This window comes from Balaenoptera physalus (assembly GCF_965194825.1).
Source record: "Balaenoptera physalus genome assembly, chromosome: 8".
Classification (NCBI taxonomy): Eukaryota; Metazoa; Chordata; class Mammalia; order Artiodactyla; family Balaenopteridae; genus Balaenoptera; species Balaenoptera physalus.
In genome coordinates, this window is record NC_138887.1 from 92,164,785 (window position 1) to 92,236,873 (window position 72,089).

Below are 72,089 nucleotides of genomic sequence, written 5' to 3' on the forward strand. Positions count from 1 at the left end.
TCCCAGGTGGACTCCCAGAATGACCAGGAAGACTTTGAATGGGGTTTGGAAATCCCGCCTGAGGCAGATGAGGCATGAACCAGAGAAATCGGAGTTGTCATCGTTATGACTTCCTGTGTACCCTCAAGCTATGACAACTCCGGGGCAAACTTGGATTACATACATATTAAAGAGCAGTCCAATAATAAAGTGTGCCGAGAAATGTTCTAATAATGTAAGGCTCTGTTAATGCTGTCACAAGGAATTTATTCTGTATGGTGCATGATCCTCTACAAGTCCCTTTCTTATCTCCGCCCATGTGACAAAAGAATTGCCTTGATCACAAATGAATGCTTTGGGGCTGAACACCTTGTTAAGAGGTGGAAATACATTTTATAAATCTCTTTTACCAAATTGGAATTATCTTCTGACACGCCTAACATTTCCCTACTTCAAATATCCCCAAAACTTAAATGGACTGGAACGTTGAATCACCCACTAAAGTGCACCGTCAGCGCTCCACCCAAACTTTCTAAGATTGCTTTCATGGTTTCCGTGCACTTCTCTCCTGGCTTCATGTGCATTTACTTCCAGAGGCCAGACCTACATTCTTTTCTGGAATACTACCTACCCTTCGGCTGGTTGGGCTTCTCCCTCATTCACAATGCGCTGGAAACTTGCCTCCCTGAGCCTTCCCCGAAGAGTGACAGGTGGGAGGTTTTGAAAGCCCAGTTCCCTTGCTTCGAGTGAGGACAAAATTGCACGGCGTCAACTCACACAGCAGCATTCCCCGTGGGGTCAGACTGAAGCTACCCTCAGCGAAACCTAGCCTGCAAACTCACCCATGCTTGGTTTCTCCCCTTTCCCCTCTTGCTTCTCTCGCTTCCTTACTGATTTCACTTGGAAACACTTCCTTAATAAATCACATACAAATAAATCCTTGCTTCAAGCTGTACTTCTGGGGACACTGTCCTAAGACACTCTTCTGAACAGAAAGGTCTATAAAGAGATCCCTAGACTCAGAGGGGTAATATGATAGGGATAGTCTCACAAAAAGGTGGGGTAAACTGTCACCATCCCAACATGATTTGGGGAAGACTGGAGAAGCCTTTTGCTTAAGTATTTGACTGCCACTAGTACTGGCAATGCCTACATGAGTGACTTATTCTGTAAGCTCTGGGCCTTTACAGAATAGGTATCCCACACCCAATTACCCCAGTAAAGAGGCATGGGTAGCTCAAACCTTCCTCTCCATGACCAAAATCAGCAAACTGAGTTTAGCCCAGGCTTCTGAATGCCACAACTAGATCACTGTGGTGTCAGGGACAAAGATGAGCTCCTGCGCTACAGTCAGATAATGGGGTCATTCCTGTGCTTCATTTCTTGCTGCATCTTGGAGCCTAACTGAAGCTTCAGGGCAGCAGCCTGGCTAAGGTACCAGAGATAGGTATTTCATTTTTGAGTAAACAACCCACTTTAAACCAACTTTGGCGGCAGCAGTGATTGTTTACCCAGGGATATTTACAGAGGCCTGCACAGGTCTGTGGAGAGGGGCAGAAGCCCCATCCCATCCTTTGCATCATGTAAAAGATGATCAGATGAAATCAGATGATAAGGATTGCAGTTAGGCTGTGGCTAGCCTCAAACTCAAGTAGGACACAGGCCCCTTTGAAAGGAAGAAGTATTTATGACCTCTGTCTTAGTTTGGGTTCCCCCAACAGCAGATCCTGAGGCAAGAATTCAAGTGCAAGTAGTTTATTTAGGGAAAGCCAGTAAGGGAGTGGAGAAGTGTTACCAGGAAGGAAGGCAGCCAATGAAAGGTGCACTATAAGCCAGCTACTCTGTTGAATGACTGGAGATATCCCAGCTGAATTATCCCACCTGATTGATGAAGGGGATGAGGTAACTACAAACCTTCCTGTCAGTCACTGACTGAAGACTTCTTTCTGAGGGTGTTAATTCCCCAGCATTTCCAGCCTGCCACACATACATAGAAAAAGCCCTCAAACACAGATGCACATATCAACAACTCCAAGTCACTGGAGCACACTGAAATAGATTTGAAAGAATTAGAAAATGGTCATTATTATACACCTACTTACCTAAAAATTGAGCTGGAAGGGACATACAATTAGCCTAGGTAAAAAGAATGACCAAGGCCTTGCATTTGCAGCACACTCAGAAAGGATGTGCAGGGAGGTTTAGGGTTCATGGTGGATTGACTTTCCAGCAGTTTTCACAGAATGCGTGGTAACATATTTAAAGTGAAAATAAAGTCAGTTGATGGGTTTGAAAAGTATGGGCTTTGCCCTAAACTTTAAGTTAAATCTGCAACTCCAAGGTTTGAAAGAAAATACAGTTAAAGCACATAAACAAAATACTATGTGACAGGAATTACATTCTTTATAATTAATAAATTTATAATACAAAAACTTAGGATTTCAAAGTAAGCTTGTATAAGGAGGTTTCAGTTTAAAATTTTTTTTTAGTTTATAAAAATTTAGCAGCTAAAAGAACAAAAAAAGTGTTTGAAGATCACTGTAGCTTACTGCTGCACTATGCTTCCAGAACGTTTCTAGAGTCAGAATTCCTAGTTGCCAGCTTGAAACCAGAAACCAGCTTGAGCTGATTCAAGCAGGAAGGGAAGTAATTGAAGGATATTCAGGAGCTCACATAATTGTGAGACAGGCTGGAGAACAAGATTCAGAAGTTACATAACCATGTAGCACGTCCCAAACACACAGCAAAGCTGGGTTAGTACCCTGTGGACACCACTGCAAAACAATACAGACTGAAGCTTGCATGCCCCAATACTGCTGAAGTGCCCACGTGCCCTGGATGCCACCAGGAGTATCAACGGCATGGCTCCTTTATGAAATTGCTCTTGCTGCAGCTGTGTGACCACAAGAGCGCGTTCTCTGTAAGTCAGGTAGTCATAAACAGCCTAGATCTCTCTTGCTATAAGAAAGAGCAAGAAAAGTACCTGATATAATGAGCTCTCTGTCCCACCCAAACTCATAAAGTAGGGAATTCTCAAGAAGTAAGAGAGCTCTGATGTTGAACAGCTGAAAAACAATGATGAACACCCCTGACAAACGGTTGTCTTTAATTTGAATTACCACCTTTTGTTTTTCAAAACAACTCTCTGCTGAGAATTTCTTTTAATCCACTGTGCTACGACGTCTGTGGTTTTTAAGTTAGTTTCTGATGCATATGTTAAAATGCAGATCATTATTTTCTGTCATTATTTTTATGCATGAAAAATCCCACTGCAGGAGTTATCACATGGGGTAATGACTTGGAAAACATTTCTTCGGTTCCAAAGTGACATTCCAACAACAGGAAGGAAGGGAGAGAAGGAGGAGACACCACAGACATTCTTCTAAAGTCTTATATATCTGAGTTTTGCTTTCTTTGTTATTCATGATGCAAATTCAGAAAAATGGAGGGATCATATCTCAAAGCTGGTCAAAAATGGGCATTATGGTCATATCTGAGGCTGACCAGGATGATGAATTAGCTCACTTTCCTGGTGGAAGAATGAGTGGTGCAAACTTTGTAGAGGACAATTAGGTAATATGCATATAAAAGCTTTAGAAATCTCATTTGTTGACATTAGAGAACAGAGGTCTGTAAAATTTCTGTAAAGAGCCAGATACTAATTATTTTGTGGGCCATATGGTTTCTGTCACAACTACTCAGCTCTGCCATTGCCATCCAAAAGCAGCCAGCAGAGATAATACATAAATTAATAGGTGTGGCTGTGTTCCAATAAAACTTTATTTACAAAAAAATTTGGTCTGAGGGCTACAGTTTGCCAACCCCCGTTAGAGGTGTTTAATATTAACAACTCAGATGCCTAATACTGAAGAAAAAATAAAATAAATGCACCAGAGGCATTTATTGTTGAATAAGATTTTTTAAATTGTTGAATCTGCCTCTTTGTAACTGTCCTAACCAAGTGCTCACACCGGGGCCATTAACTTTAAATGACCTACCTCTTGTTTACATCACGGTCTTTATTTTGTCATTCTATTGGGCATTTCCCTTGGACAACAGTGTTAAAATTGCAGTGTAGTGCAGTGGAGCTTGACTGCTTAGGTTCAAAGATTGGCTTTGTTATTTACTAACAAAATGACTTTGGGGAAAATAAAACCCAGAGAAGAAACCAGCAGAACCACGAACATGTTCACAAGTGAGATGGAGGCTGAGAAGAACACCGCTGAATGCCTCATCAAGACCTAAGATTTCAGTAAAGCTTGAGCACGTACCCCTCCTCCTTGCCCTGACAGTGGAGCCTCCACCTTATGATAATACCAGTATAATGAGAAAGAAACACACATGAAGTAAATGGTAATCTAGGTTAAAGAAACCCATGCTTTACACCTAAGCTCACTGTGGAGGAAATTCTGGGGAGAAGTTTAGAATTTAGAAAGACTTTGTGCCACAGAGAAAGACAGTCATGAGCAGTAGTACTTAAACTGTTCATAAAGGGTCAAATATTCTCCATATCTCCTAAGTATAGTATAGCTACTTTTCTCAATGACTTTCTTTAGTCAAAATCCAGGAAGATAATAAATTAAGTGGTTGCATTATCTCCATTAATTTTCTATTGCTGCCATAACAAATTATCTCAAATTTTGTGGCTTAAAACAAGAAAACTTTATCGTTTTACACTCTATAGGTCAGAAGTCTGGTATGGGTCTGACTGGACTAAAATCAAGGTGTTGGCACAATGTGTTCCTTTCTGGAGGCTCTAAAGGAGAATCTATTTCTTGTTCACTTGGTTTACTGGCAGAATTCGGTATGCTTGCTTTTGTGGGACCAAAATACCTGTTTTCTTGCTGGCTGTAAACTAAGGGCTGTTTCCAGCTAAAGACAACCAGCTAAAGTCCTTGGCTCCTGGCCCTCTTTCTCCAGCTTCAAAGCCATCAACAGTGGAACCAGTCTTCACGTACATCTCTCAGACCCACTCTCCTGCCTCCCTCTTCCAGTTTTAAGGATCCAAGTGATTAGAGTCGAGCCCACCCAGATAATCCAGAATATTCTCCCCACACCAAGGTCCTGAACCTTAATTACATCTGCAAAATCCCTTTTGCCATAGAAGGTAACAATCACAGGTTCCAGGAATTTGGATGTGGACATCCTTGGGGGGCCATTCTGCTGCCTACCACAATATCCTATTTGCTTTTCCTATTCTTCCCAGAGGTACTGATATCTGAAAAATATCGAGCTGCCTTTGAGTATATTCTTGGATATCAATTCCTTCTGATCTTTGAAAAAGTCTGCCTTACAAAGGCAGACAATGACATATCCATGGATATGGGCTGATAATCTGTAGATATAGACTCAAATTTTGTCTTGTGAGTAAAAGTAACTTTATTACTAATTACTGTAAAGAGCACTGAACTAGAATCTAGGAGGCCTTCACTGTAGGCTCTGCTATGTAACCCTCAGAGTCACTCAGCTTCTCTGGGACTCAGTTTCCTATCTACAAAATGAGAGAAGTGGACTTGCAAATTCCTAGATTTCCTTCCAGCTCTTAAAATCTAGATCCATGGTTTGGAAAACAAAAAAAAAAAATGGTAGAGGTGGGAGTGTAATTCTATTTTAGGTACAAAATCAAATAATGGCAAAACTTATAAAATGAGAATTTTTCAGAAATAGTAAGGTAAAGTTTTGATTTTCTTTTTCATTTTTTTTTTACTCCATACATATTTTAATGTAATTTCAGGCAACTGCTTTCCATTAGTGACTCAAGGTAACTTAGTTTTTGTCAAGACAATTCTTATATACTTCAAACTACCAAACCATTTATCTTTCTGTACTTTCTCACATTATTCATACCTCATAGCCTAACCTCAGTATATCAATAAATTAGCTTTGATCTCTCTCGCAATATAATGTCTGCAACAAGTCTAAATAAACCTGCTCTTTCAGTGTGGATTATACCATCAGGAGTGAGTTCACATTGAAGATCACAGAGACTTATTAAAGTAATTTCTGCCATCATCATCTTCCAAGTCTGTCACGCCAAAATCACAGTAAAAAGGACAGTATAAATTTTATCTGTACTGCAATCCAAGCTGCTAAAGACATTCATCTTTAAAAGACAAGCAAAAATGACAAAAAAAGCAAGTAAAGCACTCAGCTTAAAACAATGCTCCTTAATCTGCCTTGCAATAGTGATTACACAAAAATGGTAATTTACACACACAAACACACAAAAGATATTGAAAAGGCTGAGGTCTGGGTGCTCCATTCGATTAGTTGTACTGTTCACGTACTACTTAAATAAAGCTGCCCCAAGCTGTATGAATTCAAGCATCCTCTTAGGGCAAAGTCAGAGGTAATAATACCTGCCTACCTCAACCACAGGAGGAGATAAGTAAAATAGGGGCAGGTTAACCAAAGTCCAGATCTGAAGTGGAATATCGGCAGTCTGTTGTGCTAGAGCACTGTCTGGTGTAATATGAATCAGCTCACATGTGATTGTTAACAGGGGAGTAATGGTGGAATAGTGCAGAAAGCAGGGTGGTACATACATAATTTTTCCTAGCACTTTAATGTCTTGTGCTACCAAGAACCAACAGCTGAATGTAAAGTCACACAGCTGACTGCACGATCGCTCCTGGTCTGAAGGAATACAGTACCCAAATGACACCTGTTCACTGTGTGGCATCCTATTCTTCCCTTGGCTTAGCTCAGCCGTGTGCTACATTTTGATAGTGCTTATTTTGCATTTCTCCTAGATCTGCACAAAAGCAACAACAGACAATGGGTCAGAGCCATCTGTCTCTGGCATCTCTATATTTCCTGCAAACTTTACAACTGCAAAGTTTACAACTGCAACGTCTGAGGATGATGCTCTCCTGCCCTTGCTTCCAACACGCAGCAGTGTCAACTCTTCCATAAACTGTCATTTTTCAAGCCACCTGCAATTTTTTTTAAAGGTAAAACTCTCTAAGTTACTACAGCATTTCTTGTTAGGAATTTCACATGTCCTTTTAAATGTGCTATTCTCATTTGGATTGTTACTGTCTCTGTTAATGCTGTCCAGTGGTTCCCAAACTTTGCTTCATGTTACCGTCACTTGTGGAGCTTTTAGAATCCTGATGCCCAGGTGTTTAGGGTAAAGTGTATGCCACTGCTAGTGAACCCAGAGTGTCTGGTGGCCTCACCACTGGCTGGTGTGCAGTAAGTGTCACACCTACACAGTTCTACAGCTTGGCTCCATGTACTTTATTAACAAGCAGCCCTGCCTTTTCCTGGGGTCTCCCTACTCTTGCCATTCTGCCAGTTCACCAACCACTATCACTATGCTGCCCGTGATTTGCTGTCTGCCTCCCTGCCTTGCTTAACCACTGTCTTTGAATTACGTCTTCCACCTTTCCATTCCTACTGCTACAAATCAGAAACTCACACCTGGAGTCTGGCTAGCCTTCTAATCCTCAGTTCCTACCTCCACTGTAAATAATTAATGTCAGATTAATTTTCCTAAAGTGCATTTGCACTTTTGCTCAAGCCCCAATTTAAGTCTTACCTTTTTCATAAAACGTCCAAGATTCTAACACATTTCCACCTTCCCCTTCCTTAAGCAATTAAAATGTGCACTGCTCAATTTATCCAATCAGAAAAAAAAGGCAGTGAGCAAAATAATGTAGTAGAACAAGCTCTGGGACTGAGTAAAAGGTTACCTGTGATGTAATCTATGTCCATGAGCAATAATAACTGACATGAATCGGGTGCTTATTATATGCCAGGCTTTACAAGAATTACTTTTAGTCCTCCAACAATCTGATGATGTAAGTACCATCATTTCTCCATTTTACAGATGAGAAAACAGAGGCAAGAAGGTTAAGTAATCCACTCAAAGTCCCACAGAATCCAAATCCAAACAGGGTAGCTCCTGAGATAGTGTTCTTAATCACAATCCTATACTGCTTCTCGATTAGCAAGTTAGTTATATTTAATTTTTCCCATCCCTTAAAAAATGGTGTTAAAAATGCCTATCTTAATACCTTAAAAGGAAAAAAACCCCCATAATATATGAAAAACACTTTGTAATTTATACTGTTAAATGAATTAATATTTCCATATCAATTACCTTTCTTTATAATTTGGGATATCTATTATTTTTCCATACACTATTTCATAATTAGAGCTCTGTACCTATTCAGGAATTTCCTTGTAAGGAGATACCAGGGTTTATTTACGTCCTTTTCTGCCTTGGAGAACCCTAGAAAGATCTATTCAATATATACTGCTAATTGGTTGACACTTTTGGAACTTGTAAGAATACAAATCAATAAAAATAAAAGTAAATAAAAGCTCATATCAAATTAGGTTAAAAGCAGTATTTTAATTTTCCAATAATTATCATTTTTTTCCCATAAACCATTCACAGTAAAGCGCAAATTCAGTTTCCTCAGAATCTAGTATGAGTATGATTCTTCAGGTTAATGAAAGAATACAGGATACAAAGGGAGGTGAGTTATGCCCTGCTTCTCAGGAGAATCATTAACCAGAGAAAGACCTACTTTACATACCTTGGTTTCTACTAATGCAGCGGTCCCCAGCCTTTTTGGCACCAGGGGCCGGTTTCGGGGAAGACAATTTTTCCAGGGGTGGGGGAGTGGTGGTTCAGGCGGTAACGCGGGCGATGGGGAGAGATGGGGAGCGGCAGATGAAGCTCTGCTGGCTCGCCCACCTAATAGCTCACCTCATGCTGTGCGGCCCGGTTCCTAACAGGCCCTGGACCGGTAGGCACCGCGGCCCAGGGGGCTGGGGACCCTTGTACTAGTGGAAAGTAACTCCAGGAATGTCAGATATCTAGGGAACTCCTTTCTACCCTTTCCCATCTCTTTCCTGCCCTATTTTTGATAAATCTTGGCTGTTGTTCTAGATACGTGCCGTTGGATTACTAATGAGAGAGATTCATGAGTGGGTTGGGAAATATATAAAATACTGAGCCAATCATAAGTGAAGTAAATATAAAAAATTTTAGTTATCTGCTCAAAGTTTGGATTCAGAACTAATGGCATAAAATAAGTGTTCCATTAATAAAATAAAAAACATTCCAGCATACTTTTACTCCTCAGTAAAGAGTGACAGAGTATGGGTAGCACTTTGAGAGATTTTTGAATTAAGCTCAAAATCTCACGGTACCCCTACTTAACTTTTTAGTTGTCAGATGTTTATATTATATCATTTCCCCCTGTTGGAACTTTAACTTAATTTTCCATTATGAGGTGTTGAACTCTCTGTGTCCGTGTACTCCCAAGGTCACAACGCTAATTTAGATAAATCACATATGTAATGTTTGCATCCAGATGTAACTCATTTTTGTCTTATTAAAGACTTTTCTTTATCCATAGGCTTTCTCTCCACATCTGTGATCATCAGTGACTACAGAAAACATAGTTTTAAGACGAATGTAAAAATTTTCAAACCAAAGAGATTTTGTGATGCTCCATAAACACTGCACATCTGTCATTTATCTGGCATATTAATTTAATGGAAACCACACAAGGTCATAAACTTGTAATGTATTATGATGAAATTAGTTCTGTAAGTTACTATATAATGTAAATGAACATTTTCACATATAAACACACTCTAAGAGATGAAACACTACATGGGTTATTGATTTTAAATACTTGGCACATTATTTTTTAAAAATTCCTTACTAATGATACCTCATTTATCACTAATTAGTACTTTGGTTTTTTGTTCAATGTCTAACATTTGCAAACCACACAATATCTTCATTTTTTTAATTTATGGAAGATACTTTCATTTACCCGCCCTCCAGCATCCACCACCCCCCCCCCCCAAAAAAAAATTGGGACAGGCACCACCTAATTCCCGACTACATGTGGCTTCGAACAGGTCAGAGTAAGTTTAAGTATATAAAATATTAAACATTTGGGAGTGATCTGTAGGTAATTTTGTGGGTATGCTGTAATGAAAACATATGCTTGATTTTTCAGAAGAAAACTGCTGACATTGCAAGAGTTTTCAAATCCTCAATTCTTCAGTTAAGAAATCACAAGTCTAACTGAAATCATAAGGCAATTTTGTACAAAGGGGAAATAACTCTCACTGGTATTTTGTACATAGATTTTTTTTCTAACTTCAAGTCCTTTGAAGTTAGGGTACCACAGTAAAATAAGTGACGTTTTCTAACACATATAAATACCCCAAATGATAAATGTAGCAGGATCTAAGGAAACTGAGGCCCAAATGAGTTGACGTTGCTTGTGCAAGGATACCCACACGATATGGTTAGCAGTGTAGGACTAGAACCCAGTCTGGTGCTTATTTAGAAGGCTCTTCCTGAATCAGTCCTTTCCAGGACGGAGCAGCAGACCTGCCTGCCTTTTAGTTACTAATTTCACCCTGAAGGGAGGGAGACTGTGGCGTGGTAAAGGGAAGACGGTTTTCTAAGGGAGACTCACACACTTTTCTGTTTGGATTCAGTTTCTTACATAAATGAGTAACAACGCCTCCGCGATGGAGCACTTTTAGAGGCAAATGCAAACTGCGAACGTGCTTTTTGTTGCTGTGTTCTCCAGGCGTATATACCATATGGTTACAACGTGTGCAACTTTGCCCTAGGCCATTTAGCTTCTAGAAGGTTAATCTTCGGCCCCTGTGGCAGGAAATTAGGGATTCCACTTCCCCGCGTCTACACGTCATACCAGAAGAGCACGCATCTATTTCACGTGTGACGAAAACACCTTATTCCGTTTTCTCCCGCCTTGCCCGTCTTTTCTCAATATTTCCCCTTCGTAACTTCTGCCACATAGCCTTCCACTCCGCCATGAAGCCCGCTCGCCCACCGTCTCCCCACTACCCCACCTTCCGAAGGCTTCTTCCTTTCTTCCACCGCCTGCTCGCTTTGTCCCTCTCGGCTTCCGAGAACACCGCCCAGAAACACAGTAGAAATATACTGCGCACGCGCATTGAAACTAGTCGTCGCTTAGCCTCTTGTGGATGGTTGGCCGGGTTCTTTCAGTCTCTGATTCGCGGAGGCAGCAGTGCGGTACTCTCGCGGTATTTGCTGCCGCCAGTCGGCGGGAGCCGCCGCTAGTTCCTGGCGGGCCGTTTTAGCTGTTCTTGTCGCCGGTCCTGCTGTGTTGCCAGCTGCCGGACCGAGCATCATGACGTCCGCCTTGGAGAACTACATCAACCGTATCCTCGAGCCGGCCACCACAGGCATTTGCTGGGGTTGTGGCGAGTCCCGCGCATGCACCGGAGAGGACCAGTGCTGGAGAGGCAGGGGGTCGGGATCGGCGGGCGGTTGCGACGCCCGACAGCTGCGGGGCCCGGTATGCGGGTGCAGGGGTTAAGGATCTGGGACCCGCCAATCCCGCCCCTGGGGCTGGAACCTGCTGCTTGTACGGGCCCAAGGTGTCTTTTATTTTTAATCTGAAAAAAAAAAAAAAAACCTACCAACGTGGTTATTCCGAACTTTTCCGTGTCTCTATAGAAATCAGCTATTGATTCATCCTTCCTGTTTCCCTAGGGCCTATACGTTCAGGTTTGGGAATAAGAGGAACAGTTTAACCAACGGCAACGATGGTCGTGTAAATCTGTCTATGTGTTTGTTTTATTTATAGGCTTTGCTCGTTGTTCGAGGATACCAAAAACTTTACAGATGGTGCAAAAATTGAATATCTGCCCCTTTACCACTTGAAATCTCAACTTCTTTGTTGATGGAATTAAAATAATGCTTGCTGTTGTAATGGATCGTTTTGAGGGACAAATAACTTTAAAAAGCCCGTGTGAATTACCCTATACACCTGTTACAGTTTTAAAGTCTAGAAACGGAACACTGCATTGTGCTCTCATGTACAAATTTGGGACAAAAGTGAAATGCTAAAGGCTTTTAATGATGCAAGCATATTGGTACCTGTGACATTGAATATAGCTTCTTTTCTTCTGAATTCCAGAAGCCAGGTCCTGGAAGACAGTGTCTTAACGTGCTTGAAATCATTCAACATTGATTAGTTTAGCAATGATCCAATTTTCGTTTTAGAGATGAAGAAATAGGTCTAAGAAAGGGAGAAATATCTTGCTCAACTGTCAAATTGGCAATATTCCCCAGTAAGAAAAGAGTACCAAATACCCCAGCTGTTTTAAGATATAATACACTGACCACACACAGAAAGGGATGCTCTTTTTCTATTTTTTCCCTTTTTTAAATTGTGTGAATGTTACACCAAATTGAAGAACATAAAGTTTTTATGTTGTAAATGTGGCTGTGTTGAATAGTTGTATCTTAATTCTGTTACCTTTTTCCTAGTAACTTAAACCATTTCCTTACCAGATTTTAAGTTTTCAGTTTACATGCCCTGAGAAATACTTTCCTTGATTCAGTTATCAGGAACTGTTGCTGTCATTACTTCTGATGGGAGAATGATTGTGGTAAGTATTTGGCATATTCATTCTCTTTCTTGTAGCCTTATTGGTTGTTAATTTTTATGTACAACCTCTGATCTCCGATGACTAGGCACCACAGTACACTTGCATTGCAGTTTTCTTATGATTCAGGTCTTTATCTCATTGATAAATAGCTGCCAATCCATATTTTTTTCATTAATAAACATTGTAAGTTACATACAAGGCTTCTAGAAGCTAGGATGGGTAATAGATTCTGCCCTCAGAGAACTTCTAGTCTAGTCTGCAGATATCTGCCTGTATTTTATAATATTTATCTTCCTCCTCCATCTTTTATTTCCTTCCCCATTCAGTGCTCTGACAACCACTACCAGAATCATATAATTTTTTTGAAATTTTGTTTATGGTTCTTAGAAACTTTTTTAAGATATAGATACTACATCTATAAAATAATGAACATTTAAGACTTGTATGGTGTTAATATTCTTCAGATATTCTTAGGTTGTATGATCTCTTGTTTTTTGTAGAATGAATTATGATGAATGAATAAATTTACTTCATCTCATTTGTCCTTTTATCACAGTATCCCTTTTTAATTCCAGAAAAATCTTGGATTCTCTCCTTGACCTGTTCCTTGATCTGAGGAATTAATCCCATGATTTTGGGCTACTTAATTTCTTCGTTTATAATTCATATGATTGTTCACTTTCCAAAAAGTTTTAAGGCTGCTAACCTTTCTCTGTTGTCTATCTAATTCCTATAGTTTAGTCTTTTATTTTCCCATTCTGCAGTTCTGTTTTTGTTTGTTTTGTTTTTAATCCGTGTGATTTTTTTCTCAGTGGATCCTTAAGTGACGATTACCGAAGTGTCAGACTTTGCCATTTATTAAACATATGTCATGTACCAGGCATGTTACATGTATTATATCACTTAATCTCAGTACAGCTCTGTGAAAAAGAATTAACCCTGCATTCTAGGGTAGGAACCTAGCTCAGAAAAAGTGAGTTACTTTCCCAGAGTCACGTGGATATAAGTGGCAGAACCAAAGTGGGATTTAAATTGAATTTGACTCCAAAAGCTAACGCCAGTTGCCTTGCTTCCTTCTTAATCAAGAGAACAATCATGTTTTTTGGTTTTGTTTTTAAGGTACTTCACATTGTATCGAGTCAAATAGGACAGTTTGAAATATTTTAATCTCATCTTAGAAGCCTACTGCTATTAACAAATATTTGCAAATAGTTTTTTATTTTGTAAAAACCTCAAGTTTAAATTTTCTTGTTTTTGTTAACAGGATAGATGATAAATTGGAAAATTAATTTTATAGAAGAAGGAAAGCCATTTAAAAAGAGCATTTTTAAGTACAAAAAGAGCATTTTTGAGTACTGAAGTTCAGTAGTTGTGTATTTCTTTGACACATGGTTCACTTTATAGAATAGTTGCATGTAAAATGAAGCCAAGAGCCTATGTATGGATGTGGTAACAACTCTTTGCTAGTTTAGTATAGTAAATACTCCATATTTTGTTTCTCTTCCTAACATTAACTAATGTTTCTCTTCCTAGCTGACACTTTCTCTTTATTTCACTCTAATTTTATGTATTTTGAATTTTAAAACGTGAAACTTTAATGAGAAATATAACCAACCAAAACCAATATAAGTTGATGTTCTTCAGAAACTTGAATAGCATCTGAGTTACCATGTTGTAATAGGCCCATGTCTTCCTTTTTTAAGAACCACGATTCTTCATAAAACTTTCTCTGAATATATCCTTCAAGTTCTAGAATGTTCTAATTGTTATAGTCATGTTTGCATCTACTGTTACTGGATTATTGGGAGGATTAAATAAGTAAATCCACATGAGGCCCATCAAACACTTTGGCAGATACTAAGTACTCATTAAGCCTTAGCTATTACTACCAGTTGAAGTTTGTGTACTGATTTGAATCTCTGAAAAGTGGTAGATTATATTTGCTTGTTCATAGTAGTATAATACAGAAGTTTAGTGGTCTGGCTTTGAAGCAAGCCTTTCATGGTTCGAATTCTAGCTCTGCTAATTTCTACCCATGAAACCTTGAGGGATTACTTCTCTGTGCCTCAAATTTTCTTGTCTGAAGTGGGAATGTTTATAGTATCTACCACAAAGGGTAGAGATTAATTGAGATAATGTGTGCAGCATGTTTACTAGCATGTAACATGAAGTGATACTGTTACATTGCTATAGCTGCTGTGTAGAGGACTATTTCCCTTACGTTTCCCTTGTTTTAGTTTGTATCTTTAGAATATTAGCTCCTGGACTACCTGGGCTTTTATGCTACTTCCTTGGAAATAAACCAGTACATAGGTGTCCTTTGTAATTCTCAACAACTCTGCACACTAGTCAGAAGCGTGGTGGGTTCCCCACTGCCCCTCTTAAAAAACCAAGAGGTAAGTTTTGTGCCTGTTGATCATAAAGAGGTATTGTATTTTATAGTGAACTTATATATATTTAAAATAGGTACTTCTCTTGGAGTACCTGGCAACTAAAATGGTGTCATTGAATTAACACATTCAGGTAAACAAGAATATTTGTCTTTTTCTCTTGAATGTTTTCTTTACAGGGAACACTGAAAGGTTTTGACCAGACCATTAATTTGATTTTGGATGAAAGCCATGAACGAGTGTTCAGCTCTTCACAGGGAGTAGAACAAGTGGTACTAGGTTTATACATCGTGAGAGGTGATAATGTGTAAGTAAAATATGTCTTTTTTAAAGGCAAGTTAAATATACTATAGGTGTATTGCCTTGCTATATGGAGAAGAGGTTTCTATCTACTGAGATTTGTCCATATTTCTAATAGTTAAGTAGCCTGGATATTGTCCAGAAAGTGCCCTGCCTTACACTGAATAGTTCATTGGAGAGGCTTCTTAAAATGTTCTTCCAAAGTACCCCTAATTCCAGAGGAACATAAATATACCTCCAGGGCCCAGGGCTAGGATTTGAAAATGTCTTTGAAATCTCTTGTGTGAACAATTTTAAATAATGCTTTATAACATAGCTGAATTTATCCACTACTTACTTTTTTCTTTTAATTTTTTAGTATAATTGGCTTACTTAAGATGTCCCATGTTTATGTTGTGGCCTCAGTTAACTTGTGACACTGATACGGCAGTTTGAGAAGATATATTTTAGTGGTAGCAATTTAAGAAAAGTGCAACAGTGTAGAGCAATACTGTCCAGTACAACTTTTGGGGATGATGGAAATGTTGTATATCTGCCTTGTCCACTATGGTAGGTACTAGCTGTGTGGGTGGCCATTGAGTACTTGAAAAGTAGCTGGTGTGACTGAACAACTGAATTTTAGATTTTATTTAATTGTAATTAATTTTAATAGTCACATGTGGCTAGCAGCTTCTGTATTAGTGCAGTTATAGAGGCTAGAAGAGTGTTGAATCAGTTTTCTAGTGAGTACTGTTTAAAATTAAAACATGGCTGGAAGGCAGCAAAAGATGTATTAGCATCTCAGATTACTTTTTTGGACAAGTAGGATATGGAAGCTAAAGGAATACTTTACTCATTTTATTTGTCTTAAGAAAATCACCTTTAGATGGATAAATCATTTGATCTTTAATCAGAGGTTTATAAAATATTCTATAGAGATAACATTTAGGTGAAGTGAGCTGTAAAGGCGAAGCAGGTGGGGCCCAGGTCTCCTGACCAGAACAGCACTGATTGTTTATATTGGGGCTCTGTATAATAATTGATTTTACGACAATTTCTCCTACTTTAATTAAAAAAAAATTTTTTTTTTGAACTTCAATTTTAAAAAATTTAAAACATTGCTATAGACACAGTGGTATGCTGGAGCCAGCTTCTACTGGCTCACGGAAGCAGATTTTTATATTTTGGGGAATTTTGCAAGCTGGTTGGTTGATGTCTTTTTGGTAGCTTGTAATTGGCCATAGTGGGAGTATCTGCACTATGGATATCAGTGAACACTGCAAATCAACCTCCCCCTTTTCCTTGGAGAGCTAGTTTTAAAACATTTTCCAGCACTCCACTGTCTTCCATAAGGATTTTAAATGATACTAAATTTTTAATGATGGAATTAAGATCTTGATATGTTTCATATTGAGAAAACTTAATATATTCTCCTAAAGTTTGGTACTTCCCATTTATTAGAGAACTAAAGACTGTATACAGTTTAAAGCAAAATCGGGCAAATTCTGTATAACATTTGTCTGTAGAATTTACTTTCATTAAAACCAAACAAATTTAACAACCAATTTTTTATGTAATAATGTTTCATACATGTCCCGTGGTCTGGATGTACAATGACTGTATCCAGCTAGAGAGCCATGGCTTGGTTACCTAACATGGTATTAGTGAAATTAATGTTATAGGTGTTATGTTAGTGTTGAATCAAGGAAAAATTTGCTGGCTTTAACCCTTGCCAATCACAACAAAAAATCATTTGTTAGATACCTGAGTATCTGTTCTGTTATTATCTTTACGTGTGAAGAATTGTACTTCTTTTTGGTGTTGGATTTAAATTGAGTCAACTGAGAAATCATGAAAGGGAAACTAATAGATTTTATATGTACCATTGATGGGTTTAGTTCATTGAAGTTACTCAAATAAAGACTCCTGATCCAGTCACACTATATGCAGTCTGTTCTTTAATATTCGTTCCTGTAACAATGTTGCCTTCAATTTGTTTGAGTTTTGTGACTTTAAATGTACAATTCACAACCTTATGAAAATGTTTGTTTTTCACCTTAAGTAGTAGTTTTTTTTAGTGTCTCTTCTCAGTTTTAATCAGAAATGAGATTGTTTTAACTGATTTTTTTTTCCTTAAACAATTACAGTGCAGTCATTGGAGAAATTGATGAAGAGACAGATTCTGCACTTGATTTGGGGAATATTCGAGCAGAACCTCTGAACTCTGTAGCACACTAAGGATAAACTACATATATTGGACATCTGTAAATCTTTGTACAGAAACTGATTATTCTGAGGATGATGGGCAGAATTTTTATGAAAGTGTAATTGTGGATTTTGACTCCATATTGATTCATTGTAATATGATATGTAAATTAAAATATTTCTACATTTTCTTGAAAAAAACTTTTTTTTTTTTTTTTGGCCTAAATCATACATTTGGTAGCTTGGTTTTATTTTTCTATTAAATAGTATAAAAATCTAATGATTATTTTGAGAACTTTTAGAAAAGACATTCTGCTATTTTAATATTTATGGAAAACTAGTTGAAAAGAGAAATTCAAGTATTATATAAATTAAGCATACAAATACCATCAATAGTGCAGGATACATATGTTTCTGTCCCTGATTTTTAAGAAAGTCACAGGAAGGTAAATCTTGTCTTGTGCAGTTATCTGAACCATCCCCATTTACCACACTGCCCTGGTGGCTCCCTAGCACTTTAGAAGTGTGTGTAAAAGTGTGTTTGGTTGAGAAAAGGAAAAATGCTAACAAAGTTGTATATTACCTGAAAAAATTGATTCCATATGGTCTTAAAAGCCATCTTATCATTTAAGAATTGGGGAATTTCTAGTATTAAAGGAGTTTTTTGTTATTTATAAATGTGAGTAAATAAATCTTGAGTTTATATTGAGGCGGTGCTTGCTATTATTGTCAGCAACTTTTCATGACTCCCTAGTTCCATAAACCTGATTTCAAAAGAAGTAAACCTGTTTTCTCCAAGCATGTCAGGCCTATTCTTTGGTTGATTATTGTAGTGAATCAATTAAGTAGATTAATGTCCCTCATCTACAAATAGGCTATTTTCTAAAACTCCTTTGTACAACTGGTTGTGTGTACTTTTTAAAGAATCCATAGAAACAATGCTATAAGCAGTGTTTAGCTATCCAGGCTAGTCCACAAAAATTCTCATCAAGTCATATGTAGGCCAAAGTGTGTAACTTTGTGATAACAAGAGAAAAATATTTACATTCTTGTAATTCAAACAAAATTTCAATAGTTTCTTTTTTTTAATGAAAGTGTTTAAAATAGGAGTTGGCAAGCTTCTTTTGTAAAGATGCAGATAGTAAATATTTTAAGCTTTGAGGGCCATATGGTCTCTGTCACAGCTACTCAGATCTGTTTTGTAGCATGAAAATAGCCATAGATAATACATGACGAATAGCTGTGGCTGGGTTCCAATAAAACTTCGTTTACAATAACAGGTGGCAGGCTGGATTTGGCCAGTAGGCCATAGTTGCTGTCCCTTGGCTCAAAATGAAAAATACAAGCTCAATAAGAAGAGATGATGGCTAATTTGTATAAATTCTGAAAAGGGCTTCTGGAATGGATCCTTTCAGAGTTCAGACGTGGGTTTCATCGTATTTTTTAAAATTGAAAACCCTACTTATTAAACATGGCAGTTTTTTGGTTCACAAATAAAACATTTTCCAGAGGAAAATATCTTCACATTTTCACAAAAACAAGACTTGTAAGGAGAGAACTGTTGAGATAGTTTTGGTCATCAAGCACCATTACCCAGATAACTTGGCTGATGTTCTGATGTTTAGGGTTGTCTCTGGGAGGATTAGAGGAAGGTTAGGTAGTACTGGCTATTCATAAATATCTGGCTTTTGTAGTATAAGGTTTTATGATCAATTTAGTAATAAAAGGAAACTAATGCAAAGTGGGTAAAGCAAACAGGCCACTTTAATTAGGGACTGTAAATCAGGTGTTCTGTTTAAATAAATAATGTATTTTAAATTGGTAAACCTAAAAGTCAAATAAGGAATATAGATCATTCGATTGCTAAGTGAAATGTATTCTAAGTATAAATGATGTCCAGAATCAGATGCTTTCTCAACATAGTTGACCTAACACAAATTACACATGAACCAGTAAACAAACCATAGTCCCTCTCCCTCACAGTAATGAGTTTCTAATATGATGTGTTCTCCTTTTGAAATCTAAAATGCCTTGTAAAGATGTATTTTCCTTATTGATGCCAGAAAAATCATTCCCAGAATATGAATTGGATGTCTTTATTAATGGTTGGTGGGGGAGATGCATGAAAATACACCAAATGGTACATGGAATTCTTCCTTCCTGGGTGCACGTGGTAGGCTCTTTATGCTCATAACCCATTCAAGTTGGATTTCATTTTTCATGAGCATTGTAAGGGAGCCACAATTATGAGTGGCAACGTGATTAATATGCAGTGTCAAGTCTTTTATATTCTTTAATGAGACTTTATTCTGTAATCAATTTCTTATTTATAAAAAGGCTAAAATCAATTTTAACTTGCAGTTACCTCTGTGCTTTGTGACTCAGACACTAAGCCCAACTTAATAATGAATCAAAGAAATTATTCTTGGCAAAATATTTTCACTAAAGTTTTTTGTAAAGGGCAATTAACTGCAAAAAGGACTTAATGTTTCTTTTTAACTGAAAAGATACTATCTGTTTAAAACAAAGATAATCTTTTATTAATATTTGCTTTACTTAAACATCTGTTTAACACCTTTATAAAGTCATTCTAAATTTTTAACCTAATGCAGGCTATCCATGTCAACATTTTTCTCAGATGTGTAACATGAAAGATTTACCATGTGGATGAGAAAGTATACAGTCCCTTCATAATGGCATGTGAACCTATTTGTGTAGTAGCCACAGTTAAAAAGCAGTCCTTAACTGGCAGTATAGTGTATTCTGGGCCTTCACCTTCGAAATTAGTAGGGAGCATTTACCAAGTGCATAGGATGTGCCAGGCATGATGCCAAGTGCTTACAATACTGATCATTTTATGTATGGGGAAACAGGCTCAACAGGGTTAAGTGTCTTACAGGAGGTCATACTTGTGAAATCAGGCTCTTAATTCAACCAGGTTTTTGTACTTCTTATATAATATGGCCTAGCAGCAGCAAGTATAACCTCAAAATCTCTGCTGTTAAGTATCTCTCAGAAGCCTGAAGGAAATACTTAGGTATCTAAGGCAGTTCCCAAAGCTGCATTGTGGACCATTTTCATTTGATTACCTGAGATGCTTTAAATACTCTGGGGCCCTACTCTAACTGATTGTGGTTCAGTAGATCTGAAATGGATCAAAAAGGAATACTCACTAAAAAGCTAAGTAATGAAAGTGTGGTGGAATTACTAAAAGACCTAGCACTTGTCATATGCCTGGATGAATCCCCAATCATGCCTCAGAATCCTTACCTTTAAGACAGGGATAATACCTATCTTCCAGGGTGTGGCAAGTGAAAGTAGACTGCATTTAAAACGGTATGATTTGTGGGCTACAACAGTAAATAGCTATTCTAGGTATTCAAAGACCAACGTGGAAAGGTTACAGACATGGGTCTTATCACTTTAGTTTTACAGAGTCCCACTTGCTATCATATCTGTAAGAGTTTGGAGTATATAAATTATGAGGATTTCAGGTTAAATAGAAGGTATGTATAATAAGTTTACATTATTTTAACAAGTATACAGTAAGATTAATTTGTTTTATGGCAATCATATATTCTTGACTGAGAATTTGAAAATGAAAACTCAAAACATGTAAACTGGGGCCTCTTCATTTTATAAATTTCCTTTTACTCAGTTTAAATCTTATCTTACTAATTTTTTTTTTTTTAAACTTGGGCTGTTATTCTCAGTTTTTACATCATGGACAAATCTGATTAAAAAAATTACTTTCTGTTTACATGTAAGATTGAAAAACGAATGTTGACAAGGCAGAGCTACCTCCATCCATGTTGATACTGATTCATTAAACAGCACAGTGCTCTCATTAAACCAGCTACAAATTCATTTAATTGCAAGATATTTAGTCCTTATCCTCCATCTTGTTTACAGGGATTATTCGTGTGAATTTGGTCAAATGCTTTGATGTGATCTTCATTCCTCTCTATAATGGGGAAGCTACATGACATGAGCATAGCTGGTCTTTGTGCATTGATGCTGCCTCCTAGTGACCACTGCTTTCTTTTCTATGTGTCCACAGACTTTAAAAAATAGATTTTGGAATTTCTTCAGGGACATGTGTCAAGCTATTAATGCATGCTAGATAATGTGCTCAAAGCTGTGGATATACCAGGGGCCAATATTAACAAGTCTCTTGTCCTTGTGAAGCTTGTATCTATCTATGTAGCACCTCAACCAAACCATCCTGACTCAGAAATTTACTGTCCACGGTCATGAGTTGTTTCATAAAATTCTTTCAGAGCTCTACGATAACTTATGGGGCTTGAGTTCATTTAAAGCAACTAGAAACTGTCTTTTTAAGTGGATATAATTCATATGAATCATTTTCCAAACTTTTTTTTCTGTTTTAGGATTGTAGAGTCTATGTAGGTTGCATAACACTAAGGATAAAGGCAAACTAGGACTTGACCAGCAGTCTTCTATCATTAGTTAACAGTATACCATCTGCTGCCTACTATCATCATTTGGTGAATGGAGAAGGAGAGGACTATTCTTTAAGACATCTTTCAGATCTCTTAGGTTTAGCATTAAAAAAGCATCCAATTTTTGTACTGATTTTTTGTTATGCCCTTTTACTTCCATCTTTTTTGTACATCTTTCTTTTTTAAACATCCTTTTATTTTATAAATGTATTACTTGCCAGAAGTGACACAGGTCAAGTATTGGTAAAACTAGGATCAAAATCCCATCCTATTATTTCTACTCTGGGGCTCCTTCAGCTCTGTGATGTGGCTTCTTCTGTCTTATCATAAGGGTGATTTTCAATTATACTGTAAACATTTTGTGTTTAGTTTTCTTTTCCCCATATGCTGGCTTTACAAATACCATATAATGAAAATGGTACCAACTTGTTACTATATTTGAAGTATGTTAAAAGGAAAAGAATCCAGGAGCAGGGGTTGGGGGTAAGAGATATCTCAGGGGATACAACACATTGTCATTTGTGAAAACAAAGTATTGATTACTACTTTATGAAACAGAATGAACAAACTCTAGGCCCAATCAGGTTTCTCAGGAAAAAAAAAATTTAAAAAGCAAACATATAGCTAAATCAGATTTCACGAAGTATCTCTTAACTTGATCCTGTATCTGGATACTATTAATGCAAAGATGCTATGGGGAGAGGAATGGATTTGGGAGCCTAGCAGGCTTGGAATTAAATTCTGGTTCAGCCACTTCTTAACTATGGGATCTTGGGCCAATTAATCAATCTCCCTGAACAGCAATTTTGTAATTAATAAAAAGAAGAAAATGATAGCATGGCAACCTTGCAAAGCTAATATGATGATTATGCAGAGAACGTAATTTAACCACATAATATGGAATCTAGACCAGAGTAAAACACTGAATAAATGTTAGCTCCATTCTTTTCATTTTCCTATTTAAAAGGTAATGAATTGAAGGAGAAAAACCATATGATCACCTCAATAGATGCAGAAAAAGCTTTTGACAAAATTCAACACCCATTTATGGTAAAATCCCTCCAGAAAGTAGCCATAGAGGGAACTTACCTCAACATAATAAAGGCCATATATGACAAACCCACAGCCAACATTGTCCTCAATGGTGAAAAACTGAAACCATTTCCACTAAGATCAGGAAAAAGACAAGGTTGCCCACTCTCACCACTATTATTCAACATAGTTTTGGAAGTTTTACCCACAGCAATCAGCGAAGAAAAAGAAATAAAAGGAATCTAAATTGGAAAAGAAGAAGTAAAGCTGTCACTGTTTGCATATGACATGATATTATACATAGAGAATCCTAAAGATGCAACCAGAAAACTAGTAGAGCTAATCAATAAATTTGGTAAAGTAGCAGGTTACAAAATTAATGCACAGAAATCTCTTGCATTCCTATACACTAATGATGAAAAATCTGAAAGTGAAGTTAAGAAAACACTCTCATTTACCACTGCAACAAAAAGAATAAAATACCTAGGAATAAACCTACCTAAGGAGACAAAAAACCTGTATGCAGAAAATTATAAGACACTGATGAAAGAAATTAAAGATGATACAAATAGATGGAGAGATATACCATGTTCTTGGATTGGAAGAATCAACATTGTGAAAATGACTCTACTACCCAAAGCAATCTACAGATTCAATGCAATCCCTATCAAACTACCAATGGCATTTTTCACAGAACTAGAACAAAAAATTTCACAATTTGTGTGGAGACAAAAAAGACCCCAAATATGTAAAGCAATCTTGAGAAAGAAAAACGGAGCTGCAGGAATCAGGTTCCCTGACTTCAGACTATACTATAAAGCTACAGTAATCAAGATAGTATGGTACTGGCACAAAAACAGAAATATAGATCAATGGAACAGGATAGAAAGCCCAGAGATAAACCCACACACATATCGTCACTTTATCTTTGATAAAGGAGGCAAGAATATACAATGGAGAAAAGACAGCCTCTTCAATAAGTAGTGCTGGGGAAGCTGGACAGCTACATGTAAAAGAATGAAATTAGAACACTCCCTAACACCATGCACAAAAATAAACTCAAAATGGATTAAAGACCTAAATATAAGGCCAGACACTATCAAACTCTTAGAGGAAAACATAGGCAGAACACTCTATGACATCAATCACAGCAAGATCCTTTTGGACCCACCTCCTAGAGAAATGGAAATAAAAACAAAAATAAACAAATGAGACCTGGTGAAAATTCAAAGCTTTTGCACAGCAAAGTAAACCATAAACAAGATGAAAAGACAACCCTCAGAATGGGAGAAAATATTTGCAAATGAAGCAACTGACAAAGGATTAATCTCCAAAATTTACAAGCAGCTCATGCAGCTCAATGTCAAAAAAACAAACAACCCTATCCAAAAATGGGCAGAAAACCTAAATCGACATTTCTCCAAAGAAGATATACAGATTGCCAACAAACACATGAAAGAATGCTCAACATCATTAATCATTAGAGAAATGCAAATCAAAACTACAATGAGATATCATCTCACACTGGTCAGAATGGCCATCATCAAAAAATCTACAAACAATAAATGCTGGAGAGAGTGTGGTGAAAAGGGAGCCCTCTTGCACTGTTGGTGGGAATGTAAATTGATACAGCCACTATGGAGAACAGTATGGAGGTTCCTTAAAAAACTAAAAATAGAACTACCATACGACCCAGCAATTCCACTACTGGGCATATACCCTGAGAAAACCATAATTCAAAAAGAGTCATGTACCACAATGTTCACTGCAGCTCTATTTACGATAGCCAGGACATGGAAGCAACCTAAGCGTCCATCGACAGATGAATGGATAAAGAAGATGTAGCACATATATACAATGGAATATTACTCAGCCATAAAAAGAAACGAAATTGAGTTATTTGTAGTGAGGTGGATGGACCTAGAGTCTGTCGTACAGAGTGAAGTAAGTCAGAAAGAGAAAAATACCGTATGCTAACACATATATATGGAATCTAAAAAAAAAAAAAAAAGGTCATGAAGAATCTAGGGGCAAGACGGGAATAAAGACGCAGACCTACTAGAGATTGGACTTGAGGACATAGGGAGGGGGAAGGGTAAGCTGGGACAAAGTGAGAGAGTGGCATGGACATATATACACTACCAAATGTAAAATAGCTAGTGGGAAGCAGCCGCATAGCACAGGGAGATCAGCTCGGTTCTTTGTGACCACCTAGAGCGGTGGGATAGAGAGAGGGGGAGGGAGGGAGATTCAAGAGGGAAGAGATATGGGGATATATGTATATGTATAACTGATTCATTTGTTATAAAGCAGAAACTAACACACCATTGTAAAGCAATTATACTCCAATAAAGATGTCAAAATAAGAAAAAGTAATGAATCAATCTATAAAATCCTACCTGTTTAATGTCTTCTTTAGAACTCTTCCATTACTAAAAAGTAAAATGAATTTGAATCAGCAAAAGAAAAATACATGATAATATTAAGAACATAATACTCTTACACTTTGCCACAAAGTATCCCTTTGGAACACACCTGGAGAATATTCCAGAGTGAATATTGATTATACTATTGGTAGGCAATTGGTGCATTAAAATCTCTCACATCCCTACCACCACAATCATTATATGTCAGAGAATGTGATTTAACAAAATTTGATACCTAGAAGTGAATTACAGTTATCATAATCCTAACCTAACCCTGTCAAATCAGAAAATGGCATCATGACACAGAATTGGTATCACAATTGCAGAATAACAAATTTAAACAGCATGATATTTTTCTGGACCTCTTTCCCTAGGGGCAGTAAGAAGACAGCACACTTACTTCACTATAATTCTTTAGTCTAGGGAGGGAATGTAGGTAGAGACTGTTCAGTATAGCATGAAGCCTCCATCCTAAGGCCTAGAGGCACCATACTTCGCATTATGGTAGGTAACAGAAAACATATAAGAGTTAATGATCCTTTCAAAAACTTTCCAGCTGCCAGGGGAGAGGAGTGCAAAAGACACCAATGTATTTACTTATTATTTTTCTTCTCAGAACGATGGTAGTAAACTCATTTAGCCCTAGCCATTTTATCTACATTGTGAATTGAATTCTGCAAATTTGGTTATTTGGTATTTTCTCTCTCTTGGAGGAACAAATAAAAAGGTCCCATGTTAAGAACTTACCTACTGTGAACTAACTCTCATTGGAGGTTATACTCAATGAGGTAAGTTTAGGATGAATCATTGAGGAGGTGGTGGCAATCTGCCAGAGGGGAACCTGCCAGATATGCAAATAGCAATTGATATCAACATATTCAAGCTACCAGAGTAAGACACCAGGTGTCCCTCTCTCTAGTGGAAGAAATTCTTATTTGCACCATGTAAGCCAAAAAGTGTCATTTTAAAAAGTACTTTTCATGCTACAGAAACTAGTTGTAGAAACTAGATTGTGTGGCACAGATTATCCAGGTTCATCTCTCAAGGGAAGAGGACCAGTGAGGAGCATTTGAAACAGTATTTATCGTCAATATTGACTCTCTTTCCAATAAAGAAATGATAATGAAAGAGTTTGTGATTCTAGTTTTTAAGTGGTGACCTCTTGAGATTCTCTCTTCTTGGTGCTAGAGAGGCTGGACTCTTAGGTAGCAGGATGGTCCAAAGAGTCAGTGCAGTGTGATGTCACTTTCTAAATCCTTTCCATCATCATGCTTTGTCAGCTTGCAAGGCATTATAATGAGCCCTATGCCAAAGGACAAGTTTTCCATTAACTTGGCATTTTTAAAAACTATTTAAAAAGCTATCCACTGATCTTTCTATTACAGAATGTTGTCACATGACTTAGCTGCCTTGAAAATTGAATATAAAGATCAAACTTAGACAATGTAGATATTACCCCCAAAGTAGAAACATATGGAAATACAACACAAATAATTTTAAGTGTATATTGAGGTAAGAAAAAGACTTTTTTATGCTCCAGTATTAGAGCAATACCAGTATACTTAAAAGACACAAGAATTATTAGTTGAGTGAATAAGTGAATGAATGAAAATTATGCTTTCCTTAGAAAAGATTTTTGAAAAACCATAGAAATTAACTCTATAGTGAGTACCATGACAATCAGAACTACATCTATTTCATGCTTGTATTTTTGACATCTGGTAAAATGCCTGATGTATAGAAGATCTACAAAATTGAGACTAACCTAATGGTGGCTTCATACAGTTGTTCAGGTCATGCACTGCACAAGTTACCACCTCTAAGAGGCACCATTTTCACTGCAGCATTTTTGTCTTTGTGACATATTTTTGTACTTATATTAAAACTTTGAGTTAGGTCCAGAGATGGGCTATTTGCACATTTATTATACAAACATAACTCTTCTGGCTGATGGCAATAAAGTATCTTGTTCTAACAAAATTAGTAAATGTTATGGACTGGATGCTTGTGTCCCTCCAAAATTCATGTGTTGAAACCCTAATTCCAATGTGATGATATTTGGAGGTGGGGCCTTTGGGAAGTAATTGAGTCATGGGAGCCCTCCTGAATGGGATTAGTACCTTTATAAGAAAAGGCCAGAGACAGCTAGCTCTTTCAGCCATATGAGGACATAGCAAGTAAACCAGGAAGAGGGCCCTCACCAAGAACCCGACCATGCAGGCACCCTGATCTCAGACTTCCAGCCTCTGGAATTGTGATAAAAAATATTTGTTGTTTAAGCTATCTAGTCTATGGTAATTTGTTATGGCAGTCTAAATTGATTAAGAAGTAAATCATGATGATTAGACAACAAACAGAAGAAAAGTATTTTGTTCTAAGGGGAACAAAACATTCTCTTCAAATTATAAAAGCGAAAGGTCGATAATTGTTAATGCAGCCACATATAACTTGTGATTCTCAATAAAGAATTGCTTTAATAATTTCTATACTGATCACAAAAGTAAATTAAAATATAATATCTTATTGGTATTAGTGTACACCATCTAAACCTGATATATATATATATTTTTTTGGTTGCGTTGGGTCTTTGTTGCTGCTTGTGGGCTTTCTCTAGTTGCGGTGAGCAGGGGCTGCTCTTCGTTGTGGCGCACGGGCTTCTCATTGCGGTGGCTTTTCTTGTTGCGGAGCAGGGCTCTAGGCGCGTGGGCTTCTATAGTTGTGGCGCACGGGCTTAGTTGCTCCGTGGCATGTGGGATCTTCCCAGGCCAGGGCTCGAACCTGTGTCCCCTGCATTGGCAGGTGGATTCTTAACCACTGCGCCACCGGGGAAGCCCTAAACCTGGCATTTCTTATTGCAGTTTGTATTGTTTTCTGTTTGTTTAAAGTCCCAGTTTAAAAACAGGTGCTTTTCTTACGAATAAATCACTATGCCATTTATTATAAATGATTATGACTTAATAATAATTTATTAGAAATAATTTGTTGTAAAAATAATAAACCCATTTTATAACAAGTCCAATTTATTTGTAATTATAGAGAAACAAATGACATACATAATTACTTCCTAATTTGTACAAAGGCACCATATGGGTTTAATGAACTTAGTGAACTTTTGAAACTAAAGAAATTTCCCTTCAGACATTATTATTTTAGACTTTAACAATTACCTTCTTAAATAACCACAAATTTAGAATTTCAAGAAAGAAAAACTAGCAATGAAATTTACATATTGATCTTTAAATAGCTCTTTCATTATCAAAACTTTCATAAGCCTACTTTCTGTATCTTTGGCAGGAACACCAACAGAAAATCCACTGAGAAGTTTTAACTGCATAGCTATGTTTGAGATGAAGCATATTGGGATCTCTTTTATTATTTTTCCTGAGAAATTACATGGGAATTGTTATTTAGGAAACAAAGGTGATAAATAACATTGCTATTTTAATACTCATGTAAGGTACTAACCATATTACATAATACTCATGTGTCTGATAATAGAAGAGACAGCAGCTCATTATTCTATTAATAATAATTATATAAAATTAGCATATAATTATCTATACATTTCAAATTTCTGAGCTGTACTAGCTTTATATTAGCATATAAGTGAAAAATTATTCTCAGGTCATCATGAATTGAAGGCGGTGCAGCTCATAAAATTAACCAGAGGTAGTGTGATATGCCAGGAGGAGTCCTGAAGTCCTGAAGCTTATCAGTTCTTGTCCCAGTTCTAACACAGCTAATTTTTCTTGGTCAAGTAATGCAAATGAGAGAGATGATGTTGGCCTGGACTACAGTGATATCAGTGGTCAAATTCTGTATGTATTTGGAAGTACTGCATGCAGGTTTTGCTAACTGATTAGATGTGGCCTTTGAAAAAGAAGGAAGTCAAGGATGACACTAAAACTTTTGACCTGAGCAACATGAAGAATGGAGTTACCTGCCCTTAAGTAAGAAAGACAGTGACAGATTGGAATGTCAGGAGGTCAGCTGAGACATGTTAAGCATGAGATGCCTATAGAGTCTATAGACAACTGGATATACCAGTCCAGAGTTCAGGGGAAGGAACCAGACTGGAACTTCCAGATTTGGAGTTGATATTGCATAGATGGTATTAAAGTCATGGGACTGAATGAGATCACCCAGAAGGGAATACGGTTAGGGGAAGAAATCAAATGGATTCTGGATATATTCTGTAGTTAGAATTGACAGAATTTGCTGGCAGTTTAAATGTAGGTGGAAAAGATAAGATTCAAGGATGACTCCAAGGATTTGGGGGAAAATTAAGCTAATGATGGACTGATCCTGGGGCTCTCCGTTACTGGAGATAAAGAGGAGTTAGTGAAATAGACTGAAGAGGAATGGTTAGGAGGGAAGGAATGAAACCAGGGAAGCGTGATGTCTTGGAAGCCAAGTGAAGAAAGTGTTTCAAGGAGCAAGCAATAGATTAACATGATTAACGTGAAAACTGAGAAATGGCAATTGGAGATCATGGTCAATCATACTTAAAGCAGTGTGGATTGAGAGAAATGGGAAAACAGGGTAATGATGGGAACTTAAGTGAGAACAGAAGAAGAATGTAGACAGAGATTACAAGATTATAGACAATTCTAAGTCTTTTTGCTGTAAAGGAGAGAAATGAGGCAATGGTTGCAGGGGGAGGCGGGTCAGTTTGTTTGTTTTAGGATGGACAAACACTAGCATGTATTTATGTTAATAAGAATGTCATCGGAGAGGGAAACCTTAAAGACACATGAGAAAGCAGGGGAAGGGGGTTGCTGAAGCAATACAGAGGATGGGCTTCTAGTATGTAAGCGAAGTGCTGGCCTTTGCTAGAAACATGGATATCAACATGAACAAGAAAGAAGGTAAAATATTTTTTGGCAAGGTGTCAGTAGGTGGGTAGATGTCCTGGTAGCCTGCAGAATTTCTCTTCTGATTAACTCACTTTTCTCAATGGATCAGGAAGCCAGGTCATCAGCTAAGAATGAGTTTGAAGAGAGAGAATATATGAAGTGTTCAAGGAAAGTATGAGTGTGAATGGATCAGGCAAGTAGCTAAGGATTGCTGGGAAGCATACCAATCCATTTCAGGTGGGTTTTCATGAACTGAAAGTGAGAAAAGACAGCATGGATTTGTTTTTTCCTTTAGTCAGAACCAGTGGCTCAGGGCAGACATGTTTAGATGGGAGTTTTAGATTTAACCAGCTCTGTGGTTTAGGTAGACAAGTAAGAAGAGGAATGGGGGCAAACATGCTGAAGGTATATATATACATGAGAGTGATAATGATTAACCGTGGAATTTAACCTACTTAAGTAGGGAAGTGAGAACACAGAGTGGGGTGGTCAAGGTCAGTGAAATGTGGCAGAATTAATGGACTGTAGGTGCAATGAGTTAGAAGGATTTTTGGAGTTTTGTGATGAGAGAGTGAGCTAAAATATGAGAGATGGTATTCAAAAGTAAGTTTGAAATTGAGATTATGAAGGGATCTCAGTTATTGTTAAAAGCGAGTTGCGCCTTGTGAACCATGTTGGTGAGAGGCAGGGAGTAGGCTGGAGGCAAGATCACTGGAGGAGGTTCATCTCCACCAGGAGTAAGGTAAATCTTGGTTTGCAAGAGTTCAAGCTACTAGGTCTATCCTTGAAGGGAAAGGGGTATTTGTAAGAAAGCTGATAGATTTCTACCCAAAGATGCTGGATCTAATAGGAAGACTGAGAGTGTTAACAGTTAATCTAAGATCTTGAGTGAAGAATCTGGATCTGGGCAACCCGGGGGCTGGGTCCCAACCTCGGGTGCCAGAGGCCCTGGGCGTTGCTAGGCAACTGGGAAAAGCCGCCCACACAGGTTCTGATCTTTGGCCCACTTCCGGTCTCTAGCCGGCTTTGACTCCAGCACTGCGGGGCGGACCTACCTGGCCAGAGGGGCCCGCGAGCCAGAGGGCCAAGGTGGCGAGGCAGGTGGGGCAGTTAGGAGCTCCAGGGACATCCTGGTGTGACTGAAGGACTGCCTCCCGTGCCGCCATGAAGAAGCTTTTCACATTATGGAGAAGGAAGGATGAGCCCCACAGTTCCTGCTCACACCTGCCCATAGGTGGGCCAGCCAGTATCGGTCCTCCAGCCCAGCCAGGCTACAACCTTAGAGATAAGGATTTAAAGAAACTTCACAAAGCTGCCTCGGTCGGGGATTTAGAGAAGGTGAAGGAGTATCTTCAGCTCAAGAAATATGATATGAACATGCGGGACAGAGAACACAGGTGACCAGAGTGATGAAGGGCAGCATGGAGGGGAAGCTGGGGCCACTGGGTCCTCTAACCAGAAACAGGACTTGTCTGGACTACCCCACTGGTTGTCACTCTGAGTTTCCCATAGTGGAGAGGTCTGGCAACCACTGGCAGAGGGTCATACCCCCAACTTTCAGCTTCTTCGTTTTAGAAATGTTCACCTGGATATCTGAGGGCATTTGTGTCCTTCCCAATTCCCTCCACTCCTCCCACTGCCTTAATCTCCACTGGGCACTTCACCCTTTCCCCATGCTGTGGTTTTTCTCCTTTGGTATATACTGTCCTCAGCCACTAAGGTTTCCCATATTCCTAATGTACTAATAGGAAAAGAGTAAAGGCAACTTCCCAGAACAGTGATTACGATTTTAAGACTTTGAAAGAGCGAAACAATTAACTTTTTAATGTGGATCTCCTATGAAAAATTTTTTTCAGTTGTAGAGGATCTTCAAAAAGCTTATCAACAACCACTTACTGCAAAAACAAAATTAATTTTATATGTTAAGAAATGAAGAGGTTATGTATTTGGCATTAATAACAGAAAATATGTACTATATGTGCCTACCTTAAAATCTTGTGGGGAGTTTTCAGGTCATAGGGTATATAAAGCGTCATCTTTCATTGTAATAGGGCAACTGGAAACTATGGTTAGAGGATCTGTGTCAACTTGCTCATAGGTTTACCTCCTCTTTTAATAAAATCAGAGTTATCTATTCAATAATTTATCTGACTTTTATCCTACACCAGTCCTCTGAATTTCTTTACAAGGTCATCAATAACCTCAACATGACTTTATTCAGTGGTCAGTTCTCAGTTGTACCTGGCAGGCATCTCAGCCAAGTCTCTTACTTTCCTATCAGTAGTATTTGAAATATCGTCTTGTCTTTTAGAACACTTGGTTCACTTGGCATTTCTTCTACTTCTGTGGACAGTTCTTTTCAGACTCCTTTGCTGGTTTCTCTTCATCTTCCTGATTGGTAAATATTTGAGGGCTCAGACCTCGAAATAATTCTCTCTCTGTCTCTCTCTTAATCCTCACCTGCCTGATGAAGAGAGATCGTCTGTAACTGTATTCCAATGCCTTCCAACTTTTAATCTCCAGCTAGAACTCTCCCCTGAACTCTAGACTCATATATATACAAATGCCTACACTATCACTTGTATATCTAACAGGCTGTGGTGTGCTGGTAAATGTTATATAACAGGCTCTTGAGTGGGGGTGGGTAGAAGGGAAGAGAATCCCTGATTTCCACCTACCAATGTGATGTCAAGTGGCTCGAATAATTCCTGAAAATTTAACAATGGGCTTGTGAGAGCCACTAGCTCCACCCCGTCACTGCTTAGGAATCTCAAACATCCGCATACTGCGCTCCTGTTATTCCTCCTCTGACCTGCTCTTCTCTTTCTATAAATGCCAAATCCTTTCTTTCAGTTGTCTAGGCCAGAACCCCTAGAGTCATTCTTGACTACTCTCATTCTTTCACATCCTTCATCTCATTCAACAGCAAATCTTTTTGGTTCTACCTTCAAAGCATGTTTAAAATCCAGCCATTTCTTGCCACCTTCAAAGGTACCACTCTAGTCAAAGCCACCATCATATCTTAATGAGAATTACTGCAGTGGCCTCCCAGGTAGTTTTCTCTCTTTTAACCTTTCCAATTTATTCTCCACACATTAGCCAGAATGATCCTCTAAAATGTATGTCAAGTGATGTCCTTCCTTGTCCTAACAACATCCACTGGCTTTCCATCTCATTAGGGGTAAAAGCCAAAGTCCTTCCAAAGGCTCATACAACCCTACCCAACCTTCACCCCCTCCCTGTTATCTCTCTGATCTTAGTTTCTACAACTCTCCCTGTCATTCATCTCCAGTTACCCTGGCCTTTTTAGTGTCCACAGAAATGCCAGACATGCAGTTAGGGCCTTTGGACTTGCTGGGTCCTTTGCCTGGAGTGCTTCCCCACCCAGATATCACAGACCACATGGCTCAGTCTCACTTCCTTCAGGTGTTTGTCATCTTATCAGTGAGAGCTTCCCTGGCTACTCTTCCAACAATTGTACCCCCTCTCCATGCTGACATTTTCTGTTCCTCTTCCTTGCCTGATTTTTCTCTTTAGCACTTAATACTGTCTGTTGTACCTTGTATTTTAAGTTTTTTCATTGACCTCTTCCACTAGCCATGTATGATCCATAAGTTCAGGTATTTTTGTTTTGTTTGCTGCTGTATCTTCATCACCTAGAACCTTGCCTAGCCATAGTAAGTGCTGAATTAATATTTTTTGATGAATGAATACATATATATATACATACATAGATAATTATGATAATTTAAAGATATTATTCAGTAATAAAATATCTCTTATTAATAAAAGAAATGAAATTACTGATACATGCAGCAACATGGATGAATCTCGAAAGTGTCCTGCTAAGTCAAAGAAACCAGATACAAAAGACTATATATCAAATGACTCCTTTTATATGAAATTCTAGAAAGGCAAAATTATAGCCAAAGAAAGCAAATTAGTAGCTACCCGGTGTTTCATATGGGGACTGGAGGAGGGGGATTGATTGTAAAGGGATATGAGGGAACTTTTTAGAGTGATAGAAATGTTCTTTATTATGTTTATGGTGGCAGTTATATGACTATATATTGGAAAAAACTCATAAAGCTGTACACTTACATTTTTTGTATATTATACCTCAATAAGGCTGAATAAAAAAAGTCTCAAACTCTATATTCTATTTGAATATTTGTGTGTGTGTGTGTGTGTGTAGAAAGACTGAGAATTGGATAAAATCTGAAAGGATACATACTAAACTTAAAACACTATTTCTGAAGAGCAGATGAGATTTGGGCAGAGGAAGTAGGTAGAGTGAGAATGGTTATGGGAGACTTCTGCTTTGTGTTATTTGAATTTTTTAAAAGGTGAATTATAGTGTTTTATTGAGGGCTGCATAAACTCATTTTAGAAGCACTGTGCAAGGGTCCCTGATGCCTCATGTAAATATATGTACATATAAATAATGGCCTGATGGAAATAATATTCTAAATATGTTTTCTAGTAAAAATAATGATAATAAAAGTGAAAATTTCTGGTTAGGAGAGAATGGGAGAAACACCATGACAGTTAATGAGCAGGTTGTTCTGAAGGCCATAGTGGCCCAGTAGGAATAACATTGTTTTTGGAATAAAAATCTGAATTTGAGGCCTTCCTTGCATTTGTATGACCTTGACCCTAAATCTCCTCATCTTGTCAAATCAGAACTATTACTAGATAGATGTTTTTTAAACCAAGATCTGCAAAGCCCCATTGAAGACTATTTCTTATTAAACCAGAGGAGCTCCCTGTTAATGTGCTTTGCTTATTTAGCTAATATTTATGTTTTTATTTTGAGTTCTGTGCCCAATGAGTTTGAAAGTGAATTGAAGATGTCTAATATCTCTCCTAGCTATAAAATTAAATTACTTTTATGGTTTTTATTTAAAAAGTCCCTCAGATCTGTAGGTTGCCTTGTAGGTGAAGGCTCAATTCCAAATGAACACTTTCAGTCATACTACTCAAACCCAGATTAGATCTAGAGTGCCCGGCCTACAGTGAAAATAATGTAATGATCTAGCATGAGGTAGTTTCCTTGGTTACTTCTCCACTCACCCTGAATTCTAAGTTATCAAGAGCCCAAGTCTTTTGATAAGAGGGGTATTCTCACGATGAGATGTAATTCAAAACTGCAGCTATGTTCTCGTCCTGCACCATGTGTAGTCGATAACACCTCTCATTTCAGCTTCCAGAGGAGTGACTCTTCACACCCATCCGAGTCATGCCTTTTGCTAAAGTTCAGTTAGAGATTTCTGGGATCTGACAATCCTTCACCCATCCACAACCTCTGCTGACAATAGTTTCACTGGTATATAAGAGAGTGAGAGACTGGGAGAAAACAGAACTTGAATGAAACAGTAGGACACCAGCTTGCCTGAAACTCTAGAAACCAGCACTAGGCCTCACAGGGATTTAGATTTCTTATAAGTACTATGAGTTAAAAAGAGTTAAAAGTTTAAACTTTTTAACTTTAAAAAGTTTAAAATTGTAAGTATTTATTCTTATAGTATAAAGTCTTCACTTGGTAATGTGGTACATTAATAAAAGTTGTGGAATTTTGAGAAATGGAATACTATACTTGGTTTTAAAGTGTTTCTCTAAGATTTCTGTAAATATACGTTTTGCATTCAACTATTTCAAAAAATTGAATGGTTTTTGTTTTTGACATTAGGTGAAAAAACATTGACATTGAAGCACTTACATTATATGTGTAAACATTTGGTAAACAGTCATAACAAGGACATCGTTTGCTGCATATTCCAATATTCCATATTCTTAATTCTGTGGAATTAAGAACAGTTAAATCTAAAACTTGGAATGGAGGCAATCTGTATATTCTTAAGACATTTTGTGTTTTTAAACCAGGGTGACTCATTTAAAAGGATGCCAAGTATTCTGAGTAAAAATCTTTATAAGACCATCTTGAAGGTTGAGTGATATTGTAACTTTGGTAACGTTTCATGTCTGCTCAGGATAGATTAGTCTTGTTTTCAGATTTTGTGTAAAATACCACAGGACTATAATTGCTCAATACTTCCTTAAAAAGCTGAAGCTTCCGTAGATATTTTATTTTATTGAATTTGTGTCTGATTTCCTATGTTCCTTGGGGCATACAGATGGGCTCTGAGATTTCATAAAAGTTTGTCACATAGGCTTTATTTATTTATTTATTTATTTTAACATCTTTATTGGAGTATAATTGCTTTAAAATGGTGTGTTAGTTTCTGCTTTATAGCAAAGTGAATCAGTTATACATATACATATGTCCCCATATCTCTTCCCTCTTGCGTCTCTCTCCCTCCCACCCTCCCTATCCCACACCTCTAGGTGGTCACAAAGCACCGAGCTCATCTCCCTGTGCTATGTGGCTGCTTCCCACTAGCTATCTATTTTACATTTGGTAGTGTATATATGTCCATGCCACTCTCTCACTTCATCCCAGCTTACCCTTCCCCCTCCCCGTATCCTCAAGTCCATTCTCTAGTAGGTCTGCGTCTTTATTCCCGTCTTGCCCCTAGATTCTTCATGACCTTTTTTTTTTTTTTTTTTTTTTAGATTCCATATATATGTGTTAGCATACGGTATTTGTTTTTCTTTGTGACTTACTTCACTCTGTATGACAGTCTCTAGGTCCATCCACCTCACTACAAAAAATTCAATTTCGTTTCTTTTTATGGGTGGTTAATATTCCATTGTATATATGTGCCACATCTTCTTTATCCATTCATCTGTCAGTGGACACTTGGGTTGCTTCCATATCCTGACTATTGTAAATAGAGCTGCAATGAACATTGTGGTACATGACTCTATTTGAATTATGGTTTTCTCAGGGTATATGCCCAGTAGTGGGATTGCTGGGTCGTATGGTAGTTCTATTTTTAGTTTTTTAAGGAACCTCCACACTGTTCTCCATAGTGGCTGTATCAATTTACATTCCCACCAACAGTGCAAGAGGGTTCCCTTTTCTCCACACCCTCTCCAGCATTTACTGTTTGTAGATTTTTTGATGGTGGCCATTCTGACTGGTGTGAGGTGATACCTCATTGTAGTTTTGATTTGCATTTCTCTAATGATTAGTGATGTTGAGCATCCTTTCATGTGTTTGTTGGCAATCTGTATATCTTCTTTGGAGAAAAGTCGATTTAGGTCTTCTGCCCATTTTTGGATTGGGTTGGTTGTTTTTTTGATATTGAGCTGCATGAGCTGCTTGTAAATCTTGGAGATTAATCCTTTGTCAGTTGCTTCGTTTGCAAATATTTTCTCCCACTCTGAGGGTTGTCTTTTCGTCTTGTTCATGGTTTCCTTTGCTGTGCAAAAGCTTTGAAGTTTCATTAGGTCCCATTTGTTTATTTTTGTTTTTATTTCCATTTCTCTAGGAGGTGGGTCCAAAAGGATCTTGCTGTGATTGATGTCATAGAGTGTTCTGCCTATGTTTTCCTCTAAGAGTTTGATAGTGTCTGGCCTTACATTTAGGTCTTTAATCCATTTTGAGTTTATTTTTGTGTATGGTGTTAGGGAGTGTTCTAATTTCATTCTTTTACATGTAGCTGTCCAGTTTTCCCAGCACCACTTATTAAAAAGGCCGTCTTTTCTCCATTGTATATTCTTGCCTCCTTTATCAAAGATAAGGTGACCATATGTGCATGGGTTTATCTCTGGGCTTTCTATCCTGTTCCATTGATCTATATTTCTGTTTTTGTGCCGGCACCATACTGTCTTGATTACTGTAGCTTTGTAGTATAGTCTGAAGTCCAGGAGTCTGATTCCTCCAGCTCCATTTTTTTTCTCAAGATTTCTTTGGCTATTCGGGGTCTTTTGTGTTTCCATACAAATTGTGAAATTTTTTCTTCTAGTTCTGTGAAAAATGCCATTGGTAGTTTGATAGGGATTGCATTGAAGCAGTAGATTGCTTTGAGTAGTATAGTCATTTTCACAATGTTGATTCTTCCAATCCAAGAACATGGTATATCTCTCCATCTGTGTGTATCATCTTTAATTTCTTTCATCAGTGTCCTATAGTTTTCTGCATACAGGTCTTTTATTTCCTTTGGTAGGTTTGTTCCTAGGTATTTTATTCTTTTTGTTGTAGTGCTAAATGGGAGTGTTTCCTTAATTTCTCTTTCAGATTTTTCACCATTAGTTTATAGGAATGCAAGAGATTTCTGTGCATTAATTTTGTATCCTGCTACTTTACCAAATTCATTGATTAGTTCTAGCAGTTTTCTGGTAGCATCATTAGGATTCACTATGTATAGTATCATGTCATCTGCAAACAGTGACAGTATTACTTCTTTTCCCATTTGGATTCCTTTTATTTCTTTTTCTTCTCTGATTGCTGTGGCTAGGACTTCCAAAACTATGTTGAATAATAGTGGGGAGAGTGGGCAACCTTGTCTTGTTCCTGATCTTAGTGGAAATGTTTTCAATTTTTCACCACTGAGAACGATGTTGGCTCTGGGTTTGCCATATATGGCCTTTATTATGTTAAGGTAAGTTCCCTCTATGCCTACTTTCTGGAGAGTTTTATCATAAATGGGTGTTGAATTTTGTTAAAAGCTTTTTCTGCATCTATTGAGATGATCATATGGTTTTTCTCCTTCAGTCTGTTAATATGGTGTATCACATTGATTGATTTGCATATACTGAAGAATCCTTGCATTCCTGGGATCAACCCCACTTGATCATGGTGTATGATCCTTTTAATGTGCTGTTGGATTCTGTTTGCTAGTACTTTGTTGAGGATTTTGCATATATGTTCATCAGTGATACTGGCCTGTAGTTTTCTTTCTTTGTGACATCTTTGTCTGGTTTTGGTATCAAGGTGATGGTGGCCTCGCAGAATGAGTTTGGAAGTGTTCCTCCCTCTGCTATATTTTCGAAGAATATGAGAAGGATAGGTGTTAGCTCTTCTCTAAATGTTTGATAGAATTCGCCTGTGAAGCCATCTGGTCCTGGGTTTTTGTTTGTTCGAAGATTTTTAATCACAGTTTCAATTTCAGTGCTTGTCATAGATCTGTTTATATTTTCTCTTTCTTCCTGGTTCAGTCTCAGAAGGTTGGGCTTTCTATGAATTTGTCCATTTCTTCCAGGTTGTCCATTTTATTGGCATATAGTTGCTTGTAGGAATCTCTCATGATCCTTTGTATTTCTGCAGTGTCAGTTGTTACTTCTCCTTTTTCATTTCTAATTCTATTGATTTGAGTCTTCTCCCTTTTTTTCTTGATGAGTCTGGCTAATGGTTTATCAATTTTGTTTATCTTCTCAAAGAACCAGCTTTTAGTTTCATTGATCTTTGCTATTGTTTCCTTCATTTCTTTTTCCTTTATTTCTGATCTGATCTTTATGATTTTTTCCTTCTGCTAACTTTGGGGTTTTTTAGTTCTTCTTTCTCTAATTGCTTTAGGTGTAAGGTTAGTTTGTGTATTTGAGATGTTTCTTGTTTCTTAAGGTAGGATTGTATTGCTATAAACTTCCCTCTTAGAACTGCTTTTGGTGCATCCCATAGGTTTTGGGTTGTCGTATTTTCATTGTCATTTGTTTCTAGGTATTTTTTGATTTCCTCTTTGATTTCTTCAGTGATCTCTTGGTTATTTACTTGCACAGTGTTTAGCCTCCATGTGTTTGTATTTTTTACAGTTGTTTCCTGTAATTCATATCTAGTCTCATAGCGTTGTGGTCGGAAAAGATACTTGATATGATTTCAATTTTCTTAAATTTACCATGGCTTGACTTGTGACCCAAGATATGATCTATCCCGGAAAATGTTCCATGAGCACTTCAGAAGAAAGTGTATTCTGTTGTTTTTGGATAGAATGTGCCTTAAATATCAATTATGTCCCTTTTTCTTAATGTGTCATTGAAAGCTTGTTTTTCCTTATTTATTTTCATTTTGGATGATCTGTCCATTGGTGAAAGTGGGGTGTTAAAGTCCCCTAGTATGACTGTGTTACTGTTGATTTCCCCTTTTATGGCTGTTACCATTTGCCTTATGTATTGAGGTGCCCCTATATTGGTTGCATAAATATTTACAATTGTTATATCTTCTTCTTGGATTGATCCCTTGAGCATTATGTAGTGTCCTTCTTTGTCTCTTGTAATAGTCTTTATTTTAAAGTCTGTTTTGTCTGATATGAGAATTGCTACTCCACCTTTCTTTTGATTTCCATTTGCATGGAATATCTTTTTCCACCCCCTCACTTTCAGTCTATACATGTCCCTAGGTCTGAAGTGGGTCTCTTGTAGACAGCATATATATGGGTCTTGTTTTTGTATCCATTCAGCCAGTCTTTGCCTTTTGGTGGGAGCATCTAATCCATTTACATTTAAGGTAGTTATCGATATGTATGTTCCTATTACCATTTTCTTAATTGTTTTGGGTTTGTTATTGTAAGTGTTTTCCTTCTCTTGTGTTTCCTGCCTAGAGAAGTTCCTTTAGCATTTGTTGTAAAGCTGGTTTGGTGGTGCTGAATTCTGTTAGCTTTTGCTTGTCTGTAAACGTTTTAATTTCTCCCTCGAATCTGAATGTGATCCTTGCTGGGTCGAATAATCTTGGTTGTACTTTTTCTCCTTCATCACTTTAAGTATATCCTGCCACTCCCTTCTGGCTTGCAGAGTTTCTGCTGAAAGATCAGCTGTTAACCTTATGGGGATTCCCTTGTATGTTATTTGTTGCTTTTCCCTTGCTGCTTTTAATATTTTTTCTTTGTATTTAATTTTTGATAGTTTGAGTAATACGTGTCTTCGCGTGTTTCTCCTTGGATTTATCTGTATGGGGCTCTCTGTGCTTCCTGGACTTGATTGACTATTTCCTTTCCCATGTTAGGGAAGTTTTCAACTATAAAGTCTTCAAATATTTTCTCAGTCCCTTTCTTTTTCTCTTCTTCTTCTGGGACCCCTATAATTCAAATGTTGGTGCGTTTAATGTTGTCCAAGAGGTCTCTGAGGTGTCCTCAATTCTTTTCCTTCTTTTTTCTTTATTCTGCTCTGCGGTACTTATTTCCACTATTTTATCTTCCAGGTCACTTATCTGTTCTTCTGCCTCAGGTATTCTGCTATTGATCCCTTCTAAAGAATTTTTAGTTTCATTTATTGTGTTGTTCATCATTGTTTGTTTGCTCTTTTGTTTCTCTAGGTCCTTCTTAAACATTTCTCGTATTTTCTCCATTCTATTTCCAAGATTTTGGATCATCTTTACTATCATTACTCTGAATTCTTTTTCAGGTAGACTGCCTATTTCCTCTTCATTTGTTTGGTCTGGTGGGTTTTTACCTTGCTCCTTCATCTGCTGCGTATTTCTCTGTCTTCTCATTTTGCTTAACTTACTGTGTTTGGGGTCTCCTTTTCACAGGCTGCAGGTTCGTAGTTCCCATTGGTTTTGGTGTCTGCCCCCAGTGGGTAAGGTTGGTTCAGTGGGTTGTGTAGGCTTCCTGGTGGAGGGGACTGGTGCCTGTGTTCTGGTGGATGAGGCTGGATCTTGCCTTTCTGGTGGGCAGGACCGCATCCAGTGGTGTGTTTGGGAGTGTCTGTGAACTTATTATGATTTTGGGCAGCCTCTCTGCTAATGGGTGGGGTTGTGGTCCTGTCTTGCTGTTTGTTTGGCATAGGGTGTCCAGTACTGTAGCCTGCTTGTTGTTGAGTGGAGCTGGGTCTTAGCATTGAGATGGAGATCTCTGGGAGAGCTTTTGCCATTTGATATTACGTGGGGCCAGGTCTCTGCTGGACCCATGTCCTGAACTCAGGTCTCCCACTCAGAGGCTCAGGCCTGATACCCGGCTGGAGCACCAAGACACTGTCAGCCACATGGCTCAGAAGAAAAGCTAGAAAAAATAAAGAAAGAAAGGAAAAAATAATAAAGTAAAATAAAATAACTAAAATAAAAAATAAATTATTAAAACTAAAAAAATAAGAAAGTAATAAAAGAAAAGAAAGAAAGAAAGAAGAGAGCAATGAAACCAAAAAACAAATCCACCAATGATAACAAGTGCTAAATAGTATACTAAAAAAACAAACAAAAATTGACAGACAGAACCTTAGGACAAATGGCAAAACAAAGCTATACAGAGAAAATCACACAAAGAAGCATACACATACACACTCACAAAAAGAGAAAAGGGAAAAAATATATATATAAAAAAACAGGAGGAGAGCAGCCAAATCAATAAACAAATCTACCAATGATAATAAGCTCTAAATACTAAACTAAGATAAACATAAAACCAGAAACAAATTAGATGCAGATTGCAAACTCAAAGTCTACAGTTGCTCCCAAAGTCCACTGCCTCAATTTTGGGATGATTCATTGTCTATTCAGGTATTCCACAGATGCAGGGTACATCAAGTTGATTGTGGAGATTCAATCCACTGCTCCTGAGACTGCTGGGAGAAATTTCCCTTTCTCTTTTTGTTTGCACAGCTCCTCGGGTTCAGATTTGGATTTGGCCCTGCCTCTGCACGTAGGTCACCTGAGGGTGTCTGTTCCCCACACAGACAGGACGGTGTTAAAGTAGCAGCTGATTAGGGGGCTCTGGCTCAGGCCGGGAAGAAGGAGGGGTACGGAATGTAGAGTGAGCCTGTGGCAGCAGAGGTCAGCATAATATTGCAACAGCCTGAGGTGCACCGTGTGTTCTCCTGCGGAAGTTGTCCCTAGATCACGGGACCTTGGCAGTGGCAGCCTGCACAGGCTCTCGGGGTGGGGGTGAGGTGCGGCTAGTGACCTGTGCTTGCACACAGGCTTCTTGGTGGCTGCAGCATCAGCCTTAGTGTCTCATGCCCATCTCTGTTGTCCTCGCTGGTAGCCGCAGCTCACGCCCGTCTCTGGAGCTCATTTAGGCCATGCTCTGAATCCCCTCTCCTCGCGCACCCACAACCAATGGTCTCTTGTCTCTTAGGCATGTCCAGACTTTTTCCCAGACTCCCTCCCAGCTAGCTGTGGTGCACTAGCCCCCTTCAGGCTGTGTTCATGCAGCCAACCCCAGTCCTCTCCCTGGGATCTGACCTCAGAAGCCCGAGCCTCAGCTCCTAGCCCCCACCTGCCCCAGCGGGTGAGCAGACAATATTCTCAGACTGTTGAGTGTTGGTCGTCACCAATCCTTTGCATGGGAATCTCTCTGCTTTGCCCTCTGCACCCCTGTTGCTGTGCTCTCCTCCATGGCTCCAAAGCTTCCCCCCGACCCACTCCCCATCTCCACCAGTGAAGGGGCTTCCTAGTGTGTGGAAACTTTTCCTCCTTCACAGCTCCCTCCCACTGGGGCAGGTTCTGTCCCTACTTTTTTGTCTCTGTTTTTGCTTTTTTCTTTTGCCCTACCCAGGTACGTGGGGGAGTTTCTTGCCTTTTGGGAAGTCTGAGGTGTTCTGCCAGCATTCAGTAGGTGTTCTGTAGGAGTTGTTCCACATGTAGATGTATTTTTGATGTATTTTTGGAGAGGAAGGTGATCTCCCCGCCTTATTCCTTCACCATCTTGAAGGTCCCCCTGTCACATAGGGTTTAGACTTCAATTGGAAGAGTGAAATATTCAGCAGGCGTGCAGCAGCCACGCAGCAGCCACTTCTGGAACACCTCCTGGGAATTACTCAAATGCCAATTACTTTCTCTCAGAGAAAGAGAAATTGGTTTTGTTTTTGCTTTTTGGTTTTTGTTTCTTTGTTTTAATGAAAAAAGGAAACTGGAGTTGGAAAGAGAATTAGATATAAAGGTTGAGTAAAAGCCACCTACGCTCCTTGAGACTAAAATTTTGAGATATATATAACAGTGGGTGAAGGGGATGGATCAAAGTGTTTGTTAGGATTTGCTATGCTACTGCAAGGAGTTATTTTAGGTCAGCTTAAAGCCTTTTGGCCCCATATGTTCATGTTGAAGACTGGAGAAACTTCCTATTACATAAGGAAATATACCTTTAAGCCAAATTATGGATGTCAACAAAAAGGCTAATCAGTGCTTTTCCTGTGTCACGATTTCTGAGAAACCAAATTAGTTATCAGAAGTTTGTTTGGTAAGGATGGAATTGTGGCAAAACAAGGTAGATCATTTTGAGGGATATTTCATCTAGACCATGATGTCTGAGGAATCATTTTTGTTCTACACAAAAACAAAGTATTCCTTTTCAATGACTGGGAAGTATGGGTTCCTTAAATTCATATTTTCTTTACCATGAAGGATGTTAATCATGGATAACTTCTGGTTTCAGTCTATCACTTAGCTGACCATCCTCTTTCAGATTACAGTCTTTCTTCAGACAGAATGACATAATTGGTTAGGTTTCTGGTTTATTGAATTATAGTTATAGTCTTGCCTTCCAGAGATTATATTCAAGTAAACTTGATTTATTTTTGTATTAATAAATATTTTTAAAATTTATTTTTAAAATAAAATAATTAATTTAATTTTTTAAATAATTAAATTATTTTAATACTTTTAAAAATAATTTATAATTATTTTTAAATAATTTTAATTTTAAATTAAAAAATAATTAATTTATTTATTTTTTTATATTCAGATTTTCGTATTTCCAAATTGTTCAAAATTATTTTTATATTTTTTGGGTTTACTCCCATAAACCCAAAAAATATAAAAATGGTAAGTTATATCATCATGTTTGGATTTTATGAGCCTAGTTCTTTGAAAGTTACCTTATTTTCAAGTCCTTGTGGGCTACATTTTGCTACTCTTAGTGTCAATAACAGGTCTGTTTAGGTACCCATAAAGTACTTCTAAAATGAAGTGGGAAAATAGCATCTAAAATCTTTTGTTCGGGACCTGGACTATCTGTATATAGACTTTGTATTATGAAATTATCTTAAAATAAGGATATAAAGATATCACCTTCACAAATAAATGAAAGTTTATTGAGGGTTAGTCCAGGCTAAAAGTTACAAAGTTTAAATGGAGCTCATTAGTATCTGTCATACTTCATGACTATATGCTTGGTTTCTGGGAGGCTACGTAGAATATGGTTCTTTGAGAAGTAGAAATTATTTTAATAACTGAAAATTAGGTTGAGATCTACAACTTAAAGGGTACTTAGGCTTTCACCTTTGTGTTCACTTCTTAGATGCAAATGACAACTTTAATAGCTGAGCAAAGAGAAACACACACACTTAGGTGTAGTATGCCATGCAACAGGCAAACATAGGCAATGTCTTTTCCTCCTGTTAGCTGGCATATGTATCTTAGGTTTTGGAGATCATTTCTAGATATAATTGGATGTCTAATTTTATCATTCTCCAAGGCTCAGACTCCATTTTGGTGTTTGAAAAAAACCTATTTTTTAACGCATAGTTAAATTTTCTTTGAAGTGAAACCAGTTAAATATTTGATCTTCAGGCATTTGCACAGCTCTTTTAATTCAGTAAAAAGCAATTATAATTCATTAAATTTTGTGTGAATATAAGTAAGTACACAAAGCAAATACCTTAATAATATATGATCTGGCATGTTCTTGGGCATAGCAGATAACTTCTCAAAATAAGACTTATCTATAACTTTGTGTTTCATTATATTGATACAGAACACCTTTGCACCTGGCCTGTGCTAATGGATATTCAAATATTGTATCTCTCTTAATTGAGAAACAGTGCAAAGTAAATGTCTGGGATGGTGAAAACAGATCTCCATTGACTAAGGTGTGCTGATTTTTCCTTTTCAATTGAATTACATTTGAGTTCTTCTCCTAGTTAACCTTTGTTATATTTCATATTTTAAAACATAGTATTAAACATTAGTTTAATATATCAGATCCTAAATAGTAAATTGGTTACCCATCTATTCTTTTTCTACTGACAGGCAGTACAGTGTGACAAGGAGAGTTGTGCTACTATTCTTCTAGAACATGGTGCAGACCCAAACCTGGTGGATTTATATGGCAATACTGCTCTTCATTATGCTGCCTGTCATCAAAGTGACTCATTAGTTGCAAAACTGCTTGAACACAAAGCTAATCTTGAAGCTCAAAATAAGGTAGTCTTCTATTAATCTGTTGAGACACATGTTATATAAAACATGAATTTTACAAAATGAAATTAGGGAGAAGGAGAAGGAGAATGAGATTATCAAATACTGATAAGGTTTTCCTTTTTAAAAAAACCTTTCTCCATTTCATTTCAGATTATAATCTTGACCTCCAAAGCAACATGAGGTTTAACAATTATAACTGTTCAAAGAAGTACATCACATGAGAAATACTTGATTTCCCTATAAATGAACATTGATTAAAAATCATGAAGACTATGTCCTTTTATATTTTATTTGTATACTCATGAATAGTTATAATAGAGTAAAATTAGAAAATCACTTGTTATACTAAAAGTAATCCAAGTCACCTATTAAAACTTTATGGATAACTGATTAATATATGTTTATAAGCTTCCTAACACTTTAGTTCACTGATACTTTATCTGCATGACAGGCCAAAATAAGTGCCAGCCTTGGAAGTTTAAATGAAACCCTAGGAAACTCAGCTGTAACAACATTATGAAATGTGAATTGATGGTTTGCAATATTTATGTTAAATTCTAGGTGCTCACTAATTAAATACTCCAGACTGCTCTTGCCCACAATTTGAATTAAGCCTAAAGTAGAAACTTTAATTTTATTTTTTGACTGGCCAACTATATTTTATTTTATTATTTATTTATTTTTATAATTTTTACAATTTTATTTTGATTTTTTGACTGGCATATATATATTCGTTTTTAGATTCTGTTCAATTATAGGTTATTACAAGATACTACAGAGGTTTCTTATAAGCATACTTATTTTTTAAATTGAACCTAATTAAAAGGCATGTAATGTTGGTACAATATTTTAAATAATCATTTTGAAATAATTTTTCCAGGATGGGTATACTCCACTTTTACTTGCCATTACTGAAAATAATGCAGAAATGGTAGAATTTCTTCTGAAGAGTGGGGCAGATGTGAATGCTTCAGATAAGAATCAAAGGTATAATTAATGTTAAATAAGAGCATATAACTATAGCTATCTAACAGGAATATATACACATGCACACATATGTTAAATTCTAGGTGCTCATTGCTTAAATACTCCAGGCTGCTCTTGCCCTCAGTTTGAATTAAGCCTATATATATATCATATATGTATATATGAGACACATTTTTGAAACTGAAAAGATTTGGCCATATGATTTTGGACAAATTACCTAGATTCCCAGGATCTATTTTTCTATCTGCAAAATCAAACAGTTGGGCCACATTGGTATGTTATTATTGCTATTATTTTTCTTAACATTAGAATCTTACACAGAAACTCAATCTCTAAATCCCAGATGCTGTAGTTAAATGGGGATAGGGTACCCAGAGTCCCAGACACTCCCCTCCATAGAATTTTTGAGACACCTCCTGGAAAACACTAGTGTTCCCAGGAGCAGGGATTGAAAACCACTGAGCTAGCTGCTTCCTAGAGACTCTTATCTTTAGACCTCATGATATGATCTGTGATTAGCACACCTTTTTGAGTAGATCTGCCCCACATTTTACATTCTTGCCCCAACTCTTTTCCTGATCATACATTTAAACAGTAAATTTAGAAGACTCATTTTTTAAAAAGTACAAGACATGGTTAAGATTCATAAATGGACACATTTATATCTCTTGCTCCAGAACAGCCCTTATGATTGCTCTCAGTGATGAACCAACAAGTTTAGTCAGTCTTCTCCTTCAGCAAGAAGTGAATCTATCTTGTCAAGATATTTATGGATTCACAGCTGAGGAATATGCTTCTTTCAATGGTTTTACTATGTAAGTGATACTGCATATCTTTTAACAGTTGTGTGGAATTTGAGCATAAGCAAAGAAACACGAACCCCAAAGTACAAAGCACACAATAGGGGTAAACACATGAAGAACTCTGGACCCATGGATCCAGGGATGCTTGATTTTCCCCGTCAATATAAGAACAGCAATATAGGGCCTAATCAATATAAGAACTGCAGGTAGGCTGAGTCTACAGATTAATAAATTCCCAGTGGCATGGGAATTTGAAGTATGCCAGAACAGGGATTCCAGCAACTAGTGACATACCATTAATAAAACATATGGGCAATAGAGGAGATTGGCAGTGATGGCTGTGTAGGAAGACCCTGAGTGCACCTCCTCACATGGGCACACCAAAATTACATCTATTTACAAAACAATCATTGATGAAAAAGACTGGAATTCACCAGAAAAGATCTTCTACAACTAAAGATGTAAAGAAGGAACCACAACGAGATGGGTAGGAGGGGCAGAATCATGATATAGTCAAGTCCCATACCCCCAGGTGGGTGACCCCCAAGTGGGAGAATAATTACAATTGCAGAGGTTCTCTCAAGGGAGTGAGGGGTCCAAGCCCAACATCGGCTTCCCAGCCTGGCGGTCCTGCACCAGGAAGACAAGCCACCAGAGCATTTGGTTTTAAAGGCCAGCAGGGCTTATTTTTAGGAGTCCCAGAGGGCTGGGGGGAATAGAGACTTCTCTCTTAAAGGATGCACACAAAATCTCACACTCTCCAGGACCCAGGGCAGAAGCAGTAATTTGAAAGGAGCCTGGGTCAGACCAGATGCTGTTCTTGGAGAGTCTCCAGGAGAGGCAGGAGGCAACTAGAGTTCACCCTGGGGACATAGACACTGGGGGCAGCCATTTTGGGAGCTTGTTCTATCACATGGACACTGGTGCTGGCAAGCACCATTCTGGAATCATTCCTCTAGCTTATTAGCCTCAGGACGCAGTGCTGCCCTGGCCCAACAGTCTGTAGGCACCAGTGCTGGATGCCTCAGGTCAAGCAATTAACTGGGCAGGCAATAGCAGCAGGGTCTTCTGGACCCTGACTTTGCCCACTAGTGAGCCAGCACTAGCCACAGGGCCCCCCAGGGTTCTAGAGTCAGCCACCTCATAACCTGGCCCTGCCAACCAATGGGGCAGGGCCTGGCAATGAACCAGACCAGGGGCCAAGAAAGCCTACAAGACTGCCCATAGTAATCAGCCTGCCACGAAAGAAGGACTCATACAGCCCACATAAGGGGCACCCCTAGAGCATATAGCTCTGGTGACAAGAGGAGAGTGCACTGCTGGGATGCACAGACCTACAAAAAGGCCACTTATCCAAGGAAATGTAACCAACCTACCAGATACATAAAAATAAAAACAGTGAATTAGGCAAAATGAGGTAAAAGGCAACATGTTCCAAATGAAGGAATAAGATAAAATCCCAGAATAACTAAGTGAAGTAGATAGGGAATCTACCCGAGAAAGAGTTCAGGGTAGTGATTGTAGCAATGATCAAAGAACTCAGGAGAAGATGGATGCACAGACTGAGAATTTAGAAGTTTTTAACAAGGTGTTAGAAAATATAGAAAAACCAAACAGAGTTGAAGAATACAATGACTGAAACGAACAATCAAGTAGAAGGTATCAACAGTAGACTAAATGATACAGAGGAACGGATCAGTGAGCTGGAAGATAGAGTAGTAGAAATCACTGATGCTGAACAGAAAAAAGAATGAAAAGAGTTTAAGAGATCTCTGAGACAACATCAACCACACTAATATTCACATTATAGGGGTCCCAGAAGGAGAAGAGAGAAAGGGGCTGAGAATATATTTGAAGACATAATAGCTGAAAACTTCCCTAACGTGGAAAAGGAAACAGCCTCCAAGTCCAGGAAGGGCAGAGAGTCCCATACAGGATTAACCCAAAGAGGAACACACCAAGACACACTGTAATCAACATGGCAAAAACTAAAGATAAAGAGAGAATATTAAAAGCAGCAAGGGAAAAGCAACAAGTTACACACAAGGGAACTCCCATCAGGCTATCAGCTGACTTTTCAGCAGAAACTCTGCAGGCCAGTAGGGAGTGGCACAATATATTTAAAGTGATGAAAGGGAAAAACAAGGCTTTCATTTAGATTTGATGGAGAGAACAAAAGTTTTACAAAGAAGCAAAAGGTAAAAGAGTTCAGCACCACCAAACCAGTTTTACAAGAAATGTTAAAGGAACTTGTCTACACAAAAAAGAAAAGGCCACAACTAGAAACATGAAAATTATAAAAGAAAACAACACATCAGTAAAGGCAAACGTACAGGAAAGGTAGGAAATCATCCACGCACAAAGCTAGTAAGAAGGTTAAAAGACAAAAGTAGTAATATCATCTATATCCACAATAAGCAGTTAAGAGATACACAAAACAATTAAATATAAAACATGTTATCAAAAATAGTAATTGTGAAGGGAGTAGAATAAAAATGTAGGGTTGTTAAAATGCATTTGAAATGTAGAGATTAGCAAATGGAAATCAAGAGAAAGCTGCATGGCAATACTGATACCACACAGAATGGACTTTAAAACAAAGACTGTTACAAGAGTCAGAAAAGGACATTACATAAAAATCAAGGGATCAATCCAAAAAGATGTAATAATAGTAAATATATGTGCATACAACATAGGAGCACCTAAATACATAAAGCAAATATTAACAGACATAAAGGAAGAAATAGACAGTAACACAATAATAGTAGGGTACTTTAACACCCCACTTATATCAATGGACAGATAATATTCAGACAGGAAATCAATAAGGAAACACTAGCCTTAAATGACACATTAGACCAGATCAACTTAATAGATATCTAAAGAACATTCCATCCAAAAGCAGCAGAATACACATTCTTTACAAGTGCACATGGAACATTCTTCAGGATAGATCATATGCTAGGCCAAAGCAAGCCTCAGTAAATTTAAGAAAATTGAAATCATATCAAGAATCTTTTCCGACCATAATGCTATGAGACTAGAAATCAACTAAAAGAAAAAAACTGCAAAAAACACAAACACATGGAGGCTAAACAATATGCTACTAAACAACCAATGGCACTGAAGAAATCAAAGAGGAAATCAAAAAATACTTGGAGACAAATGAAAATGAAAAAAACCACAGCGAGATAGCACCTGGATGAAGAAAAAGTGATATGTGTATATACAATGGAATACTACTCAGTCATAAAAATGAATGAAAATTTGCTATTTGCAATACATGGATGGATTTGGAGAGTATTATGCTTAGTGAAATAAGTCAGAGAGAGACAAATACTATATGATATCACTTATTTCTGGAATTTATAAACAAACTAGTGAATATAACAAAAAAGAAACAGACTCACAGACATAGAGAAAAAACTAGTGGTTACCAGTGGGGAGGGGAAAGGGGGCAGAGGCAAGATACGGGTAGGGGATTAAGAGGTGCAAACTACAGTGTATAAAATAAATAAGCTACAAGGATATATTGTATAGCACAGGGAATATAGCCAATATTTTACAATAACTATAAATGGAGTATAACCTTTAAAAATTGTGAATCAATATGTTGTACACCTATAACTTATATAATATTGTACATCAACTACACCTCAATAAAGAAAATAAATGTATGGGCAATAGAGTTGGGCAAAAGATGATTAATCCACACAAGCCCCTTTCATTGTTTTTACATATTAGTAATGTAAATATTTTGTTCATTTTGAATATTATTGTTAATTTGTTATTAGCTAACTATAGTTTAAGTTTTCAGAATTCTTAAGTATATTCTCATTATACCCAAAAGACAAAACTTTTCATGATGAACATGAATTTCTGATTTTCATAGTCAATGAGAAATAAGATGTAATGAACAGAAATTATTTTATAGCTAATGAATTTAAACAACATATAGAATATTTTCTTTATAATTTTAAGGGCAATTTAAAATTATGCATAGGTATTTTTTCTAGTTTATTGTTTTCTTATTCTTCTTCCATCTACTTTATTCACATTTTAACAATACCTTTATACTTTTTAATCATTAATTTCATATGAAAATCACAGGGGGAGAGAGAATGAGAAGGGGGAGAGGGAAAGTAAAATAATTTTCATATACACATTCAGATGTTTATTTTAAACGTCTTAATTTAATTGAACTTTAGAAAATAAGGAATTCATAATCTATTAAATATGTCAACCATAACTGAATACAGTATTTCCTTCTTTGCAATATTGGACATGTGTACTTTGTTTTACCTTGGTATAAGCAAACCATATGTTTAAAAATTTAAATAAAATAATGAGATAAATTACTGGTGAATATCTGTAGTATAAAAAGTATTATTTGCTTTATAACAGGTGTTCCTAACTGTTCATTCATCACTTAAAAACTTTGGATATATGAAACTAGGAGACACATATATCTGTACAATAATATATTTATTGGTCTGAAAACAGTACTTATTTATCTAAATAACTTGTTTACATCTATATGTCTTATGAAGCTATTATTGGGTAGGTAGATAAGTAGGAAATTTCACAATCTTCTTTCATCTCCCCTACGTGGTTTTTAGAACATTCTTTTTGTAGTTTGCTCCAACACTAATTTAAGAATAAATGACTATGGAATTTTTATCATCTCAATATTACTTTAATATCACCAATGTTGAAAATTCTAAGAGCATTATATTACTTTTCTTTTTTCCAAAGAGGTAAAAGGGAAGAGAGGTAACTTCCTAATGACTAAGCAATTACCTTTAGGATGTGAAAACTATCAGCATATGATAAAAATTGCAAATGACTTTAAGCTGCAATCTAATGCACCCATGCTGTTTTTTGTTTTTGCCCTTCTTTTGTAATGGGAACTAAGCTTTCTGTAATTGTGACTTTTGTTGGTTAAGTAGCCATTGCCTATCTACCATAGTGAGTACACAGCCTCTATTTTTTAGTACCATTTGTTAGCTCTCTTTCCTGGTACATAAGGTCTGCTGCTTTGTTCAGAGTGGAAACAAAGAATAAATATGTTTCTCATATACATAGTTTTTTAAAAATAAGTGAAACTGGCTCAAATGAGGGAATTATATTTAGATATTTATTTTACAGTTAGCCTTACCCCATACATTGCCTCATTCCTTTCACTGAAATTCTGAAATCATATGTCTATTAATGAGTGGCTAGAATGGGCTCTTTTCAGGCATGGAGAAAAGGTTTATTCTTTACTGGATATGGCTCAGTCTTAGACTGAGTTAACTGTCTTCACTTTGTCAATTTACTGTTAAGCCCAAGTGTTATGAGCTGAACTGTGTTCCCCCCAAATTCATGTTAAAGTCCTTTCTCCCAGTGCCACAGATTTTGGATAACTACATTTGGAGAAAGGGCCTTTAAAGAGTTGTTAAGTTAAAAATGACTGTGGATTAGGGTGGTCCCTCATCCAATTTGACTGGTGTCCTTATAAGAAGAGGAGATTACAGGGACAATTTATGTGAAGAGGCAGCAAGAGGAAAGTCATCTACTAGCCAAGGAGAGAGGCCTGGAACAGACAGATCCTTCCTGTGGCCCTCATAGGAAACCAACCCTACTGGCACACTTGATCTTGGACTTCCCGCCTCCAGAACTGCAAGTAAATAAATTTCTGTTGTTTAAGCCATTCAGTCTGTGGTATTTTGTTATGGGAGCCCTAGCAATCTAATACACCAAGTATAACTTAAGCCACTTGTTCTACCTTGCCAGTGGCTTATCTGTGGTTATAGGAAAAAAAGAAGTGCCAGAAAATAGGAGTATGTGAAATAAAAATGGCGTCTATTGATGGAGTTGGCTTGAGAGGAGGCTTGAGGTCAGCTGTGTGTGATATGCTTGGAAAGGCATTAGCTAATGTCTACAGTTTTGACTTGATAATTAGGTATTATGAATTGAACTGAATATTTATGAATGCTGGAATTCATATATATTTTCTCTTTGTGGATAGATATCACCAATTAATTGCTAATTATGAAAAGAAGAGCGTTAAACAGATATCTAACTCTACAACTTTGGACTCTCTATCTGATACAGAAGAACTGGAGGAAGGTAAGAAGATACAAAATGAACAAGTAGTTTTCCTTGTTGATTTTTATTTGTTTGGTTTTTAAGAAGGGACACGGCTTTTGCAAATAATATCTAGATTTGAAATTTTCTCCTATTTTGAAATGCTAAATATTTTAAAGCACTGTTCTTAGGAATATTGGTGATTAAAATATTCTGACACTGTTGAATGAAAATATAATGTAAAAATATACTGAATGATTAAGACATTTTTATTCAGTCTCTTGAATAGTTATAAAAAACACTTTTTTGCATGTATATAGAGATTTTCAAGATATACAACTATTAGTATATTTTTCATTTTAATCTGAAAATACTTCACATAAGTATATTTGATAATAGTTAATATAATATATGCCTAATCATTACATAAAACTTAAAATTAAGTAACAGTATTTGGGAAGATTTGAAAACAGCATGCATTAAAATAATTTTTGGTGCTTAGTTTTAAAAATACATACAGTTATTTAGGTCTGTAAAACAGCTTTTGTGTATGTGCATGAATATGTCTTATGTTGGCATTTAAAAAAATGTTGGATGAACTAAAATGTCATACATTTATTCTCTATATTCACCAGCAACCACACTTCCACCCTACCCTTCACCTATAGTGTAAAAAAGAAAAAAAAAAAAGAGAGCCTGATGAGAATAGGAGATCATTTAAATGCCACAGCTGTTCAAACACTCTCCATCCCCCAAAATGTATAGTTATGATACTTAGAACAATGTTTGGCACTATTGATTCTAGGTGAGTAAATTTAAGAGAGAATTTCCCTAAGTTTCCCTTTTATAAACTTAATCTTATACAATTTTTCATGAAATTTTGGCTTTTTGGACTCTTGATCTACATCTTCATATCTCCCTCTCCTACAACTTCTCTTCTGTCTCTTTTTTAATGTCCACACAGCTATAAGAAGTAAAGAATTTCCATGATTTTATACTTCATTTCTTTAGGGAAATAAAGCAGTAGAACCTATAGAAACACCTCTCCTACATTTTGTGTATCTCCTGAGGGCAAACAAAACCATGCTGAATCCTTTTACCCTGGCAATATATGTTTCTAGTTTCTAGTGAAATTTTAAATTTCACTATAATGTATCAAAGCATAATAGAAATATTAGGTCAAGAAAATTATCAGAAGACACTGCAAAAGATGGCAAACTTAAAAAGTTATGTTTCTGTCAGATTCAAAGGGGGTAACTTATTTTAAAATGACTATAAAATGCAGAAGTATCAATGCTAAATTATAATTGTGTTGTAGCTGAGACACAGAATTTAAGAAATATACTTAGGAGTGAAAATATTTGAACATAAATGAAGACATTAAAAATATCACTTATTTTCCAGACGTGTAACCTCATTTCTACAAATCCTTTGCTGTTGCTTGGATTAGAAAAGTCTATTTTGAAAGAGCAGTTAAGTGAACTATCACAGAATTTTTGCTGACTACTCAATGAAGAAAAGTGGTAAATGGAGAGCCATTTTCACCTTAGAAGATGTGAAGAAATTTCAAAAGACAACCATCTATATTGTGACCCATCAGTTGAAAAAAAGAAATTTGTGTTAAGCATATGGGCAGAGAAAAACTTTTTAGCCAAAATATTAAATGAAATATTAGTAAAAGTAAACTTTGCAACATACTGTCTTAAGCATGCATTAGAACATTCAAATAAAGTAAAAATACTAACATTTCAGCTACAAAATAGAGGAAAAAATAGAAATAATCCTGTGTAAATGGAAATTCTCTTTCATTTACAAGGACCATCATTGATAAAGCCTTTTTGATTTTTTAGAAATACTATATTAATACGTATCCAGGGTATTATAGAAAAGAAAAAAAAATGCATCACCCATAGTCTCATCACCCAAACAAAACATTTGTCAAATTTTGGGCATGTTTTTGTAGTCTTTTAAAATTTGCTTAGCTTTTTTTTTTTTCCCTCAGAGGAAATTTATAATTTTGCATTTTTCTTTTTAAAGACACGGTATATAGTTCACAGTTTTCACTGTGCTGCTTGCCATTCCTTAAACACATGCAGCATGGTCTGGCTTCAGGACTATTCCCTGGAAGACTCTTCTTTAGGGGTCTCCTGGGACGGCTTCCTCGCCTCACATGGGACCTCAGCACAGCCTTCTGTGGCTGCCCTGCTGTTCATCTCTTACAGTGCTTTATTTTCTGTCCCTTTCCTCCTTGCCTTTTGGATTGCAAACTCCATGAGAGCTTGAACTTTTTGTTCATAGTTAAATCCCCATCACTTATAAAGTATTCAATTTGCTGAGTACATAATAACTGAAGCGTGTCAGGCACTATTCCAAGCATTTCACATATCTTAACTCATGTAGTCTTCACAGTCTTGTTGAGGTAAGTACTATTTGTATCCTGATTTTATGATGAGGATATTGAGGTGCATCAAGGTTAAATGACTTGCTCAAAGTTCCTGAGCTAGGAAGCTGAGAGCTGGGATATGAACCCTTGCGCTCTGGATTTGAACCTACCCAGTCTGACTCCAGAATTTGCTGCATTAATCAATATACCATACCATCTCTCTCATGAACAAATGAATATATATCATCCTTATAAACTCGATTTTTAATGGCTCAGAGGAAAGCTTTGTGCATTATTTGCAATGTATTTAAACCATTCATTCATGTAAATATATTTGTTGAGCTCCCCACTAGTGCTAGGAGGTGTGGAAGAGCCAAAGTGGAGGAAACACCTGACAATTCCTGACAGCAACTCAACACGCATTTAATTTGCACTATGGTTTACATCAGTGGTTCTCAACTGGTGGCAACTTTTTGTCCCCCAGAGGATATTTGGCAATGTCTGGAGAGAATTTTGGTTGTCAACACTATGGAGGAATACTGCTAAATAGCCCATAATGCACAGGACAGCCCCCTACAAGTCCTTATCAGGCCCCAAATGGCAACAGTGCCCAGGCTGAGAACCTCTGATCTCAATTCTATACTATGTACTGGGGTACAAAGAAGAAAAAGGTATCTTATATCCTCTGCCCTCAATGATCCCACAGATGTTTAGTCTGACCCCCACCCCAATCTTTGTCAACTTCCAAGTTAATGAGGATCAGGGCTTTACCATTGGGTTGGCCAAAAAGTTCATTCGGGGTTTTCCCTAGGATGGTATGGTAAAACCCGAACGAACTTTTTGGCCAAACCAATATTAGCATGGGAGAGGGAGTGATAAACTATTAATACTTACAGCAGGTTAGGGTGGGTCAGAGGTGATTCAAAATAAAAGAGAAACCTTTCGGCTGGGCTTGCCTTCATAAGGAAAGTTTCTCTGGGTGTTCCAAACAAAATGTACCCATCATAATAAAAGTTAATTCATAATAGAGACACAAGCCAAGGACCCAAGAATCAGAGGACGGAGAGATCATTTATGGAACCTTGACCAAGGCTAACCTTGGTGGAGAAGAGAGGGTTTGAATCAGGTCCTGAAGGCTGGATGGAATTTTGACATGGGACATCTCATAAAAAACTAGATAGGATAGAGAAAGAATTTTGATATTTTATAATTGAATTTGTGTTTACTACCCATTTGGGGAAAATGCATACTTTAAAACAGTATGTTGTAGGGCAGGTGTAGTACAGCAATATTTGACTTGAGTTTAATTGCCAGCTCATTGTTTTTAATTCTCTCAAGTATTTAAAATCTTAGAATGTTATTACATTGAGAATTCCTTTTTAGTGTGCCTGGTAATGTCTAAAATAGAGCACATTTACTCTTAAGAAGTTTAACAGCAGAAAACACCTATTTAATATATATCCAACTTTAGGTGAATATTTAAATTTCCTCTAGGCAGCCACATAAATAGACTACTTTTCTCACTCATGTGGACAGCTTGGAGGAATATTGTTCTTTATGATTGAATCCTCAAACTTTACCCTTCCCCTTCTCATCCCAACCAAACTAGGGTGATGCCGTAGGTTGTGAAGGCCACCCTCTTGGAGGGAGCAGGTGGTACTGGCCAAAGTATGTGTTCTGACACAGGTCTGTGCCAAAGGAAGAAAGGGCACATTTCTAATTTTCAAGGGTATTTCTAATGGGCTGGGGTGGCCCTGTCTTAGCTCCATCACAAACTCTGCTGAATTTGTTCCCTTCGTTATCTCTCTAAAACTGTAGCCTCTGCTGGCACCAGCCATCTCCTGGGTGCTGATGCTACCCTACTGTCTTCCAGAAACCCATGGACCATGTCTTTGCCTGGGCTATAGATCCAGCTTGTTTTAACCTCATTTCCATATAAAACAAGTCCTTCCCAGTTTTGATGGAGGGTGCCATCTTTTTGTGTTTGTCTAGTCTTCTATTGCTAAAGAGTCAATTTCTATGCTCACTGATTTCACTCAGAGCCCTTCTGCTGCTTAGTTTTTCAACTCTCCTTAATGCTACATTCCTGGATTAGCATCATGGAACACAAACTATAGGAACTTGGGCAAGAATCTCAACCTTTCTGAACTTGGTTCCTCATCTGAAAAACTTGTGAAAGTAAATGAGAATGAAATCATTCAGCACAGTACCTGATAAAGAGATGTCACTTATAAAAATGTTAGTTTACTTTCCTTTTACTTTGGGTTGAATAAATAAAATTGTAACCAGTTTTTTTCTTTTGCTGTTTTTCTCCTGGGCTTACTGTTTCAGTTCTCTACAGACCTTAATGCAAAACTCACCGTACACTCTAGCTTTCACCAAATTTCACATGACACCAGGTTTTTTATTATTTTCCTAGTATGACTGTAGTTTTATAGTAGATTATAGCAGATTGTAATATTGTTCAGCAGTATCCACTCTTTCTCCCTGACCCTATTCCCTTTCCCACTGACTTGGCTTACCCATGTGACTTCCAGGGATGGGAGTGACAGGTTGCCTTTTTCTAGCAGAAGCCCATCACCCTCTTGCACTCTTACCATCCTACACGAGAACAGCATGCTTAGATAGCAGCTACTTCTTCAGCCTGGGTCCCAGCATGACACTCAGTGCAGATCTAAACTAAAGCCTAACTGATATCAGGAACCCAGGTAGACCCAGCAGAGCCACAGCCAATACTCATAAGTGAGAAATAACTGTTCATTGTTTAAGCGACTGAGACTTTGGGATTGTTTATTGTCCCAGCAAAAATTGACTAATACAGAAACCATGGGGAGAGGGTCACAGCATACAGCTCCTGGCATTTCATTCACTCAGTCCCCAGGACAAGTACTCTTGTCCTATTCTGGTTTCCACATCGCCCCATCCCCTAATTGTCTCATAGCAGCTCAGTCTTGCACCCCCCCATTGGTCTCTTATTATGCAGGATTATTTTCCTCTTGCCTGTGAAACTTGGGAGAGACTTGTCACTTTCACAGTGTGTATCCCACTGGCAATGTGCTCATCCAAATACATTGTCAAGAAATCAGGCCTTTCTCCACAATTATTTTACCAGCTACAAGGAAACAAATTTTCATTATGTGTAACATAAGGTGGATGCTTTTATCCTGCAGTCTTTTCTGAGATGTAAGTGAATCTTACTCAGGTTTAGGTAATTACCTTCTTGCTTTAAAATAAATACCTGATATTTCTTCTCTACGGATTTGCATTAGTTTCTAATTGGTGCTGTAACAAACTACCACAAGCACAGTGGCTTAAAACACTACAAGTTTTTTAACTTACAGTTCTAGAGGTCAGAAGTCCAAAATGGGTCTCACAAAGCTAAAATCAAGATATCAGAAGAATGTTTTCCTTTCTGGAGGCTCTAGGGGAACATCTGTTTCCTTGCCTTTTCTAGCTTCAATATGCTGCCCACACTGCTTGGCTCCTGACTCCCAGATATCAAATTACTCTGATCTCTGCTTCTGCCTCACATCTCTTTCTCTGGCTCTCCTGCCTCCCTTATTCACATATAAGGATTCGTGTATTTGCTTTGGGTCCACCTAGAAAATCCAAGATAATCTCCCATCTCAAGACCCTTAACATAATCATATCTTTTTTTCCCTGTGTAATAATAGATATCTTGTGGAGAAGTACTTTTTTTTTTTTTTTAAAGGAATTCCTTTATTATTATTTTTATTATTATTATTATTTATTTATTTTTGGCTGTGTTGGGTCTTCGTTTCTGTGCGAGGGCTTTCTCTAGTTGTGGCAAGCGGGGGCCACTCTTCATCGCGGTGCGCGGGCCTCTCACTATCGCGGCCTCTCTTGTTGCGGAGCACAGGCTCTAGAGCGCAGGCTCAGTAATTGTGGCTCACGGGCCCAGCTGCTCCGCGGCATGTGGGATCTTCCCAGACCAGGGCTCGAACCTGTGTCCCCTGCATTGGCAGGCAGATTCTCAACCACTGCGCCACCAGGGAAGCCCGAGACGTACTTTTTGATGATAGCCATCCTAACAGGTGTAAAGTGATATCTCATTTTGATTTGCATTTCCCTGATGCTTAGTGATATCAAGCCTCTTTTCATGTACCTGATGGCCATTTGTATGTCTTCTTTGAAAAACTGTCTACTCAGTCCCTCTGCCCATTTTTTAATCAGGTTGTTAGCTTTTCTGTTCTTGAGTTGTATAAATTCTTTGTCTATTAATCCCTTATCAGACATACGATTTGTAAATATATTGTCCCATTCCATATGTTGCCTTTTCATTTTGTTGATTATTTCTTTTGCTGTCAGAAGCCTTTTAGTTTGATGTAGTTCCACTTGTTTATTGATTTACATGAACATCTGAAATATCAAGGCTATTGACCTATTATTCATCATGTTATTGCATATGATAGAGTATGCAGAGATGACTTTAATTTGGTTCAACAGATCTTAAGTCAGTGATTCCTTATAGTAATTGACTCTATCCCTAATAATATATTCATCCTTCACTGAACTGTTATGCGATTTGAATATTTCCTCTTTTTATGATCATTAATGTTTCCCTTCTAGACAAAGTTTTTACTCCTAAGTGATTATAGTGTTTTAAAATCTAGACTATTTTACTCACAGGGCTGCTTATGGTACATTTTCATTTTATTTATTCCTACTTCAATTATTAATACCTGTGGACCTATTGCTTAGTCTCCATAACTGAGAAGCATTTCCTCTGCATAGTCATTCTTCTGTTTACTTTTGTTTTGTTTCTGATTCATAAATAATTATAAGGGAATAGGAATTTGGAAGGATTTTCTTCCTGGATAAAGATTTAAGGTGGTTTTAAGATATTTTATTTAGTACTTGCTTCATTTGTAAGAAAGAAAACAAAATCTGCCTTTTCTTTTTAAGAAGATCTATAATTCTATAAATTTTGTTTTCTGTTGTCAGTCTCCTAATGTAATTGTTTGCCATCTAGTGGACAACCTAAGTACTGCTCAGTTTTATAAAATAGGGTTCTATGTAAGATATCTAGAGATAAGAGATGGAAATTGATCAGAGATATTCTGGGGCAATGTATGTTTCCATTAGTGTGTACCAGTTAAGATTATGTAGGATTAAAATGCTTAATCTTGGGCTTCCCTAGTGGCACAGTGGTTGAGAGTCTGCCTGCCAATGCAGCGGACATGGGTTCGAGCCCTGGTCTGGGAAGATCCCACATGCCGCGGAGCAACTGGGCCTGTGAGCCACAACTGCTGAGCCTGCGCGTCTGGAGCCTGTGCTCCGCAACAAGAGAGGCCGCGACAGTGAGAGGCCTGCGCACTGCGATGAAGAGTGGCCCCCGCTCGCCACAACTAAAGAAAGCCCTCGCACAGAAACGAAGACCCAACACAGCCAAAAATAAATAAATAAATTAATTAATTAAAAAAAAAAAAGCTTAATCTTTTTTTTTTGTTTTGTCCTTGTAGGCTGATATTAGAGATATTTATCCTTATCATAGATAAAGCAAATTGTTCAGGAACTGAGAATGAAAAACTAATTTATATAAAAGTAAGCAATAATTCTTTAAAAGAACCAGTACTACTTGGGGAGAGGAGGTGATCCTGTAGATAGGATAGGTGAGGAGATCAAGGGGTCTAATGAGAGATGGAGAAGTGAAGGGGAAAGGGGAAAAGGATACATGGAGAGAAAGGATGGGTGGGGATCATTACAGAGATGGGGGAATACCTGAATAGGTGGAAAGAAGAAATAGCTAGGAAGGAACAGAAGGAGCTGGGACATAGAGGCAACTAGACAAAGTTGAAATGGAAAGGGCATTAAAAATGTGTCCAAGAGGAAAAAAAAAGATTGGATTAAAAATGACCTGAGAGGTTTCTGGTAACTGACTGTACTGCTGAACTGAATGAATAAGCATTTTCAGAACTCTAATGAAAAACTGATGAACTCAAAAAAGTGCTAACAAAAGATCAAGATGAAAAAAAAAATTTAATTACATGGGACTGAGTGAACTGATGAGGATGAGTATAATTTTTGTGACTTTCTGTCTGAATTAAAAAAAAAAAATCCCACAAGGACTCAGAGGCAAAGAATATACAAATCAATTTTCACTGCAAAGTAAAGGAGCTGTTACAGTGGAGGATTACTGGACTGAATGTCAATATTATGATATAGTATGAGTGTGTTTCAGGTTTGGTAATTGCAATCATTGTTGCTTTTGTTGTGGTCATCCATGTACAATGCTTCGTGTCAGTCTATTTATCTCTTGTAAAAATAAAATACAGTGTGTGTGTGAAAAAAATAAAAAAAATAAATAAAAATGACCTGAGAGAATAGAAATGGTGCTTTATTTTGCAATGTGTGTCAGCTACCTAGAAGCACCACCTCTGATTTTGTCTACAAGATTCTAAGAAAGTGTCCCATAGATCTTACTTCCTGATTTTTATGATCAATGTACAGACCTAGAATATACACGCATGTGTGTTGACTGATTTTTTCCTTTTGCCTTTTTAATATTTAGAGTTCTCATAATGCAGGGAAACAGTAAGTGGTGTTGTGCTTCTTTTACTAGGAACTATTATTTCATTTGGGATTTTGTTTAAGTATTCAACCAGCAGTGAACTATTACAAGTAGAACCTAGGACACCTGATTGCTTTGAGCAATTAAGCAACTGAGGGCGCTGGGGAATAACATTAATCAAGGTACACTTTAGAAGTCTATTATTCACAAAAAGAAGTCAGGTGTTTCATTCAACAAATACTTATTGAGTTCCCATTTATGTCAGGCCTGTACTAGACATGGGAGTATAAGACAAAAAAACATCTTACAGTCCAATAAGATTTTTTAGTTAACTGGAGAGATTACAGACTGAAAACTCTTATCCTTCTTCTTTAAGAAATTATGTTTTGTATGAGTCTGCATGCCTTGTGTGATAGGCAGAATTATAAGATGACCCTCAGTTATCTATGCCTTGAGTGTGGATGGAATCTGTGAATATAATGACATACTGTTCTTGTGATTATACTACCTTAAAGGACAAAAGGGAGATTATCCTGTTTGGGCCTGATCTAATCACACGAGTCCATAAGTCTAGATCTAGAGGTCAGACACAGAAGAAGTCAGAGATGTAAGTATGAGAGAGATTTGAAGAGAGGGAAATTCTGCTGGCTTTGAAGATGAAGGGGCCATGTGGTAAGAACATGAGAATGGACTCTAAGAGCTGAGGGCATCCCCTAACAAAGAGCCAGCAAGAAAAAAAGAGATCTTAGTCTTGTAGACAAACCACTGAATTCTTCCAGCCCATATATGAGCTTGGAAGAGACCCCTAAGCATGAGGTAAGAATGCAGCTTATGGATATCTTGATTTGAAACCCAGAGTAGAGAGGATATAAAAGTGTACTAATACAAGGTTCTTATATTACATATGAAATGTTGAAATATTATTGGAAGATAGACTGTGATAATGTATGTGTGTGTGTGTGTGTGTGTATTAAATACAAGAGCAACCACAAAATTAAAAAAAATAGATATACCCAAAAAGTATACATAGTGGAGATGAAATAAAAGCATTTAAAAGATATATTCAGTTATTCCAAAAGAAGGTAGGAAGAGATAAAAAGGCCAAAAAAGTGGGAATAATTAGAAAACAAGCAACACAGGGCAGATTTAAATTTAAACATATCAATAATTTGTTAAATGTAAATGATCTAAACAACTCAATTAAAAGGCAGAGAATGTCAATATCAAATAAAAAAGCAAGACCCAATTCTATGCTCTCTATAAAACACCCACTTTAAAACAAGGACAAAGAAGGATTAAAAATAAAACAAGAAAATAATATGCCATGTAAATGAATCAAAAGAAAATTAGAGCAGCCTTGTTAATGTTAGATGAGGTAGATTCAGAACAAGAAATACTATCAGGGATAAAGAAAGACTATGCATAATAAAGGGTTTATTTAATGAAGAAGACTTCCAACCCTAAATGTGTATGTATATAGTAACAGAGCTTCAAAATACATTAAGTAAAACTGATACAGTTAAAAAGAGAGAGAGACAAATCTACAATTATAGTTCCAAACTTCAATACTCTTCTTTCAATAATTTATAGAACAAGTAGACAAAAACATCAGCAAGGATATAGAAACACTATTACCCAATTTGATATAATTGACATTTATAGAACACTCTACCTGCAATAGTAGAATACAATTTTTTTTCAAGTGCACATAGAACATTCACCTAGACTGCCATATTCTGGGCCATAATGTATATCTCAAGAGACTTACAAATATTAAAATATCACAGGTATGTTCTAATGGCAATAAAGAAACTTGAAATCAACAAAAATATATCTAGAATATCTTTCAGTATTTGGAAATGAAACATCATACTCCTAATTAACTATATGACAAAAAATCACAAGGTAAATTAGAAAATATATTGAATTAAAAGAAAATGAGGTGAAAACTTATCAGAATTTGTGGGATGCTTCTGAAGCAGCTTTAGCAGGACAGAGGGAAAGTTATAGCTATCCATGCTTATATTAATAGAAAAAGAATTGTCTCAAACAAATGATTTAAGATTACACCTTAAAAACTAGGTGAAAAAGTACGAAGAAAGCATAAGGAAAGAAAGAAATGAAAAGCAGTAATCAATGAGATAGCAACAAAAATCAGTGAAACTTAAATTACTAAATCTATAGCCAGAATGATAAAATAGAAGACATGAATTGTAAATATCAGAAATGAAACAAGGAGGCATCATTACAGATCATACAGACATTAAATGGATTGAAAGGGAATGTTATCAATAACTTTATACCAGTAAATTTAATTGCATAGATGAAACATACAAACTTCTTAAAAGACATAAACCATTAAAGCTCACTCAAGACTATATAACATAAATAGATATCTATCTATTAAAGATATATAGCTAAATACCTGCCCACAAAGAAAATTCTAGAATCAGATGACTTATTCAACGTAGCTCTAGAAGTTCTAGCCAGTGCAATAAAGACAAGAAAAGGAAATAAAATGTATAAAAATTAGAAAGGAAAAAATAAAATTGTCCCTATTTGTAGATAATATGATCACATACATACAAAACCTAAAGAAATCTACACAAAAACTACTAGAACTAATAAGTGAGTTTGTCAAGTTTGCAAGATATAAGATAACATACAAAAATCAATGGTATTTCTACACACTAGCAATGAACATGTGGACATGAAAATTAAAAATACTAAATGCAGATGGCCAAAAGGCACATGAAAAGATGCTCAACATTGTTAATCACCATGGAAATGCAAATCAAAACCACAGTGAGCAGTCACCTCACATCTGTCAGAATGGCTATCATCGAAAAGAACACAAATAACAAATATTGGCAAGGATGTAGAGAAAAGGGAACCCTCATACATTGTTGGTGGGAATGTAAATTGGTGTAGCCACTGTAGAAAACAGTATGGAGGTTTCTTGAAAAACTAAAAATAGAACTACCATATGACCCAGCAATTCCACTCCTGGGTATATATCTGAAAGAGCAAAAACAATAATTTGAAAAGATACATGCACCTCAATGTTCATAGCAGTGTTACTTACAATTGCCAAGATGTGGAAGCAACCTAAGTGTCCATCTACAGATGAATGGATAAAGAAGAAGTCACACACACACACACACACAAACACACACACACTGGAATACTACTCAGCCATAAAAAAGAATGAAATTTTGCCATTTGCAGCAACATGGATGGATGTGGAGAGTATTATGCTAAGTGAAATAATTCAGACAGAGAAAGACAAATACTGTATGATATCACTTATATGTGGAATCTAAAAAATACAACAAACTAGTGAATACAACACAAAAGTAGACTCACACATGTAGAGAACAAACTAGTGGATACCAGTGGGGAGAGGGAAGGGGGGAGGGGCAATATAAGGGTAGGGGATTAAGAGGTATAAGCTATTATGTATAAAATAGGCTACATGGATATATTGTACAACACAGGGACTACAGCCAATATTTTATAATATCTATAAATGGAGTATAACCTTAAAAAATTATGAAGCACTATATGTGCACCTATAACATATAATATTGTACGTCTACTATACTTCAATAAAAACTAAAAATACTATTTCATAAATAAAATACTTAACAAAACATCTACAGAACTTGTATATTGAAAACTACAAAATGCTGGTGAGAGAAATCAAAGAAAATCTCAATAAATGCAGAGACATGTTTGTAGATTGAAAGACTCAGCATAGTAAAGATGACAGTTCTCTTGAAGTAGATACAGGTTTAGTGCAATCTCATCAACATACCAGCAATATTTCTTATAGACATAGACAAGATTCTAAAACTTATATGGAAAGGCAAAGGAATTAGAATAGCTAAAACAATTTTGCAAAAAGAATAAAGTGGGAAGAATCATTCTACCTGATTTAGAGACTTTTATATAGCTACAGTAATCAAGACTCTGTGGTACTGCTGGAGAGATAGACATATAGAACAATGTAATAGAAGAGAGAGCAGAGAAATAGACCCACACAAATATGCCTGATTTTTGACAAAGGTGTAAAATCAATTCAATGGAGGAAAGATAAACTTTTTAAAAAATGGTGCTGGAGCAATTGGACATCCATAGGCAAAAACATAAATATTGCCCTAAGTTTCACACCTTATATGAAAATAAATGAAAAAATAGATCATGGACTTAAATGTAAGATGTAAAACATAAAAAGTTTAGGAGAAAAAAAAAAGGAGAAAATCTTTGTACTCTAGGGCTAGAGTTCTTAGACCTGACACCAAAAGCATGGTGTATAAAAGGAAAAAGTGATAACTTAGACTTTGAAACATTTAAAACTTTTGCTCTGTGAAAGACCCTGCTTTAATCTCTGTTAAGGATAAGAGTAAGCTACAATCTGGAAGAAAATATTTGCAAATTACATATCTGACAAAACACTATTAGTATCTAGAATATATTCAGAACTCTCATAACTCAACAGTTAAAAAAAAAAAGTAATTCAGCCAGAAAAAGGACAAAATACATGAAAAGACATATCACCAAAGAGGAGATACAGATTGCAAATAAGTACATGAAAAGATTTTCAACATCATTAGGGAAATGCAAATTAAAACTGCAATGAGATACCACTACACACCTATCAGACTGGCTAAAATAAAAAAAAGTCAATGTCAAGTGCTGGTTAGGATACAGAGAAATGGGATCACTCATACATTGCTGCTGGGAATGTAGAATGGAAGAGACATTCTGGAAAATAATTTAGCTGTTTCTTTAAATACTAAACATGTAACCACTATACAAACCTGCAATAGCAGGCCTGGGCATTTATCCCAGAGAAACAAAAACTGATGTTCACACAAAAGATCATAGCAGCTTTATTTGTGATAGCCCCAAACTGGAAACAACCTCGGTATCCTTCAAGGGGTGGGTTAATGGTTAAATAAATTGTGATACGTCCACATCATGGGATACTACTCAACGGTAAAACAGAATGAATTGTTGATATATACCACAATCTGGGTGAATTTCCAGAGAATTATGATGAGTGAAAAAGCCAGTCCTCAGAGGTTACATACTGTATGATTCCCTTTATATAACATTGTTTAAATGCAAAATTATACAAATGAAGACCAGATTTGCGGTTGCAAAGGGTTAAGGAGGTGCTGGGAGGTGTGAAGAAAGTGGGTGTGGCTATAAAAAGGCCACACAATGTATCCTTGTGATGATGAAAATGTTTTCTATCTTGACCCTATCAATGTCAATATCTTGGTTATTGAAGTATAGTTTTGCATGTGGGAAACCAGGTTAAAGGATAAATAAGTCCTCACAAAAAAAAAAAAAAAAAAAAGAAAGGATAAATAAGGCCTGTCTATTATTTCTTACAACTGCATGTGAAATGACAATGATCGGAAAATTAAAAGTTTAATTAAAAATATATACATATAAAAATAATTCCTAGGGCAAAATTCACTCCTCTGAAGGTATGAGTACTTAAGGACAGTTTATTTCTTCCCACCTCATATAAATTTCAGAGAGCTTCATTAAAGTTTTTATGTCCTTGAAACCTCTAAGTATTCTACACAGTTGGAGAGTCAGGCTCTTTTCTATGTGTACAGTGTTCACATTTCTCCACAGACATGCAAATTTTTAGTAAAAATAGAATTCTAACAAAGATGATGTTATTTATTTTTCTAAACAATAGGTGGCATATGAGTTTCACAAATAAAACTGATGATTATACTCTTGTATCAGGCAATGTAGTTGTATTTTTCAAACTAATTTAATTTACACACAGGCACACCTTGGAGATATTGGGGGTTCAGTTCCAGACCACCACAATAAAGCAAATATTGCAATTAAGCAAATCACACAACTGTTTTAGTTTCCCAGTGGATATAAAAGTCATGTTTACACTATACTGTAGTCTATGAAGTGTGCAATAGCATTATGTCTAAACAAACAATATATATAACTTAATTAAAAATTACTTTATTGCTAAAAAAAAAATGCTAACCATCATCTGGGCCTTCAGTGAGTGGTAGTAGTAACATCAAAGGTCACTGATCACAGGTCACTCTAACGAATAAAATAATAATGAAAAAGCTTAAAATATTGTGAGAATTACCAAATGTGATGATGTGATGCAGAGACATGAAGTGAGCAAATGCTGTTGGAAAAATGGCTCCAATAGATTTTACTGAAGGTTGCTGCAAGCCTTTCACTTCTAAAAGTGCATTATCTGCAAAATGCAATAAAAGAGGTATGCCAGTACATAGTTCTCCTCATAGTTTATAATACATTTAAAAGTGTTGGTTAACTGACTGAAAGACTACACATATTTTTCTAAAATTGACACTGGGAATTCTGCTACTTCTTTGGGGAAAAATATGAAAATAACTTGTAGATTTCATAATGCAATTTTATGTTCCTTTAAACATGTTATAATTTATACACTGTATGAGAATACTCTTTTTCTCTCAGAATCATACTGGAAGTTTTAACTAAAATCTAGTAAATTCTAATACATATCAAATGTTAACTTTTCTAATTTTAGTTAATATTATTCAGGTGTGTAGAAAAACTAAAGCAAGTATTCAGTATATGAATAATAATACATCACTTTATTCCCTAATAAAATTTACATTATTTCAAAATATCAGCCTTCTAACTCTATGCACTTTGACTACTTTTTTATATCTTAGGCACCAAATGTTTTCTTGTTCTCCTCCCTTAGGATTTGAAACTTATTTGGGGGCTACTTTAAGCCTGAGGAACCACTGGTAGGTGAGACTAATCACTTCCTATAGCCTTCAGGTGTTCGTATTTATGGGCTACTTATACCCCAGTTTAAAAAAAAAAGCCTAGAGTCTTTGTTATTTCTTAGTCAAAAACTCACATACATATTCAGAGCTGTTGACTTTATTCTTTCCTAAGAACCACCAGCCTGTATTGTTCTGAATATATTTGTATTTTATGCTGTCATTCTTTCATGGTGCCAGTTAGCACATAACCCTTCATGGGAAGCCACGGAGAAAGTCACCTTTCAGTCTTGCCATGAGTATCTGGGTCCTGGCCTTCAGCCTTCAGCCTAATGGGATAAAAGCCTAAATCCTGACTCAATGAGTGGTAGATGCAATCCCAGGTTTTCCACTGAGAGATTGGATTTGAACCCATGCCCTGCCATTTTTTTTTAAAATAAATTTATTTATTTTGTTTATTTATTTTTGGCTGCGCTGGGTCTTCGTTGCTGTGTGTGGGCTTTCTCTAGTTGCGACGAGCGGGGGCTACTCCTTGAGCTCTGAAACCATGATTTGGTCTTCAAACCTAAGACTCAGTTTCATCTATGACAAAATCTGTTGTCAGAATTAAAGTCAAATAATATATATATAAGCTCTTCTACAACAGGAGCTTTATTCATGTTTTTGATGTTCATTAGAAAATAAAATTTTAAAAAATGAATTCAACTTATAAATTCAAGCTATTGTTAGAAAAGTATTAAATATAAATTTCCAGTAATATCTAGCTAGCCATTGTCAATTACAGGAAATTTAAAAAGAAAAGGAAAGACACAAAAATGTGGAAGAAAAATATTGTTTCCACTTTAGAAGTTAGCGCTCAGGGTAGAAAGTGTTCTGTATTGTCACAGCCTCACCCTGCTTGATCAAAATATTGCCATAATATCTTTGAGCTGGGAGTTGGGGAAAAGCAGAAGCTGTCATGAAGAGGGCTTATTTTCACTAGAGAAGGTGAGGATAGACTTCAGGAGAGATGAGCAGCGCTGGAAGGGCTTTGGCACTCTGGCAAGTGTGTTGGGGGAGAGGGGTAATCAATACTGAATCAAGGATGTGAATACATGGCTTAAAAATGTAAACTAAGACATCATCTCACAGCAATATACTATCATATCATAGTCATATACTGTCAGTTATTTAATCATTTTTGTGGGACTATATGAATACATCTTATCTCTGTAAGGACACCTTTTTGAGTAGTGGTGCTTAATATTTTTGTGTCTCTTAGAGTGTCTAGCACTATAATATATAATCTGATTCTATAATAGAAAATAAATAATGACTTAAATTAGCCTTTCCATCTGTAAAAATAAATTCTTAAACTATGCATCTAGATTACAAAATGGTTTTTATTTAACTCTGAAGTTATTTTTTATTTCAGCTTTTAATTGTATGTTCTTCAACACTTTATTGTCACAAAATCTCTTTTATCGAGTTATTTATTTTCTATAAGTTCAATGCAGTATAATAGAAAGAAAAGGAGGTCCTTAACTATATTTTCTACTTGAGATGGCTGGTATCTTTAAAATATATTTGTAGATGCCACATCTAGATAATGAAGTGAATATTTTGCCTAAGATCTTGCATATAATTAGCATATAAGTGAAGAAAAATCCTATAGCAGTGGAGGTAATATACTCACTTTTTTGAGCAGTCTCTCAGAATTTACTATGACTTTGACTTATGTAAGATACCGAGGATAAATTTTAGGTTCCATAAGGAATCATGTCTCAACAACATTTTTTATTTTATTCCTAAAGTTTATGCAGTCTATATTATCAAAGACATTTACAAATGATTTAATAACATACGCAGACTTCTAAAAAAGTAAGCTACATTAACTTATTTTAAATTTGGATTCCATACCAAAGGGGTTGTGTAACTCTTCTGGTGCCCTAAGGCTATAACAAACTCCACTCTGGAGAGAACATGGGTGAAACTTAAATAGTATATGGATTCCTTGTAATGTGGTTCTTTTTTCTTGACTTACTTTTGCAAGCACTATATTTATAATTAACCAAATCAAATTAAACCTGCTGAATTTAGAGCGAACATGACCTTTGTGTTCTGTGCTGAAACGTTCATCCACAAACTTGCTGACAGCAAATTCTATCAATATTCAGTTCCCCTGCCTTGTGTGAAGCAGAACCTTCCTCCACCCTACATACGCTCATGGGGAGAGGAGTTAAAGAGGAGGGCAATGACATGGTTTGTCACTTTTTATTTATGGAAACATGGCTCCCATCTTGTCTGCAGTGGGTAGGAATGCAGTAACACATTGCAAACACACTTACTGTTCACTTATCTGTGGAAAATGGTTTACATGAGCAAATTTAAATAAGTAAGAAATATGCTTAGATGTTTTTGTGTAGACCAAATGCTGCTCTCATATAATTCTTTTTGCTTGGCAACACTGCTGAGATCAGCATAACCTGTTGGTGCGGTAAACTGTGTAATAAATCTCCATCCCTGCC

The 72,089-nt window shown here is 36.8% G+C and overlaps 2 protein-coding genes across 3 annotated transcripts; both read left to right on the top strand.

Annotated features, from left to right (window-relative positions):
• Positions 1–11,023: 11,023 nt before the first annotated feature.
• LSM8 (LSM8 homolog, U6 small nuclear RNA associated) lies at positions 11,024–17,486 on the top strand. Of its 2 annotated transcripts, XM_082472439.1 has the most exons (5): positions 11,184–11,312; positions 11,604–11,644; positions 12,364–12,411; positions 14,981–15,108; positions 17,228–17,486. In XM_082472439.1, the coding sequence occupies exons 1-5, from the start codon at positions 11,231–11,233 to the stop codon at positions 17,316–17,318; spliced, it is 390 nt and encodes a 129-aa protein (XP_082328565.1). In that variant the 5' UTR covers positions 11,184–11,230; the 3' UTR covers positions 17,319–17,486. The 2 variants fall into 2 exon arrangements, with proteins under 2 accessions (XP_082328566.1, XP_082328565.1); XM_082472440.1 differs by lacking the exons at positions 11,184–11,312; positions 11,604–11,644 and adding an exon at positions 11,024–11,175 and having other exon boundaries at positions 12,371–12,411.
• A 10,311-nt stretch (positions 17,487–27,797) lies between these two features.
• ANKRD7 (ankyrin repeat domain 7) lies at positions 27,798–48,857 on the top strand. Its single transcript, XM_082472465.1, has 5 exons — positions 27,798–31,459; positions 45,584–45,698; positions 45,859–46,032; positions 46,910–47,016; positions 47,694–48,857. Exons 1-5 carry the CDS (start codon positions 31,227–31,229, stop codon positions 47,833–47,835), a joined length of 771 nt encoding a protein of 256 aa, XP_082328591.1. The 5' UTR covers positions 27,798–31,226; the 3' UTR covers positions 47,836–48,857.
• The last annotated feature ends 23,232 nt before the right edge of the window (positions 48,858–72,089 follow it).

Bases quoted from the DNA above. Each gene is read 5' to 3' on its own strand.
- LSM8 (XM_082472439.1), top strand. From the start codon at position 11,231: ATGCACCGGAGAGGACCAGTGCTGGAGAGGCAGGGGGTCGGGATCGGC. The intron at 11,313-11,603 runs GTATGCGGGTGC...TTTTATTTATAG, and splicing joins CCCGACAGCTGCGGGGCCCG to GCTTTGCTCGTTGTTCGAGG. The intron at 12,412-14,980 runs GTAAGTATTTGG...TTTTCTTTACAG, and splicing joins CTGATGGGAGAATGATTGTG to GGAACACTGAAAGGTTTTGA.
- ANKRD7 (XM_082472465.1), top strand. From the start codon at position 31,227: ATGAAGAAGCTTTTCACATTATGGAGAAGGAAGGATGAGCCCCACAGT. The intron at 45,699-45,858 runs GTGTGCTGATTT...TTCTACTGACAG, and splicing joins ACAGATCTCCATTGACTAAG to GCAGTACAGTGTGACAAGGA. The intron at 47,017-47,693 runs GTATAATTAATG...CTCTTGCTCCAG, and splicing joins GCTTCAGATAAGAATCAAAG to AACAGCCCTTATGATTGCTC.